The following is a 55,953-nucleotide window of genomic DNA, read 5'->3' as shown; positions in this document are numbered from 1 at the left end:
TGTATGAGATGGAGATAAGAATTATAATTGTAATGATACTTCTGTGTTAATGCAGATCAAAATTGTTAGTGTAGTATCCCACAATTATAGATTACCTTCTCCAGTGATCATTCTGAATATGTATATTCAAAAAGAGCTAAATTCCAACTAACATAACTTCCACAAGTCTCTCTGCCACATTTAGAAATAAGAATGGCTTTACTCTAGAAGAAAATGACCAAAAATAGGGACAAACAAGAATAAGTGCTGTTGACAATTCTTATGATAATTTTTATCTCACACACAGGAAATAACTTGGGCTACCAACCTGAAAACAAATTATGTTAAAATAGGCATAAAACAGTGAAAGTTGTGTATAAAAATTTAACAGCAGCAATGAGAAAAATGCAGAATTGAAATAAAATACCACTCTTCTATATTAACTTTCATCTATGCTTTCACATGCTTCAGTAGGAGTACAACAATAAAAATCTGGTTTTGATACATATTATGGGCAGAGGACAAATAACTCATTGTGTAGTTTTTGTCCTTAACAATAACCAACCAACCATGTATATATACATTTATATTATATACCTTGTTTACACATCCCTCTATGGAGATAAAATAATAAGGTTTTCTGAAGATTGCTTTTACCCAACAGTAAACATTTGGAAGGTATCTCTGGTACAATAAATGTCCTTTAGATGTGCTATCTTCTAGTGTTGGAGCTATCAATTTTCATAAGATGCTACTACTGTTGATCTTTTCTCATTGGAAGTTGAGCTTAATTTCCTCTGGCAGTCATTCTCCACCCAACTCAATCCACATTGCTGCTTGGATCTGGTAATACTGATGTTATTCCTCAATATCTCTAGCATAATAATACCACTCAGTTCTGGTTAGTGCTCTGGTGAAAAATCATATTGTGGCATAAGATACCACTTGGTTCTGGTTGGTGCTGTGGTAGACAAATCATATTGTGGCCTGAACTACTATAGGGGAAGTATTGGACTAGAATATTGCCCTTTCTTCTTCTTTAGTTTCTATATACCCTTTAACTGATGAAAAGACTAAGTTTTAATATGAAATTAATCATTTGGAGGATACTGCTATTCTTCAATTACCTCATAATTTTCATTAGCACACTTCATAAGGGCTCAAACACTGTTTCTTTATGGTGATAAACTTATGGAATGAATCAACTGAATGAGACATTGCTGCAAAGGTGCCCTCAGTTGGAAATAGCTTAAGCTACAGAGGACACATAAGACAGAAACCAGTCTCCTCTATCATTATTTGTTCTTCCTTCTAAATTTCACTAATGCTAGGCTGGTCAGAGTACTTTCCTCTTAAAAATATTGGCAGCATCTTTTCTGTGGTCAGTAGTGCCAACAAAAAGTCTGCTCTCCTTACAGCTAGTCTTCAGTGGCAGTATTGTGAATAATCTACTGTTCATAAAGATAACATGTCAAAATTATGGCTTTACACAAAAGTTGGGTGTTTGAAAACTAAAAGGCAACTTATTCGTGGTAGTTCATCAGTTCAACAAACAATGTAAGGTTAAGATCCATGGCCAATCAAGTCATGGCCCAATGTTTTCTAAAAAATTATTTAAATAGGACACAGCATAAAATACTACATTTCCCAGTATTACTATTTTGTTCAAAAATACATTTGCCCTAAGCATTAGCAAGTATCTATTCTACGTGGTTTCTTTATGAGAGTGCACATGAAGCAATGTTAACCAGAACCTCTTCTACATTGGCTTATGGTAATAGACTTATCATCTAACATGTAAAGTCATCATGCATACACAAGTTTTTCACCTGTTGTCTGCTTACTGAAGAAAATAATTGATTAAAATGGGAATGGAGTCTGAAACTTAGAAGAAACACCTTATACCACGAGTAAAAAGTATGATATTTACTTCAAAAGAAGTGAGTATAATTTAACATGAAACTATTTGAAAAGAAAAAAATACATTTCTTTTACTTTTAATGCAAAAATAATCATAACTTCCCATTTATACTACCAATAAGGAAACACTGAATAAGGATACTTTGCTGTTTTCCTCTCAATGCAATCTAAGATTATCACTGCAATTTTTACCAAACATACACATTTCTTACATCAAATACAAATTGTTAGAAAATTATGCTGGATATGTCACAATCTGATCCGTATTTAATGTAAGGTACAGATGTACTAACATACATGCATACCTATCTCAATGTTAGAAATTGAATACTGCATTATTGCAACAGAGAACAACACAATTTAGTAGCACCCAAAGGAACCAGCAGCATCTTTAGTCATGCTTTAATGACATATAAAAACTCAGGTAACACAAAAAGGGTTCTTTTTAAATTATGTCATAAAAATAAAATGACAATGACAAGTGAAAAGAAATAGCTATTTGTACTTTAATCATCCATTCATATAAAATTTTGTTTTGTTAACTATGCATGTACACAGTCAAACATAGAAGATGCAGAAGGATTGACAACTAATTTACTTTTACCATTATAACACAGTTATGGTTTCTGCTCTCTAGGAGTTATGATAAACCATTACCAGGATATATATGAAAGCAGTAACTTTGTGGAAAGTGTGGACAAATGATATACATTTTCCCTAATTTGTGCCATCTCTCTCAATTCTTCATTCTGCATTAAATAATTTTATTCATGTTGCACTTAAGGATGACTAGAAAATATACCCAATTTTAGGCACAATTTTGGAAGTTGATACAACAGAAACTTACATTAATTTAAATACTATGTCAGAAACTTGCCTATGAAGTTTCTACAAGAAAATGCTTACCAAATGTTACCGTAAATCTTACCCAGGTGCTGAGAAAGCAAGGTTTGAAAATTCTTCATGATATACTGGCTTGCCAGAGTTTCTAGTTATCATCAACACTAAGTCCAACTGACGATTCTAAAGTGCAGGTAACAGAGTTGATCCAACTATTACAATTAGAAGTTGACACTGTCATCTTAGTTGATCACTATATCAAACTCTACTGGAGTTTTTTCATCCATTTTTTCTCATTTATCTATACATATACTGACAGCTATTTTCTCCACATCAGCAGCTCCAAACTGTTTATATTACAATTATATGTAACACAGATAATCTCACTTCACATGCTCAAACTTTATTCCAATTGCTGTTTTCTCATAGCATTTCTTTTCATGAATGACTGACTACTTAACCTATTTACTGATGCACAAATTCATTTGTATCAACTACTGCAAAGCACAGCTTTTCTACATATTCCTATGGATACTGTTGTACATTTGTGTCTGGCAAAGGTATAAACATCTAGAACTGTATTTTTCATCCATACATTAGAAAATTAAAAACAAAACAAAAATAGCTCATTTGGACAACATGCCATCATGATGTATGGTGGGCAATCATTCCCTCAGTATAGTCAGAGCTCCCAAAATTTATAAGTATACACCTGACAATCTGCATTGCCCATTGAACCAAATCATCATTGGAATGAGATTATGGTGAAGTGCATGTTTTCATCATACCCAAAACTTGACATAATTCTAAAAATAACTAGCACTTAAAGGTGTTGTCTTTGTCTGTGTGGACATATTCAAGTTCTCCAAATGGTGGTAGCCATTATTCAGTGATCACATATGCAATTAATGGCTCTTATGTGTTGACCAGTGGAGATAAGCTCCAACCCTTTGGTGAAGCAATTCATGACAGCCAACACATACTTATTACTTGTCTCAGTTTTAGGCTGGGGATCAACTACTTTTAGAGTGTTGATTTCAAGAGAAGAACCTGTAAACTTGTGTCAAAGATTTCTCTAATTTGTTCAGTTTAGTTTTGGCATCACACATGGTGCATTGTCCATTGCCAGTTTCCAATGTTCTTACTCAAATGCAGCTAGTAAAACTTCTTTCATACACTTGCAATAATACATGATACACTCTTCTGCTACAGTCCTTGTATTGTGCAAAGTGTGAAGTATTTACTGGTTTAGAGCTCTAGGGGCTATTTAGCTGCAGATTAACTACCATGTCTTAGGAGTTTATAATGGTAATACAGCAATAGTACCCTACACTCATAATTGATATGCAAAGATACCTTCAGTATTTTGAGACTCACCATTCATTTTAGTAAATTCCATACTATACAAGTAGTGTTATCATGTTTGATGAATATAACTAAGTAGTTTTTTTTATTATACATTATTGGCATTCAGCAGCAATTAATATAGTCTTCACAAGTTATGACATATTTCACACCATCATGTGACTGTGGCAAAACTTCTTCATTTCCATAGTCAGTGACATTAGTAATCATGACAAAAATAGTCCTGATGAGTACGAGTCAACACCAATACTTTGACATAAACTCTTTAAGAATTGAAATACATGTTCACATTGTGCTTCCACACAAATTACATGCTACTCATAGTTTAGATGCTGGTGCAGTTATCTTGGAAAAATTGGTTACGAAGCATCAATATCATTATGTAAAACATGGAAAGCTCCAGACTTCTTGTTTAAACTCAAGTTGGGAAAAAGTTATTTATCACTAAAAACTTCTCAATATTAGTAGACACATGATTGAAAAACTACTTCCATATGTACATTTTATGGTTTAAGTTTCAAATTTATATCATTGATTTGCTTGTACATACCATTCTCTGCTTTTCAGCTGTAGAATGAAATAGCACTCAAAACACTATTATGTCATCTACATAGAAGAGACATTTTTTCCAAATATATTTGTATGAGCATAAGCTCCATCAGATTCTCAACTCTTTCAAATGCATTCCAGAAACATAATATGATGCAGCATTCATACATACGGGTGCTTAAAATGGTCTTGAGACTACTTTCGTTGTTCAGTCTGCCATTTTTGTAACTTAGAGCCAGGTTTGAAGGACTGAATTAATAGATATTTTCCAATGATCAAGACATTAAATCTTCTGTGCTAGAAGAAAGAAACCATTGTATGTCAATCACTCACTCACTGAAATTCTACATAGATGTTTGACATTTTTCCTTTCTCATGATCATCACTGAAAATGAATAAGTACTCTCTGGAAACTATTATCCTACATCTGAACATCTACTTGATTTCAGCATTACCATTTACTCTTGTGTAGATGCATTTTATACAATGCATGTCATCTGTATCTGTGTGATGATGAAATTTTGTCTGCTCTAGTAAGCCACCTAATTCCCACAAGCTCATCAATGAACTCATCGAGCAACTTGCTGAATTTATGTTTACATTAAATTAAAATTAACACATTTCTTATCTATAAATTTCAGGTAATCCTAAAGCTGTTTGTTCATTTGTGAGCATGCTATAATGGTTCTAACACCAATTAAACAGCTGGTTTCATTAAAGCTACAAGGTAAACAGCCAAGTGTCCACAACTATAAATAGCATCCATAAAACACCAATACCAGTATAAATAACTGTTTAAGCAAGTGTAGCCTGTTTTGCACACACATGCAGCATGTCCATTATTAAAGCAACTAGTGCAATGCATTAGACTATGTCTACACCATATCATGAATATTTCTTGTATATTCAGCAGTATCATTATCTTCCTTACAACCATAGCACATTTATTAGTAGAAATGTGAAACATCATGCCTTTGGATAGGATCATAAAGAATTGTAACTCACTGCAAACTTTTGGGTCTCACTGAATGGAAGGGGATTTCCACAACCAATTATATGCGATCATAACACTCCAGGTAAAATTGTACAGAATCTTGAGTGGCCCATCAACCTTCAGAGCCCATCATACAGAGATTAAGTACATGATTGGTGGGCCACACACCATCTACACTGGCAAAACACTACCATTCTACTCTCTAGTAAATGGACGTTTTAGTTTATTATTGTATGGTCACATTCAAGAGAATACCTCCATGGTCCATTACCCTGGTGGCTTGCAGATAGACAGTAGTTTGAAGAAATCTTGGGATCCTTCCCAGACTTAGAGAAAGGTAGGTGAATAGTCTGGCACCAGGCATTGAGAGAAATATTCTCCTGCCAGATCCAGTTAAAAATAATCAGAAGAATAGCAAGAGAAGCAAGAGATAGATGGTGCAGCATCTTGTACCATATATCATCAGGTATGACCAATATACTGCAAGACTGATGAAGAGTCAGTTTGACTTCTACCATTGTAAAGGGGTGACTATAAGCAAAGAGACAATCAGCTCGAAAGGGAAGAGGTGATCGCTCTGCTCTGATGGTTCAAAAGATGGAAGATGAAGTAGAAGTGCTAGATACTTGGAAAAGCTTTTGCCAAGAGTACTGGTGATGCTTTGGGCATCAGCTACTTCTTGGCCATTAGAGGGACAGAATTATACTGCCCACTAACCTTTTGAATCTTGTCCCATATGACTTTGAAGCTGGTGGTAGAAGAGATGCTGGTTTGGAACTTAATCCAAGATTCCTTCTGGTTTTGATGTGCACAGGCCTACTGGAAAGTGATGTGGTTTAAGAGTGTAGGATACACTAAAGAAAGATATCCCAGGCAGTGGATTCCACCAGAGACAAGGATATCTTGGAAAACATGTCGAGGATTTAGGAATACATGGAGCAGCTGCCCATATAATACAGTCAGCCACTGCTGCCATGCATTCATCTACTGATAGCTTACAGATGATGGCAGGATCAAGTTCTGTAAGAGCAGTTAAAAAGGGCCAGTTTGCATGATCCAGCTTCCACCTGGGCACACAGGTTGGGTGGCATCGACCACAGCCAGCCAGTCTCAAAACTACAGAAAAATGATCACTGCCTCATGGAGTATTGTCAATCCTCCATGAAAAATGGCAGAATAGTGAAGGCGTGCAAATTAAGAGATCAATAGCAGTAAAGGACTGACTAGGTGCATGAAAATAAGTAGAAGAACTAGCATTGAAAAGAGAAAGGTGGTAATTAAGAGCATATGCTCAATATCACCACTTCCCCAGAGGGGATTATGTCCATTAAAGTCCCCCAGGATTAAAAATGGAGATGGCAACTGTTCAACAAAGGCATCAAGGTCTGATTGATCATAGGTCTTTTTCAGGAGACAGGTAGAGAGAACAAACAGTGATGATACAATCCAAGGAATCACAGATGGCTATGGCCTCCAAGGGTGTGTCGAGTGACAAAGACAGGGTGAGCACATGCTGATTGACCATTAGTGCCACCCCTCCATGCACTTAACCATCACAAAACCTGTCATTTCTGTACAAAGAAATCTGTCAAAAGATGACTGTATTGGCAGGTTTCAGAAATATTTCCTGTAAGGAAAGACATACAAGATGGTAAGAAGCAATCAGTCCTTTGATGTCATTCAGGTTAGAACATAAACTTTGTCAGTTCCATTATATAAATGTGCCCATTTTTATTTATGTGTAGGCAAACTGGATGGAGAGCCCTTTTGTTTTCAACCATGTCTTTTTTCTTTATTTGAGGGAGGTCTATTGACCTTCATAGATCCTGCCCTAGGTCTATTGGGCAGGTCTCTGTTGCTGGAAGAAGATTCCAGCAACTGAGGAAGTGAAAGAATGATTGTTCTGCATCTTGGGGTGGGAGAAGATGATGTACTCTGAACCAAAGGAAGTGGATCTTGGGGTTTGCTGGAATGAATATTAGGGACAGAGATGGGTGTTGATGTTGATTCATCAATTTCCTTAACCATGGAGATAAAAATACTTTTCATATGGTTTGAGAACAATTCTTTTGGAGGCACAGAGAGATCCATCTGCACTCTCACTGTTGTACCGGAATGAAGTGTAGCAGCATACGTCCAAGGTGAAGTGGTGGACAGTAATTTTCAAGCCTCAGGATAATGGTTTGAATTATTTTCAAACACTGCACCTCTTTTTCTTCCAATCATTTAGGGCAAAGACGAAAATACAGGATGGGTGAGAGCTATTACAATTATTGCAATGAGGGTCTGTTTCACACTCAGAGGCATCATGTTCCTTGCCACTACAATGAGCACACATTAAAGAGCCACAACATGATGTTTTCAAGTGACTTAACTGCTGACATTGGAAACATCTGAGAGGGTTTGGAATATATGGCTGTACCTTGCAATTAAGATAACCTACAGTAGCATGGGGAGTAACCTCAATTGCCTTCGGATGCAAGAGGAGTTCACTGTATTTAGTAGTGGATGTTTCCACCAATATGTCACCAAAGCAAAGCTTTTTGACTGATTTTGGAAAGAAAGAAAGTCCCTCTAGTTACTTCTGAATAACAAAAAGGGGTATTTGCCCTAAATGTTTCTCTGAAAGAAAATTTAATATAAGAAAATGAGGTACAGGTGTTATGGATAATGAAGATTGCTGTTCAGAATCTTCAAGACACGGTCATTTACCTATGGACTCTTTTTTTCACTATTTAAGTTTTTATTTGGGGGATCCATAATAAAGAATGTTTCAGTGCCCACTGACCCTACCCACCATGCAGCCCAATGAGGGGACAAACTACAGTGCCAAACAAGGACACTGCAGCAACACCAGGGTTTTGTGAGAACTATACCTAAACACCAGCATCAGATACAATGTGCATAGCACCCGATGAGAACATCCAATGCTGGTACTTGATTGACCCTAAACCAAATGGACCAGGCAGTTGACCTTAGGGGGGCCACCCTTAGGCCACCTGTCTACAGAAATTCAAGGCTAAAGTGGTGTGTTAGAGTCGGACCCCTCAATCACCAGGATCCTCTCCTTTCCTTTATGGGTCACCATGCCCATCAAACACGTAGGTGGATGTTCAGCTTCCAGAGGAGATAAACTGAAAAAATAGAACCTTCTCTGGGAGGTCCCCTCACCATGTACAGGAATCCACACTGAGGGGCATAAGGTGGGCAAATGCTTTGAAGCAAAGAAAAGAAGTCAGTTGTTAGTTTCAAAGATAAGCAGATGGACTTGTATCTATGACCTCAATGTTTGGGACACATTTTTGTAGTAACAGAATGTATATTATAAAATACTGGATGAATAGTAGGGGCACAATAATCATTAGTTCCTGACCAGTCCTTATTTCATTTCTTGAGATGTAAGATTGGCATTTTTACCAATAATTGGATGCATACCATAAAGCCTGAGATTCTCAATCTTGTTATGCTAACCATTAGACCACATCCAGTTCTCATTTCACCTTACTATTTACTAGCTTTGTCTGCCTTACTTTAAATGCATTTATTTCCAAAACTATATTGGGGATCGACAATAGAAAAAAAAAGAAGGTATCTCAATCACTAATCCATGCTTTAAATGTTTATTTCTACAAATGTCACTATAGTGACAAACAAAAGCTATATGGTAGATTGACAAAAGAAAAAACAAAGAGGTATCTTAATCACTAATTCAAACTGATATATTGAATAATATAAATAACTCAACTCCTTCACTCATTTCTTTTAATAATTAGCCAACTAGTTGTATTATGTAACTCATTCTAAACACCATATGATTAATAGCTTAAGGTTTATACACACACACAAATTCAAATATTTTTGTACTTCAGTTGAAATATAGTACATTTCTGTTTATTTCAATACATAGACTTTCAGTTTCTTATTGTTTAGCAATACAAACTAACAAAAGTAAGATACAGCAAGCTAGGATAATGACTGATTTTGTTATGAATGATAGAGCACAACTCTGATGTACGAACTGCAATGCTAATGCACGTTTCCTGACCTCAAAGTTTTAATTGCAGTCTTCATCTTAGTAAGTTCTCACATTTTCAGTCATTCAGTAGCATCAATTTTAACACTGCATATTACATGTAGTTTATGATTTTTTTCTATTCGGTTATAAATTTTGCTTCTACCAGTTTTAGATATAAATTTTGAAAACTGTAATTTATAAGCCTTAAGTATGTTAAATACATCTTTTTATCAAGTGAAGGTAGCAATGCAGTTGTTATAATAAATAAAATGCCTTGTTTCAAAGTTTTGTTATGTTTAAGTACAAAGTAAAATTTCTGATTAACAGACTTGGAAGATGACCTTCTAAGTTTCTTGTTACAGAATAAACAGACATCAGATAAAACAGATTTTGTAAAATTGTTGTAGCATAAGATTTAAAGTCTCATATTTATTAAAAAAACCTGCAAAAGAAACAAAAAAGGTCATTTCATAAAAAACAGATGATTACAGATAGATCATCAGCTACTCTTCTTTACAAAAACAGAAGCTCATAAAAATATTTTGCAAAATAAAAATATCAAATTCAAACATTGTTTACTATGACAAATAGTGAAGAAAACACAGGAAAACAATAATTTGGAATGCATAAAGTAAAAATAATTAGATGTAGAATTTGAATCTTAATTAAAATTTTTGGCACTTAACATATTGACAGTAATGTAGTTTTCTAATCTGTAACTATAATTAAACAAATATTGAGGAACTGAAACATTGTTTAGATATTGAGGTTAAATAGATGCTCTGTTTTTACATCATCATGGATGTCTTTTAAAATAATTGCTATGTTGTAACTCGTGTGTAAATGAAGTTTTTCATAATTTTAAAAACTTATTCATGCACTGTACTTACATTAGGAGATAGTATGCAATTCCATTTTATTGTGCAAGCAAATGATAAAACTATATTTAATAAATAAGAAACAGGGTCACTTATTTCTGTGAAAGCCAAATACAAGTTGATAATACTAATTCATTATCATAAAACACTATGGTACAGTCTGGTATACCAATTCATTTCCTAATGATATATATCTGATACATGGGCAATGAATGATATAATTTATCAGAAAACAGTTCATTGTAAGAACCAGAGATGGAAATAGGGATGTGTATTTATTTAATATATTTTTCTAAATATTTTGTATTTTTAGTGTCTTGTAAATGAATTATGTATCCAAATTTTTAAATTATTAGAGATGCAAAACTTTCATCTTGTTACTTTCAATCTTTTCAGAAATTTTGTATGTTATCCACCTTTAAGTTATTTTTTCTTTTCAAACTATCCTCAGATAGATAAAACACATCATGAGTTAACTAACAAAAGCAGAAACAAGTACTATTAACCATTACTCTGATGAAAAGCACATATTACCATTAACAATTTTATGATTAACAATTCAGATAAAAATACTTTAGCACCGGAATAAGGGAAACCTTAATGTTGGCACAGATGAGTCTGTTAGAAATGCAATTACTAAACATAGAACAATCAATGATATAACAATTACTTTGTTTACATTTGAAGTTTAAGTCCATGGCTTTAAATTACACCTTGGAGCTTCTGAAAATTTATGCTATGTTTTTAATGTAATAGTTTTCTAAAAATCCCAACTGTATGTGACATCAAATCTAATGACTAGCCAATGGGAAAACATACAAAGTTTGAATGAAGCAACTAAAGTTTCCAAGTGTGTCTCATCATCAAGTCAAAATAAGCATCTGTTTCAATAGATGCACTCACTCCAGAATAGTAGTTCATGAACTCTTCAAAAATAACCTAGATACAGAGATATTTTATGCTTAAATAATCATTAATAACAGAAACTCTGAATAAATTCCACAATTTTATTTTTTTCACTAATTTCTTCTATCAGTTTTGTGACTTCACATGTCAGTCCTCAACAGTTTCACTGAGAATCATTAAAAAACAACATACAAATACCACTTTTCAACTAAAAATAATCTAAATCAAATGCATCACAAATCTTCAGAAATAAAAAAGGCCATACTTTCATTTCTAAAATCCTATTCTAATTACATTTTTTCTTCTTATTATAAATGCAAGTTATTTATCGTGTGATTTAATACTTTTTCTTATTAAGACTGGTATAAAAGAAAAAGTAACTTTATTAGCTCTGTATCCAAGTGTTGAATATGACTATAGACTTAAAGTTGTAGGAAGTATTTTTTCTAGATTAATACAAATAGTTTATTTTTCCCAACTTTTATCTTAAAAACCTAAGATATAGTTTTAAAAAATTATTTTTTTATTTATAAAAAGCAAATATTTCACTAAATATCTGTTACAATAATGGGTACAAAAGTCAGTTCAACAATTACTTAATATACTACCTAATTACCTTGAAGATAATTTTGTAGCTCACATAACTTTTTGGAAAAGATTTATATACAGCTGTTTTGTTTGTTTTGAATTTTGCTCAAAGCTATACAAGGGCTATCTATGCTAGCCGTCTCTAATTTAGCAGTGCAAAACAAGAAAGAAGGCAGCTAATCATCACCACCCACTACTACCTCTTGGGTTACTGTTTAACCAGCAAATAGTGGGATTGACTGTCACATTATAATGCTTCCACAGCTCAAAAGGTTAGCATATTTGGTGTGTTGAGAATTAAAATTCATGATCCTCAGTTAATGAGTCGAATGCTCTAACCATCTGGCCATGCCAGTCCTAGTTGTTTTGTACTATGAAAAGATAGTCAAGATGTTAATAAATTTGTTGGAATTTTAAATTCAATAAACAAGAAAATTAAGTTTAGCTTAAAAATAATAAGAAAAACTTGTCATTTTTAGATGTGTTGGTAAGTGTTTCACCACAAAGGGAAATTGTAACTGATATTTTTATAAACCTATAAACTTGTATTTATATGTAGATTTGTTTAGTAATCATCCAAAACATATAAAATTAAATGCTTCTACACATCTTGAAATTAAATTAAATCACTTGGTTTCCAATGAAGAAACAAGAGGGAATAGATTACTAGTACTGTACAAATGTTTAGTTCAGTGGTACTATCTAGAGAAAGTTATAAAGAGGTTTTGAAATTGCTAAGAATAATGTTTTTGATTAAAAACATTTAAACAGAGACAACAATAAACCTAAAGAGAATATTAATACCTTTTGTTATGATTCATTATCCTAACAAACATACTGATATTTCATTTGTTAATATTAAGAAACAATCTAAATAAGATTGTTAAAATAAGAGATCTTTCTGCAGAAATTATCTTGACTTGCAACAACAAACTGTGTTTTATGTAATTACATTATGTGAAACCTACAAAAACAATAAAGAATGAGAAGTTCTTTATTATTATTAATAACTTATTTAATTGCAATTCTAAGAGTGTAACATATCTTTTAAAATATGTTAAATGTGGTGAATTATACAATCACTGAAATGGATAATTTAAGATTAAAGATAAATTTGCATAAATTCCATTTTAGTAATTCATCATGATGAAAAACCCACTATATGCTGGTAAACATTTCAATAAATGTATCTTGAGAAAAACTCTAAAAGAACCATGTTTATTGTGTTTTCTCCTTTTCAGGAATGTAAAACATGAAGGATTATTTTACAAAAATATTTTATAAATTTTTTGGTTTCTCTTTCAAATGGATATTAGTAATAGGGAAGAAATAATTGGTTGTGTAAAGTCAGTAGGAAATGGAAAACTGAAAGCAATTATTAAGACTTGTAGAAAAGAAAAAAAAACAGTAAGAGTGTGAAATTATAGGATAAATAAATTGCATTTCTATTATAATAATAATAAAAATATAATTAGAATAAGATTTTAATATAAAATGAAAAGCATACTGACTAACTTTATTTTTGAACATCTGGAAAGTATATGTTTTTAACTTAGGTTATTTATGTTTTGTTGAAAAGTGGTTCTACATGATTGTTTTTATTGATTCTCAGAAAAACTATTTTCTGAAGAGTAAACTTACAATTCACCAAACCAGAAAATTAATAAAAGAAAGGAAGAAAAAAGTCTTATATTCCAGTATTTTCTTATTAGTATCATACATGTATTTTATTGATGTTTATACACACACACACACACACACACATAGAGTAGAGGTATTCGAATATTGATCAAATTTTTTTAAGATAGAAATGTTGCTTTCAGAAATTGGGAACCAAATCAATAACCCAATTACCTATAAAATTTTCCTAGAATTATCACTTGCAATAAAAGGTACTGGCAATGTTAAAACTAAGAATTTATAAACTGTTACAATAATTTTTATGCAAATTTTACTTAGGATAGGATTCACATTAAGTTATTGTTGTAATTATTAAATAATTACAACAATAACATAATGTAAATATCTAAACATCACATGTAATGGTTATAAAACCAACAATGAGAGAAGTAATAGTAGCTTTGGGCTAAAGAAAGATACATGAAAGAACTGTTCAGTAAAATTTTTTTAAACCTATTGGTCCTCTGGACAGACACTATTAACAATAAGTCCAAAAATGTGGAATACATCAAATAAGAAGGATTATGTTTTCTGCATGTAGGTAAATACATTCCTTGTTTTATGAAAGAATATTCAAGTGTAAGAATAGCATGCATGAGCTTCAATGAATACTGAAATAAAATAAAAAAATTACCAAATTAAAATATCTTTGTCAGATGACATTTCATACCTTAAACTCGCATACAGATATTAAAAATTGTTTACTTCAGCACCACTATGTCAAGACTATAAATAATATACTGCATGCTTTTATAACAAATTTTCACATTTGTAATTAAACGTTTTTAAATCCACATACATCAATTAAACCACCAGCTCATGCTGAATCATATATATGCATTTTGATACTGAAGAAAGAGAGGTTGAAAATTATTTCGTCTTTTAACCATGTACTACGGTTTAAAGCAATTTTTGTCAAAATTACTGTCATTGTAGTGGTACACACAGAAATATAAAGAGGCAACAACAATTATTTACAGTGGTTATAAAAATACAATATTTCCTAAAACAGACAGACAGATTGTGATGGGCCAAATATGACCTAATTGGTTAGTGTATCAAACTGTGGATCAAAGATTCTTTGGTTTGACTCACATTACTGGCAAGAAAAAAACTGTTTTGCTCTTTGAAACACATGGTTTGAACAAGTGATGATCAAACCTTGCTATTCATTCTGACAAAAGTAGCCCAAGAGTTGACAGTGGGTGCCTTTTCTTGTATTTGTCAGGGACAGTTATCACAGATAACATTTGTGTTGTTTGGCATGAAATCCTTCAAGTAAACAAACTGATATTAGCTAAAAGAAAGAAATATTAAAATACCTTTGTGTATTTGAATACAAGCATGTAAATTTTTTCTTTCACTGAAGGGTTTTTCTTTTAACAGTGTTGGTCATGATTTGTGATGTTTTATCCACCAAACAATAAAACATTAAAAAAGTTGACAAAAGGATCAGTTGATACAAACATATTTTGAGAACTAGCTAGTCATGAGATAAATAGGGTTGCAAGGAAAAGAGACCACTATTACATGAGTATAATTCCTGTAAGTTATTTTATAATGACTTGTCTCACAGGGAAAGATCCACAATAGTAATTAACTAAAGGACATAAAACCATATAGGTCTACACTTTGTTTCAAAATTCTGTCTCAGTTGGTTGATTAGTTGTATGGCATTTATTGGCACAAAGCAACTAGGCTATCTGCCCCAAATAACTGGTAAAAAAGTAAAAACAATAAAATACATTAAAAGGAATCATGTTAAAACAAAACAAAGTACAATTTTTGATTTAAAAACTTGAATTAAAAAGGCCAACAGCCCTTAAAAATTTAAAAACACAACTGAAATGGACAGTGTCACCATTGCCAATGACACTATCCAACTTCAAAGGTAAACCCATGGCAAAAATATGTTTAAAATGGTGCTGTTACTCATGGTCCTAACAACTGCATGACAGTAAGATGTGAGCTATTGGGACTTGAGTGTCACACAGACCACACGCAAGTGTATCAGTACCAGATAAAAGAAAATGATGAGTTAAAAAACTGACTAGTGTGAAGCCTAGCCAGAACAACTTCCTACTTCTGATCCTTATAGAAGCAAGTAAGCCAAAGAGCAACAGAAGGTTTGATCTAGAAAAGCTTGTTATTACATTACTTACTCCAAGTTGACTGCCAGCTGAAGTAGAGCCTTGAATACAGGACTAGTCCATGCATGGGACAGGCATGGCTATGATAGCACCAGAGCAGACAGACTTAGCTGCAATGTCAGTGAGCTTGTAACTTGGATTGAGAGGAATAAGCAAGTCAGCTTTGAATATCAATAAGAACAGGGTGAAAACTAACATGAAGTGATTCCAGGGCCAGTAGAGAACTAAGCGAGTCGGCATAAATAGTACAGTTCGTGTACTGCATAGCTTCTATGTGATTCAGGGCAAGAGAAATGGTGTACAATTCAGTAGTGATCACAGAAACTGTAGAGAGGATTCTGTGTGCAACCAATGAATCACAACAAACCATGGCAAAGCCCACAGAGTCACCTGATTTCAAACTGTGCATACAAATGTGAATGGAAGGATGGTCCAAAAGATGTTTGGCAAATAGAAGGCAGAGGGAGTATCTACCTTCTTCAGATGACACACAAAAAGGTCACATTTGAGGATAGTAATAAGTCATGGTAGGATAGGAAGACCAGTGGATACAACAATGTTATCCATGGACTGACCCAATTCATATAACTGTGCTTGAATACCAAGGCTAAAAGGAACAATGAAAGACTGTCTAATTTTGAAAAAGCATGGCCCACTGAAGAAAGAAAACACAACTCCATGTGGGATGCTGTGGTGAGGATAGAAGTTTTGAAGCTTACAATGAAGACAGTTACAAATGGCAGAGGTGTAGAGGAGATTCTTGAGATTCAGTGTAAAAAGTCTGGGCTAGATAAATGAGAAAGACTCCTGTGCAGAGCTGACGCCTCTGATGGTGAACAGCATCCATCTTCAAGGCTGAGGTTCTGGCAGTGCCACAAACCAGTGACCAGTTGCAATTGCTTGAGGGCACAATAGATTTTTAGTATAGAACATACATCTGCTTCCCAAGAAATTAAAGAGAGGGCACAGAGGATGTTCATTGCCCTTCTACATGTGACACATATCTGCTTGATGTGTGGAATAAATATCAGCTTACAATCAAAGATAAGCCCCAATAACTTTGCTTCAGGGACCACAACAAGCACAACTTCTCTGAGATAGAGCTCGAGATTGAGGTGAATATCCTGTTGATGGCAGAAGTGCATGCAAATGGTTTGCTGTGGTCTGCTTCAGTAAATGATTGAGGGCAGTCTGTAACTCTCATGCAATGAACCTTGTACTCAACGACTGACATGAGATGCGAAAGTCATCGAGATAGAGACTGTATCCAGTTGTAGGGGATAGTTGTCCACTGATGGCATTAATCTTTATAATAAAAGGTGTGACACTCAAGACATATGCCTGATGGACTTCAAGTTCTTGTGGGAAAAAAATGGGAATATGTTGAACTCACACAGAGTTGAAATTGCCGATCCATTAAAACATGTTTAACAAAAATGGGCAAATGGCCATGCAACCCATATGAGTGGAGGTTTTGCAGGATGCTATACTTCTATGTAGTACCATAAGCTTCCTCAAAGTGAAAAAATACAGAAACAAGATGTAGCTGGAGAAAGGCTTCCCTGATTGACATTTGAAGTCAAATCAAGTGGTCCACAGTGGATCACTGTTTTTCAACCCACACTGGGTGGATGAGAGGAGGTTGTTTGATTCGAGGAACCAAACAAAATAAGCATTAACCATCCTCTCTAAGATCTTACAGAGACAGCTTGTCAAAGCAATTGGATGCTAGTTTGAAGGAATCTTGGGATACTTCCTAGGCTTAGGAAAAGGGAAGACAATAGCATGATGCCAAATAGCAGGAAAAACATTCTCATGCCAGATCCAGTTAAAAATGAGAAGAATAGAAAGAGAGGTAGCAGAGATGGTGTAGCATCTTGTAGTGAATGTTAGTCCAACTGATGTACTGCGAGACTAACGAAGAGTCAGCTTGAGTTCTGCCAAAGTAAAGGGGCAATTATAGTTTTAAAGATGATAAGCCAGAAAAGAAAGAGGTTATTGCTCTGCCCATGTCTTGATGGGTAAGATGATAGGGGATGAAGCAGAAGTGCCAGGTGCACAACAGCAGCTTTTGCTGAGAGTATCAGCAATGCTCTGGGCATTAGCGATTTCCTGTCCATCAGAAAGGAAGATCAAAAGGGGATCCAAAGTGTACTGTTTACTGATCTTTTGAATCTTGTTCCATATGCCTTTGAAACTGTTGTAGAAGAGATGCTAGATGTGTATTTAATCCAAGATTCCTTCTGGCTTTAATGTCTGAACTGCTGATGGTGTCCACAGGTCTGCTGAAAAGCAATATGGTTTAAAAGTGTGAGATACCTATGAAAGGTATCCAAGGCCTGTTTTTGAGCCTTTTGTGCCATGTGGCAGACAGGACTCCACCAAAGATGAGAATACTGTGGAAAACGTGTTACGGTTTAAGGTACTGGACAATACAGCCAGTAACTGCTGCCATCCAGTCACCTATCGATGGCTTACAGAGGATGTCAAGATCAAGTTTGAGGAGAGCAGTGAAAAAGGGCCAGTTGGTCTGGTCCAACTTCTATCGAGGCACACAGGTCTGGTGGCATCAACCACAGCCAGTCTCTTTCAAAATAACAGGAAAATGGTCACTACCCCATGAGTTATTGTCAACCCTCAAAGAAAGGTAAGAGAAAAGCAAAGGGAGCAGATAGAGAAATCGATAGCAGTAAAAGACTGATCAGGTGCATGAAAATAAGTAAAAGCACCAGTGAGGAAGAGAAAAAGATTGTGATCCAAGAGCATACACTCTATGGAATGACCTCTTCCATTAGTATCAGCATCACCCCAGAGGGGATTATGTCCATTAAAATTCCCCAGGATTAAAAATGGAGATGGTAACTGTTCAATGAGGGCATCAAGGTCTGACTTATCATAGGTTTCTTCAGGAGCCAAGTAGAGAGATCAAATAGTAATAGTGTAACCCAAGGAAATATAAATGGCTACAGCTTCCAAGGGTGTATCGAGCAGCAAAGACAGGGTGGGCACATGTTGATCGACCAGCAGCGAGACCCCTCCATGTATTCCTTCTGCCAAAGGATGACTGCATCGGCAGGTTTCAGAACTGTTTCCTGTAAGGAGAGACACACAAGATGGTAAGAATCAATCAAATCCTTAATGTCATCTATATTTGATGAAAACCCTAACAGAAGCACTGTATCAAAGTGGCCATATTTATTTGTGGAGAGGAGAATGGGGCAGAGAGACCTTCTGTTTTTAACCACATTTTTTTTCTGTATTGAACAGAGGTCTGTTGACCTCCATGGATCTTGCCCTGGATGAAATAGGCAGGTCTCTGTCTATGGACAAATATTCCAGCATAAACAAATACTCATTTTGCATTTTGGGGCTGCAGAGTAGGATGGACCCAAGGAAACAACTAAACCCGAAACCAAAGGAAGTGTACCCAGGTAGTCACTGGAAGGAGTGAAGGGGACAGAGATGAAAGTAGATGTAGATTCGTTAACTCTTCTAACTATGGAGGGCAAAAAAGACTCTTTAGATGTTTTTAAAACAACTCTACTGGAGGCACAGAGAGATCTGTCTGTATTCACACTGTGGCAGTATAATGGAGTGCAGCAGTACATGTCTTAGATGGAGTGGAGGACAATAACTTCCAAGCCTCTGAGTAGGAAATATTGTTTATGGTGTTCAAGCATTGCACCTCTTTTTCCTTCGCTTACCTAGGGTAAGAAATAGAGTAAAAGGTGGTGTGTGAACCACTACAGTTAACACAGTGTGATTCCAGTTTGCACTGGCAGATGTTGTGGCCTTTTCCACTACAATGAACACATGTCAAAGAATCATGATGTGATGTCTTTGAGTAACTGAACTGCTGACACTGGAATCATCTGAAAAGGTTGGGAATGTATGAGTGTACTGTACAGTTCAGATTATTTGCTTTGATTGTGGCTGAAAAATATGATGATTCAAATGCCAATATCAGAACCTTAGTAGGCAACATAATTCTGTCTTTGAGAGAGGAGATTTGGCCCACCACAGAAACACCTTGACTAAAAAAATCAGTGATGATCTGACTTGGGAATTTTCTTTAAATCTCTCTGAACTATAACTCATCTGGAAGGATTCAAAGATGTATGGGGAGTAACCTTAATGGGTATACCCCCAATGGTTTTCGACTGCAAAATTTGTGGTGAAAATGTTTGCACCAAAATGTCTCCAGAGCATAACTTCTTTACTGACTTGGGGGGAATAAAAGAGAGAGACATCTGCCCTGAGGATAAGGAATGCATAATTAGAAATTGAGGTACAGAATCTGACAGTGAAGGTGACTGTACAACAAAAGCATCCATGCATGGACATTTTCAGATAATCCTTTTTTCAAGTTTATTTACATTTTTTCATGAATGGTGTATCTGTAGTAAAGGCAATTCATGTCAATGCCCACTGACCCCACCCACCAAAAAGCTCAACAAGGGGATGCACTACAATGCCAAACAAAGACACTGCAGCAATGCTAGGGTTTTGTGAGAAACAACAGTTTATAAGCATTACGATGTGGTTTTATTTTTGGAAAATATAGTTTCAAAAGAATACTGTCCTATCTTCTTCTACTTAAAAACAACAACAACATTTTGATGAAACATGCATTATGTTTTCAAAAACTAAAACCACTTCATTATAGTTATAAGTTATTATTGGTCTGTTTACTAAGATAAGGTTATCAAGCATTGACAATTTTAAATTATTTTGGGTTTGTACCATTAACTTTATTGTATACTTTCTAGCCCATTCCTCTAAAAGTATTCAAAATATTGAAATTCCAAAATGTATTAGCCATTTAACATTTAAGATTTCATTCATGGCACTTTATTACACTTAAATATGCTACAGTTTCTGAATTTTAGCTATCAATAAATTTTAATTACACAGAAATGGCCAAAACTATTATTCTGGTTACAAAGTAAATTTTTCTTCAGACAGAACATGAGATTTTTATTTCAGTCTGTATTTAACAAGGAAATTTTTATGCTTCAGTTTGAATATATATCTTAAAAATACTTCACAAACATGAACAAATTATAATGCTGGCACAAACTTCAGCAAGAAAAGAATATCTATTTATGGTAGAATTGCATTTCAGACATTTTACATAGGATTACCATTAATGATGATTTCTCGTATTTTCTCAGGAATTTAACTTTCTCTGCACTTTTCTACATACTGAAGCAGAAACAGATGAAAATGTTATTCTTAGGTAGTTGGTTTAATTCATATATAAATGTTTTTAGTCTTTTTTTTTGCTCTTAATAAAGTGTAATTTTAGCTGCTCTTCAAGAGAATACTATTTCTTCTCATGCTAGTTTTTGTCATAAAAACAAGACTTTAAATAGCATCAGAAATTAATTTAACATATTTTAAAGATATTAGCATAATTTTCAAAGTTTTGTTCTGACAGATTAACTGAAACATTTAATCATTAATAAGAAAAACATCATCAGTAAATTACACTAAACCTTTCAAAAATAATTTAACAAGTGATCTGAGTTTACTTGAAAGTTTTATTTATCTTTGAGTCAGGATTATCAGGGGAATCAAAACGTTTTAGGAATAGATTAAAAATTTCATTTTCTGTAAGTTCGCCATTTTGAAACTTGGGATGGTGACAAGCATTGTAGACACCATGTAGATCGTTAACAGTTATTACTCCATCATATGAATGGTCAAGCTTTTTGAAGGCTTGTTCAATGAGATTTATCCGTACCCGAGACATTGGAGGCTGAAATTTACTTTTAATATTAAGATATTCAGTATCACATACACAACACAATAAGAACACTAAACTGTAAAATTGTCTTCTTGCAGTAACTAACTTTAGAATTTTTGTTTAAATTATCACACAATGATAATGATTGTTTTTAACAACTAAGCTAACATTTAAACACCTATTACAGGTTTGTTCTATTGAACAAACTGCATTACTAGACAAAATAATGTGTGAACACACTTCAATAATATAGTAAGGTATTTTATTCAACTGTGAATATATTTCAATGAAGATCTGTCAATTTCAAAAGAATTAGCATCAATTTGAGAGTCACACTATAAACTTGCAATAGGTAGGCTTCTCTTTCAACTTGTTTCATCTTATACAAATATTTTTAATGTTGTTGAACTCTGTCTGTTGCCATTATAATTTAAAACCTGTTGCCTTTCAATAACAAAATACCTATGTTTTGTACGTTAACTCAAAATTTCTCTTAATTTTGAAATAAGTAAAAACAAAAGTATAATTGAAATTTTGAAATAATGTTCTAATATTACTGGGACCTGCAAATGAACTTTAACTATGCAGCAATTTCTTTTTAACCCTCTGAGATTACATAACAGTTGCTTGCATGTATGTAAGAAAAGGCTGAAATTAATATTACAGCATACATGTTAAAATTCCCTAAAAGACAGACATCTAATTTAAACAACAAAAAGAAAAAAAATGTATAATTTATTTTACACTCAGAAAACTTGTTTCAAAGTTCTACTTTACCATTAGTTATGTTATACTTGAGCCTGAGGTTCAAATGAAACAATTACAAAGGATTTTGAAGAGGAAGAATATATTTCTTATGTATTTTTGATTCATTTATCCATCATGTTGGTAGCAGTTATTATTATTCACTTAATAAAAGAACATTACTCAAGCATTTAAACATTTTAATACCATCAAAATCACTAAGGTCTTTAGTTAAATATAAGATTTTTTGGTTAACTTAAAATCATAGATGTTCTTGTACAAACCTTTGTCAAATTGAAACTATTCAAAACATATTGACAAAAACAAACATGAAAAACAAATGTTTTTCTCAGATGATAAACAGTAACACAAAAATAAAAACTACATATACATACAAGGATTTTCATTAGGACACAGATGTAATCCTATAGTCTATATATAGTAACATCACCTAAAATGAGACAACACTATCAAAATTTTACCTGCTGATAAGGAAACATCTCAATAACCCTAAATATGGATAACTATGACACAAAATCAAGACAGTTACAAGATGACTACCAGTACAAAAAGCTCAACAATTACCTCAAAGGAAAGAAAGAGACTCATCAAGGGAATGTTAAACTTAAACTGATGCTTAATGAATGAAAATACTATTACACCCTTATGCAAATTAATTGAAACAAGACAGAAAATTATGATTTTTTTCAATATTTTGCATTTTATTTTGAAAATCAAAAAATTACTCACAAAACTAATGACTGCCTTTATTTTTCAGAAGATCATTAATCTGCTTTGGTATCGAGTCCACAAGTTGACTGCAATCTTTACTAATTTTTGAATCACGTTACCACACCTCAATTATGGCCTCAATTAGTTTATCTTTCATAGTACAGTCTTTTCCCCAAAATCTTTCTTTAGAAATCGCCCAAAGATTTTCAATAGGAATTAAGTCTGGAGTATTTCCAGGCCAGTCCAGCACTTTTATTCGTGTTGTAGTAATAAAATTCTTCACAAGTTTTGATGTGTGGCACGGAGCCAGATCTTGCCGAAAAATGCCAGATCCATCTCTTTTTTCAATTCTGGACGATTCTGAACAAATAACTCTGTCCTCTAACAACAACAAAAAACAGCTTTTACAGATGTTGCACTGAAAACACATTTGTTATCTGCCCCTAGTCATAAAAACTTACTAGCCTTTTCACAAAATTTTAATCCAACAAACACAAATCCACTTCACCATGGAAAGAGAGAACAACAACAGTTTGCCAATCCTTGGTATGTTAACTAGCAGACAGAATGATATATAGGAAACCAATTCATATCAGTGCAAACTTTAGGAGTATGAAAATGTCAAGATAAAGGGGCAGCAGACAGATGGACTTGGGAAAAGTTTTTTTTTTTAAACAACAAGTGGAAGGACAGCCATGAAAGATAAACTAAGACTTCTAAGAAACTGAGAAATACCATTGAATACAGGGTCATTGCCTAGCACTTCTAAAGGCACTAGTGCAGGAAACATAATACTTTAAGATTCTCACCACACACAATAACCAGAAGTGAGAAATAGTGATCAGATGAGTCAGTGAAAAGGATTTATTCCCTTCCTTGGCTACCAGTGCTTTAAGGAAATAAAACTGGTCTGAGGACTTAGAATAGTAAAGCATCTTGTGTTTGTTCAGAACAAACCACTCCAACCAACAACATTGGTAGGTTAACAGCAACAAAAAATAAACATACAAGGTACATGAGGTTCAGGTCTGACATGAAGGCTGAGAAAGAGTATATAATGACTTTTTATATACCTGTTAGGTAATTGCAATGTTTGTTTGTTTTTTGACGAAAAACTCAAGATACACGAAAAGGCTGGTGAGTACCAGTGACTCAAAGAATTTTTAACTCAAGTATCAAAAAGTAGTTGATAAGTCTACCTTATACCGCGAATCTAAATGATGCAAAACCTTCGTCAAAGAGCCAAGTCAAAAAACGAGTTGTGGTTAGCATTTCAGATCAAAATGGGTTCAAACTCCTAACTAATTATAGTATAGATATGCAGTATAGGTCTGATATGTCTGAGTCTGTACAATTTCCTTATTTACGTGCATTAATTAGTCAGTTTTATAATACATTTTTATTTTATAGAGTATTGTATATAACACATTTACAACTTTTGTACAGAACAACAATAAAAGCAATAAATACCATTTTACAAGAAGGAAATATGCTTTGTAATCCTAATAGTTTAGATAATAATGTTAGTGTTACTGAAGATGATTGCACAAATCACTCATTAATGAATACTAGTAAAAATCATGTCTTGTAAAGTGTACAAAACCTCTGCAAAAGCTTTATATTTTTTTTACTTTTAACAACAAAACTACAGAGAAGTCAGAACTAAAATATTCATTTGATTACAAGATGAATTTTTCTATATAATTAACAAGAACTTTGTATGTATATCTTAGCACAAGAGAAATGGTTTGACTCAACACCATAAGGCCAGAAACCTGATACTAATGATGAGAGGGAGAATAGCAAAAATAAAAAAAATAAAAAAATGGACTCTTCTTTAAAAAGAAGATGTAAACAAAGCTCCCCTTTTAATTGTGAAAGGATTAACTGTTCATGACCCTATTTTCAGTAACAAAAATTTTATGGACAGCAGTTTAATGGAGTAATATCTAAAAGGTTGTATAAATTGTATAATAAAATGACAAAATATAAAATATCAAAGAAAGTCAGTAAAACCATTAAAGAAGTGAATAATTTAAAATGGAATTATTGTCTTCCAAAAGTAACTGCTAAAGTTACAAGAAAACAGAAGGCTCAACATAAGTTTGCAAAACATTTTAGAAAATCTTCAAAAGTAAGTATTGTTTCAATTATTGGTCTACTCATTGTTTGTTTTTTATATAAAGGAAATATTTTTCTTCATTTATTTGCTTTATTTCATCTGTGATGTGCTGACTGTATTCTACAAATGACTCGTGTCATAAAAAATATTTTCTTTTATTGTTCAAACAATATACAGATGTGTATACAATTATATATTTAGTTATTAATACGTAAAAGATTAGATATAACACTATGCTGAATGTCACACACATTGTATAAAATATTTTTCAATATATGGTTTTAATAAATGTGCTTTAATTGCAATGATATTTCTTTAGAAACTTGGGTTATGAGCTGTGTTTCAATTTATGTTTGGCAAATTTCTTATTAGTTTTAGAACTACCAAAACTTCATACTAGCAAATTGAATTATCTAAAAAGTTTCCACCACATTTTTTTTTAAAATGAAGATTTAGTAACTGAAATTAGGGTTCAGGATGGGCAGGTAAAGAAAAAATATTTATACACATTATACTAGGGTGAAATACTTGATAACTGTGTAACATTTATAAATGAATACTGTCTATGCATCAAGTATAATGTAGATAAATTTCTGCAACCCAATCAGATATTATTAATCCTATTTCTCATACAGCAGAAGAGTTATTTTACACCATATTGGGAAATCCGTTTTAATGATTATGTTTGATAATGTTTTCTATAATTTGATAATGAGAGCAAATACAGTCATATTGATAAGAGTGTATGAATAATTTATGTATCTAATGATATTTGATTTAATCATGTACATCTAGTAATGATAACTATGAAGGTTGTTGTTACATATTTAAATTAAAGTTAAAAAAACTTGTAGAGATATGTTTTAAAAATAATTTTGTTTACATGAAGTATAGAAAACCTTATAAAATCAAAAATAAGGTTTGTTGCAAAATATTTTGAAATTTCTCTTTTGAGGTGTACTGTTTTGCTTGTGGGTATGCACATATGATGGGAAAATAATTTATAATAAAGCAAGGAAGTTAATTTTTATCTCAGTAATTCAATTAGGTTATTGATTTCTTTAACTATTATTTTGTGTAATTTTTAGGTGTATATTGGAAAATGAGTGTGAATACTTCAGGATAAATGCAATATGATAAAAGCAAATAAAAAGGATTCTTTAGTTATGAGCAATGTTCCTGTTGTATTATGAGGGTCTGATAAGCTTATAATCCATAATTTGGAGGGGAAAATTTGCACAACTGAACTTGTTGTTTGGACCCCATAACTTCTCATAAGTAAGCTACAGTAAAAGGCAAAAATATGAATTCTTCAGAATGTTGATTTTTTTTTCTTTCAAATTATCTCAAAAAGTATGTTAGTAGAAATTAATGTTTATTACTTGTAAAACCTATCCAAGTTTGAAATTAAAATATTTCATAAGCAATATCTCTTTATGAGTTGTAATTTTAGATAATGTAGTTTTAAGAAACATTTATGTTGTTTTTTTCAAGAATATTACTTTTTTCTTCCTATCATTTCATTCAGGTATTTATAGAAACTGGTTATAGCATAATGGTATTTCAAATAGAGGAGACCAAAAGAAGTGTCCAAGTTTGGTATTACATAACAGAAACAATTATGGACATACATAAATGAATAAAAAGTTAAACAAAATTCTTCACATGCAAGTAGTGAATGATTAAGTGACTTTTCTTACATAACAAAATAATTCTGTAGGAAATAGAAGGTAAAGTTTTGTAGTAATAAAAGCTAGTTTAAACTAAAGTGACTGTTTAATTTCATATTTTCCAAGAAAAATACCTTTTGCTAAAACATTTTAAGACAAATTTAACTTTTAGATATTTTTACTTCACAAAATAGAAAAAATAAAACTTACAATGCAATGTCTTGAAAAGGTAATCATTAATGAAGATCACAAATTACTTAGTTAAACCAATAAAGTGTATCATTTAATGTAAATTTTAAAACAAAGGGGTATTTAAAAAAATAGCAGTATAAGGTTTATGTAATCACTAGAAAAAACTGGGAACCATAAAGTTTTATGATTAGCTAAGTTAGATCAATCAGCTCAGAATGAACAGTCACAGAGATCAATCAGATCATCCAATTGTGGACTAGAAGCAACTTGGACAAGCTGGGCCAACCAGCAGTATCTGAGATGGTCTGAGGCAACCAACTTAAGAACCAGCAAGACCACATCTCAAAACACAATATTTGTTGGTTTTTCAAACAGAATATAGCAAACAAGGCTTAATATAAAGTCCTTGTCAGTAAAATGAAACTTCATAGACATTGTTTAGTTAAAAGTGACTTATCTAAGCCTACTTTATTCTGTTACAAAAAAAATTATTTTTCTAATCAAAACTCAAAGTATATAATAACAAAGCAAGCTTTAACATAATATATTTAAATTATACTTGTAACAGAACTTGTGCAAAAACACATTTTCTTCTTGCAATTTATCATCAAGCTAAGCTTTAATTATGTGTTCTGATTTCTATGAACATGTTTACTAAATAGGAAACCTTAACTTTTAACTCTTTAAAAGAAAAGAAAAGCTTTATCATGTAGATCTGTTTTTTAATTTTGCAAGTGCTTTCTCCACTAGTCATCTCTAATTCAACAGTGATAGACAAGAAAGAAGGCAGCTTGTCAACACCATCCACTGCCAACTCTTGGGCTACTCTTTAACCAATGAATAGTGAGATTGACCATTACATTACGATGCCCCCACAACTGAAAGGGTGAGCATGTTTAGTGCCAGGGATTTGAACCTGCAACCTGCAAATGGCTAGACAAATGCCCTGACAAAAAGGCCATGCCAAGCCTTAGTATCCTATGATTTTTCAAAACTGAGATTTGGAAATTACATTACAGCACAACAAATAAGGTTGAAAAACAGTGCTATTTCATTCAAAATTATAATGACTTTCTTCTTCTTCTTAAAAGCAACAAGTGCCATACTATGCTCAAATCATTAAAAAGACGCAGGTCTGTAAAATAAAATTATTTTCTTCATTCCTGTTTAAAACACAACACACTGTGAAAACAGTGGTAGTAGTTATATTCCAGTTTTTGTGGTTCTGGGTCACTTGAGCCACAAAATTAAAAGCTCAACAAAATATATCCAAAGTTTTGTTCCCTAGTTCTGTTATGTAAACATGGTAAAGAACTGATTTTACTTAGAAGTGTAATGCATTTATAATACCAGACATCAATATGGCTATCAGTAGAGCTAATGAAGTATACATTTTTTTATCCTTCTACTTGTAAGGATTACAGCAACTGGCTTATCATTGGATACTCTCACTGTTAACAATATTTTCAGCTATAATCTTAATAAGTATCCCAGAAAGTATCTAAGGAACACTAGTTGTTCCCAATAATAATGCTCTCAGGCAGAAATGTTACCAATAAAATGGTCAAATATATTCTGAATAAAATACAAATCCAGAATAAAGGTCAAAGGACTGAATGAGATAATTCAGAATGGAGTTGCCTCCAGGATGCTCAGATTGGTGTTCATCTCAGCAGGGACTGAATTTTTCTGGTTATCTCATATATTAATGGGGCTCTCCAATACTTACTCAAATTGCATAAAACTTTGCAGAAACTTGCCAAAGAGCATCTAGTTTAGGATTTAAAAACGTTTATAGTTGAACTTAATTTTTTTTAAGTTGTGAAATTTCAAAAATTTTGTTGTGAAGTTAACATACTAAAATGTATGCTTCTATGTTCAAAGCTCTACAAAGTAATTTATAGAATGTGTTTTTCATGTTCTATATTTGATCTAGTCTGAACAGACTTTTGTTAGACTGCCAAAATTTTAAGCAAACTTTTAACAAATGAAGTTTCTTAAAAACTTCAATAGAAGCTTATTTTCTGGATGCTAAATGACCCTTCTTGGTGGTTGATAAGGACATACCTACAAAAGGAATCTGATTTAAGTATTCATAACGTAATAGTTTTAATAACAAATATATTTGAGGAAATGTTTAAAGTTTTACCAGTCTCCTGTGTTTGCATTAGTTTTAACCATATAATTTATATAATTCACCCTACTGCAACAAGCTCATGCAATTTAAACACTTGCACCCATAGTTATAAACTCTGAAAGTACATATCTTCATGAAATTTGACAATCTTTCAGTGAACATTAAGTTTTCTGTCCACAAAAAAGTACTTTTACTAAAACTTTGTCCATGAATATATGAAAATAGTGTAAACTGCTCTGAGTGCAAAGTGATTATCATGTTAAGATAAAAAATACTTTTCATCTAAAAATTTTACTTTTACTTGCATAATTCCTGAATAAACTTCTTTTCCATAAAAACTGTTTCATCTGCAAAAATATTTGGGATTACAACCCTTTCTACTTTTCTTGGATGCTCATTCATAAGTTTATCTTTAAATAGTATGGGGCAGTAACAGGGCTTGATTTGACTATATTCTCAGCATAATTTTGTGATGTGCAGCTAGCATGTTGCTACTCATATAATAATCATGATAGGAGAGGCTGCAAATTTTACCTTTTATTTTATGTAGGACATAATACTTTACTTTTCCTAATGGAAATAGTTATGCCACACAGTCATGAATACTAGAACTGTTCAAAGCTGAGACATGTCATTTTATATTCTAGTGTATAGAAGAGAGGTAGTTAGGCTAAATGATGCACAAAACACAAGTTACAAAGTAGGAAGTCTAATTAGTGGGATCTAGGTCTATATTAATTTATTTTTATTTCAGTGCTGTTTTACAGACTTACTGAAAATTTAAAGACTAGATTGGACCTATTTTGGAGTTTTATAATAGGATTCTAATGCAAATCCAACACCCCTAACTATCTTTGCAATATGCCAAACCCAGCGTGACAGTGTCACAAAAATCTAGGCTATCGTGTCAAGATGTCCGAGCTTTTTGCGTATTAATATATGGTTGATACTTAACCCACTACATTAATTAGTTTAATAGTAAACAATACAATTTAGGCTTTGATTAGGCATATATCATAATTAAGTCATGTCTACTAGTACATGAAGCATTATATATTCATTTGACAGTCGTATGTTATATAAGCTATAGATTAACTCTAAGCACATTGTGTTGATGCACTAGTTTCAGAAAAGTATTTATGCTTAATGACATTACTGATGGGAATCAGCATACCACAGAAATTTCTTAGAAACCAAACATCACACATTTAGACATACCAGTAAATTTACAAGTCAGTGACCATACAGAAACACTGGGCTGGAAAAACACTATCAGTTAAGTGCAAGCCAGTACTACACACTGTTAAGAGGTCTATGTTATTTAGTCCAAGCTTGGCTTATTATAAACATGTGTTCAAATACACAAGGCCCTGGAGTGAATACAGTTCAAATCTGGTGTAATATTTTGGATTAAAAAAAAAACAATAGTCGCTGAATTATATTGACAAGCAGGGAACAGAATATTTGGACCATATTAAGTATATCAAGAGTTTCAGGAGTGCCTCCAAAATGAGAATAAATTATCCAAAGACAATGGAAAACATGCCTGCATTAAACACACAAACTTGGAACAGCACACTAAGAAACAGACAATGCTTTTAAAACAAAGGCAACAAGGGAGCAAATTTATACAGAAACAGCTATATGAAAACCATTCAGGCATAGGTTCAGCAGAGGAGAGAAGATGGGGAGGAGTGTTTATGGAGATTGCCTACATCTAAGCTGTTCAAGAGATTCCTCTTTAGAAGGTTCCAGCAATTGTAGCATTTGAGATACTGTGGAGCATGAAAAGCTCAGACATACTGCACAGATAAGTGTTTCAAATTCACAAAGATTATTGCAGTTATTAATTTGTATGGATTTTTCATACTGATTACATTCTATATAATTAACAGGTTACCAACTAGGCCTAGATAATTTGGATATATAGTTGCTCATAAATTTATAGATCTTAGGATCTAGCAAGGTAACCTAGGAGATTCAATTAATTTATGAATTAGTTTCATACATAAAACTAAGTTAATGACCTAGTATAAGTGAGAGAAATAAAAATTTACTATATATACCACACACACACGCATTATATTAATACTGTACACAGTACTGTCAGTATGTTAAGTAAAATACATTTAATTTAGATCAAGCAGAACTTTTAAAAATGTTTGTAAAATACTTACATCTAATTCAAATACATACTCTGTCTGGGAGATATCTACACAAACACACAACACATGTATGTGAGAGATAATTTATATTATTAATACTTAATAAGAATAACTTAGATTTTTAAAAAACATATTGATCATTTTAAGTAGATTATGATTTATCATTGTCTGAAAATTATCACAGTAAAATATTAAAGGTTATGTTATACTTTATACATAGCTCTAAGCAATAAAACAAATTATTGTATATGTAATATTATAAAGTAGTATTAATTTTCTTACTGCAAAACACTGCTAATGCAAATACTTTTCCATACTTCTTAATAAAGCTACTGACACCACTGTGACAGAGAAGGAAGTTTTCTTTGTGTTGCATGTAACAAAGGATGGATATACAGATAAATGCATTTTACTGACTTAAGACAAACATGCTATTGCACAAGGGTTGAAACACCTTAGCAACACCTGTTACTGAAATCAGTATTAGTAATATGTATAACAAAATTGTGGCTATGATGATGCAAGTTCATCAGCTCTCTTAAAAAATGACTACCTATGGTTAACAAGTATAAAATGTAAATCAGGGATTAGAATTATCAATAATAGACAATTTTAAAGGATATTTTACCAATACACTGTTAGATCTTTATGCACTTTATCATAGGGTCTCCAAACATTTCTAAGATCTACAGGAATTGGCCAGCATCCTGGAGAAGGGTGTCCTGAATACGTAAAACTTCAATAGTACATGTTAAGTTCAATATAGAGTAAAAGTGTGTAATGCATTGATAAGAAGGTTCAAAGTATTTGTTGTTCATTTCAAAAATATGTTAGGTGAGTCTAATGAGGGGAGTAATATAAAGAAAACCTTCAAAAAACTCAAGTCAAAAACATTTGTACTAAATTTCTCGTTTTTTTTGGGTTTTATCAATTTATAACACCTCTAACAAAGCTCTCCTTCAATTTACATGATAGCACTGACCTCCTCAATGCTGTGGTATTAAAAGATACCCTCCTGAGGTTGTTTGGCTTTGCTTTTGGCCCAGATATTAATTAACTGCTTACTCAGACCAAAGAGAGTGGCAAAGTTAGGAACAAATTACAGATTTTAGAAACATAGTTTCAGAGCACAAGAGTCAAATACTTGATTATGTGAGCCAAATATCTGGTGACTTGAATGCACAGTAACCATCTGATCCATTTCTTCTGACATTGAAATTAATAAATTTTGAAGCGCAGCCAAAAGCATAAAATGAACTTCAGCAATTTGGGTTGGTTGGTTGTTTAGCATTTATTGGCACAAAACAGCTGGGCTATGTACACCAAACAACTAATAAAAAATTCAAATCATTAAAATGTATAAAAAGGGATCATGCTAAAACAAAACAGTCCAATTTTCAAATAAAATCTTAAACAGAGTTAAAAAGATCAATGGCCCTTAAAAATTTAAAAACACAACTGAAGTGGACAGTGTCACCATCACTAATGACACTGTCCAACATCAAGGGTGAACCAATGGTATAAATATGTTTAAAATGGTGCCATTGCTTTTGATTGTAATGATAGCATGACAGTAAAATGTGGGCTACTATGATATGACCTGAGTGGCATACAGACCACACATTGGTGCATCAGTACCAGATAAAAGAAAGCAATGAGTAAAAAAACTGTGACTAATGCATAGCCTAGCCAGAACAACTTCCTCCTTTTCGTCCTTCTGATCCTTATAGAAGCAAGATGGCCAAAAAGCAAGAGAAGTTTTGATCTGGAAAAGCTTGTTATCACTTTGCTCACTCCAAGTCTATTGCCAACTGGACCATGGTCCATGTATGGGACAGGCATGGCAGTGATGGTACCAGAGCAGACAGACTTAGCTGCAATATCAGTGAGCTTGTTCCTGCAAATACAGAAGTTGGCAGGTATCCAGAAAAACTGGATAGAAATAGATGACAGTGAGAAGTGGGCCATTTGGTTGTGAATACTGACAAGAACAGGATGAGAACTAATGTAAGACACTCTGGAGCCAATAGAAAGCTAAACGAGCCAGTTCATGTACTGCATAGCTTCTATGTGATCCAAGGCAAGAGAAATGGCATACAATTGGGAAGTGAACCCAGAAACTATAGAGGGAATTATTTGTGCAACAACTGAACCACAACAAACCATGGCATAACTCATAGAATCATCTGATTTCAAACTGTCTGTATAAATGTGAAGGGACGGATGTTTCAAACAATGTTCGGCAAATAGAAGGCTGAGGGAGTATTCGCCTTCTTCAGATGACTCTAAAAGGTGACATAGTAGGATGGAATGATCAGGGATACAGCAATGTTATAAACTGGACTGACACAATTCATCTAACTGCACCTGGATATGAAGACTAAAAGGAACAATGGCAGAGTATCCAATTCTGGAAAAGCATGGCCCACTGGGGAAGGAAAACACAATTTCAGGTAGGATACTGTGGTAAAGATAGAAGTTTTGAACACATAATAAAGACAGTTGCATAGAGAATGTTCACGATACTCAGTGTACAAACTCTGGACTGAAGAAGTGCAGAAGGCCTCTGATAGTGAACAGGGTCTAACATCTTCAAGGCCAAGGTCCTGGCAGAGCTATAGACAAGAGATCCATAGTCTAATTTCAATCAAATAAGGGCATGATAGAATTTTAGCAGAGAACATTGATCTGCTCCCTAAGAGGTAGAAGAGAGGAAACAGAGAATGTTCAGTGCCCTTGTACATTTGACACATAGCTGCTTGATGTGTGGAATAAAGGTTAGCTTACAGTCAAAGATAAGCCCTAAGAACTTTGTCTCAGGGACCATGGGAAGCACAACTTCTCTGATATGGAAATCTGGATCTGGGTGAATACCTTGTTGGCATGTAAAATATTTTGGAGCAAGAAAATGTAAAACCATTTGCTGTTGTCCTTTTCAGTAAGTGACTGAGGGCAGACTGCCATTCAATAAACCTCATACTTAACATAAGACACAACCTTGAAGGGCTCCAAGTTCCTGTGGGAAAGAATGGGAAAGTGTTGAACCCACACTGACTTGGAATTGCCAGTTCATTAAAAAAATGCTTAATAAAAATGGGTAAATGACCATGTAACCCATATGAGTGGAGATCTTACAAGATGCCATAACTCCATGTTGTATCATAAATGTTCTCAAGGTAAAAAAATACAGAAACAAGATATCACTTGAGAAAGGTTTCCATGATTGACATTTCAAGTCAAATCAAGTGGTCCACATCAAAGCTCTGTTGTTGGAACTCAGTGTCTGAATGGGTGAGAGGAGGTTGTTTGGTTCTTTGAACCAAAAAAGATGAGCATTAACCATCTTCTCTAAGATCTTATAGAGACAGCTTGTCAAAGCAATTGAATGGTAGTTCAAAGTAATCTTGAGATCCTTCCCAGGCTTAGAGAAAGGGAGTATAATGCCAAGCATAAGAAAAAACATTCTCCTGCCAGATCCAGTTAAAAACAACCAGATGAATAGCAAGAGAGACAGGAGAGATGGCACAACATTAATGAATATCATCAGGTCCAACTCATGTACTGCCAGACTGATGAAGAGCAAGTTTGAGTTCCACCAGAGTAAAGGGGCTATTATAATCCAAGAGCCCGTCTGTTTTCAATCACATTTTCTTTCTTTATTGGAGAAAGGTATATCAATCTCCATGGATCTGGGGGTTGAGTAGGCAGGTCTTTGTCTGTGGACAAAGATTCCAGCAACTGAGGGCATGAACAAAGGGTTGTTTTACTTCTTGGGGCTGCAGAAGAGAATGCATCTGAGGAAACACCCAAAGCCAAAGGAAGTGGAACCAGTAGTCACTGGAAGGAGTGGCAGGGACAGAGATGGAAGTAAACATACTCATTAACTCTTTTAATCATGGAGAGTAAAAGATTATTCAGATGTTTTGCAAATGACTTTGTTGGAGACATGGAGAGATCTGTCTGCACTCCCCACAATGGCAGTGGAATGAAGTGCAGAAGCATATGTCCAAGATGGAGTTGGGGACAATAATTTCTGAGCCTCAAGATAGAAGATACTGTTTATAATGTACAAGCATTGCACCTCTTTCTCCCCCACTAATTTATGGCAGGAGTAAGAGGGGTATGGACCACTGCAATTAACACAGCATGGTTATGAGTTTGCACTCATAAGTGATGTTGTCTTTGCCACCACAATGAGCATATGTTAAAAAAACACAACATGATGTTTTTGAGTGACCGAACAATTGATACTGGAATCATCTAATAGGGTTGGTAATGTATAGCCATACCTAACAGTTCAGATAACCTGCTTTGACTGTGGCAGGAGGATGTAGTGATGTAAACATCAATATCAGAATATTAGTAGGTGCTATAATTCTGTCTTTGTGAGTGGAGATTTAGTGCACTGCAGAAATATCTTGGTTGGAGAAACCAACGAGGATCTCCAACTCAGGAATGTTCTTTAAATCCCTCTCAACTATAACTTCTCTGGAAGAATTCAAAGTTGCATGGAGAGTAACTTCGATGGATATATCCCCAATGGCTTTCAATTTCAAGAGAAGTTTGGTATGTTGTGGTGAAGATGTTTCCACCAAAAGGTTTCCAGAGAGCAATTCCTTTACTGACTTAGGGAAGTCAGCAAGCCACTCTAATCCCTTTTGAATAAAAAAAAGGGGGACATTTGTCTTATGGATTTCTCAAACAAGGAAAGGATAATTAGAAATTAAGGTATGGAATATGACTGCAATGTTAACTGTACAACAGAGTCCTCTATGTGTGGTCATCTTCTGATAATGTTTTGTTTTCAATGTTTTCATTTTTATTTATTTTTTCATAAATGGGGAGTATCCATAATAAAGATGTTACATTTCAGTGCTCACTGACCCCACCTATGAGGAGAGGCATTGCAATGCCAAACAAGGACACTGCAGCAATATCCACAACACATATTGGGAACATCCAACACTGGTACTCAGTTGACAGCAGTCCAAGGAAACCAGTCAACTGACCCTGGGAGGTTCACTACAAAGCTTCACATCTACAAGAAATTAAGGCCAAAGCGGCATGTTGGAGTTGGACCCCTCAACTGCCAGGATCCTCTCCTCCCCCTTCACAGGTTGCCACGCACCACAAACACATGGTTCTGCACTTTCAGTTTACCTCATCTGGGAGGTCCTCTCACCACATACACGAATCCACCTCAAGGGGAGCATTTTGGGAATGAAGAGCTTGATACCTTTATGCAGCATCTTTATGGTTTACTGGACATAAACAATGTAGATAGAAATGCATGAAAACTGGAGTTTACAGTATACTAATTTAATACTTTGAACCATCTGAACAGGCATGAAAATTTGCTTTATTATTCTCACAAGTCATTGCCAATTTTTCAAACTCGTGTTGAATTTCATTAACTGATTCTGCAATGGAAAATTTGCTTTTGTCTAAGCAATTTTATAAATGGTTCCAATCAGGAAGGTGGTATAATATACAGCCATATAAAAAGCAAAAGACAAAAGAAAATAACGTGATACCAACAATCCTTCTATATTGGAGAAACAAGCAGAAAAATGGAAACCAGCTTCAAATAACATACAGAAACATCTTAACACATTTTTGACCACTGCAAGTCTAGTAAACACAACATAACCATAGAAAACACCCAGATACTAAGTAGGAAAACAAACATATACAAACACAAAATCAAAGAAGTCCTACTTACACAACAACTAAAACCCAGTCAATATAAAGGAACACCTTTATGCCTACATTAATTAATAACCTTACATCTAACTGGAAGACCCTGTACAATCCCATACTCATTTACACTCTCATTCTTATGACGTGCCTGGCAATGGTCAGTTGCAAGTTCTCTCTTTGTTTACCTGAAGATGACCTAAGATGATTGAAACATTGTTCTGTACTTTATTTTAATTAAGGTGCTAATACCAATACCTGCTGTCTGGAGAATATATACAAAAAATCCTTCTTGTTAAAAATCATTCAGAATCATCTGATATTGTTGAAATTGACTGAAAATATGAAAAGACAACATTGTATTGTACTAATTTACTAAAACTTTACCTTAATCACAGAGTTTCAACAAAATTTACATCAAATAAAAATGTGTGTAATATATATATTTATTCTCAATTTTGTTATAGTTATGGTTAACTTGTTTTCATGAAGCTTTAACTGGGAATTACTGTTAAGCAGTTGCAACATACTGCTAACTATTTTAGGTCCTGGGTTAGCAGCACACAACATAAAACTACTAGACACCTTTTCTAATCGAAATTGAGTCCTGGGCAGTGACAACAGAACTAGTGAAGCCTTGTACATTCATAGGTTGTGACAAGAGTAGGAAAGTAGGGTAAAAGTACAAAACACTGTTTTATATCTGAGGTAGAAGATTCTGAGAGAAAGTGATCAGTAAACTAAAATCTGGACATCCTCATAGGGTTAAGGCTCCCTTCATCTTACTTGAAGAAAAGATCTACCATGTCATGAAACTGGCCTTGTAAGTGTGTACACTGGGAGAATTGAAAATACCGAAGTAGGGCAAAGAATAGGCTCAACAAATCTAGGGCAGTGCAAATGGAAAACCAATTAAAGTTAAGGAAAAAATAAAAATAAAGACATAAGGCATTCCACATTCTGGTTGAAGCTATGAGACATCATACTAAGAACAAATACTTCATTTCCAATTTCTTAGAAAGCTAAGCAATAATGTGGATGAAGAAGTGAGAAATATAACATCCAACAGAAACAATTCTCTATAAACATTCACATGAATTAATCCTCTCTTAGAACTTTATATCACAGATAGTAGAATTCTGTCTATAGAAAAAGGCAGGGATATGTGACATGCAAGAGTTCTTGACCATATGAATCCATATATTGAGTTACATATTATAAAAAAGAGGATTTTCTTTTTTGAATAGTGAAAATTTCTCAACCTGACACCTCTGGAATCCTTAACAGGGATTTTGGATGGTAAAGAAATATGTTTGTTGTGAGCCCATGTCATAATAAAGCAAGTAACAAAAAATAGCTCATGTTCTTGGGGTTACATCTAGCTTGGACATCCAAACCCAGAGTCAAATATAATACTGAGGCTGAAGATACAGCAATATGACAAATAAAATTTCAAGACCATGTGCAGATATCCTCTATCCTGTGTATGTACTGCATTACATTCAAATTTTATTAACAAAACCACTTTACTATCAAATACATGTCCATGAAATTACCATCATAATGTCTCTTATAATTTTACTTTTTTGTTGTCAGTTCTAATTACTTTATTTCAAAAGAAACCTTTTAACAGATACTTACTGCAGTTTTCATGTCTCGTGATATCACGTGCTATGAAAAGTTTAGACTTTAGCAGTGGTTCATTCTTAGCCACTATATAGCTAAAGTTGCTAAGTATCTACACAGCAATGTAGGTTTACATGACATAAAAGACACAACCACCTTCTATACTTTGCCTTGAGATTTACAATGTACATGTAGTTAATTGGCACAAGTGTGTGTGTTCATTGCAAGAGCTCAATTTGCACTATACTGCACTAAAGGTTGGTTTGAAATTGGATTACATTTTTTTTTTTTTTTATTGAAGTAGCTATAACTGTCTTTGGTATTGTTGTCTGCTGGATTGACTATACCACTTACAGTGTTTTCTTACCTAAATATGCTAAAGTTAGATAGACAGTTAAATTGCATTTAGGTCTTACTTTTATAATTTAGTTCAATATATATTATTTGTGTTTTAAAAATGACATTTGAAATATTCAGTTATTTTTGTAAGTTTAACAAGTTGTTCTCTGGATTATGAAAATGTATAAACAAGGTAATATCAATGTAGCATGTAAAGCATTAGTAAAATGAGTCTTCTTAACTGGACATAAAAAAAATTCTTCACAATGAGAATTGGCATTAGACATGGTAGGTAACACAACAGGTAAAAAACAGTTACATTTTCTTGGAGTCCAAATTTAGGTAAGAAGGCACAAACTAAACACAAGTATAAGGCCTTGCAAGAAAACAAGGTATATGAAACATCAAGGGCACAGCTATCAAAAGGGCTAGCCAAGAAATATAAGAATACTATGCCCAAGGAACTGTGAGTTGTTATAGAAAAAAGGCTCAAAGAACTACATGAATAATAAGGATAAGAGAGATTGACTGCTTTTATTGTAGATGAGGCTGCTTTGTAACCAGATATGGAAGGATCTGATAAGTCACCATAAAAGAAACAAAAGCTTGAAGTCAGTAAAAATGTCAAGGAATTTAAGTATGCTAAGAAATACCTTATCTAATGTACAAACTCTGGAAGATACAACATCCACAGAACAGAAATGCAGAAAAGTAAGAGGTATGGAATAACAAAACATGACATTTACACAACGTAGAAAAAGTAAACTTAGTATATTTAATGCTAAAGAACTGTTATGCCAGTTACAAATTACACTATAAACTATTGTGAACAAAAAAGAGAAAAAAGAAAACTAAATTCATACTAAAGCAGCCCAAGAATTGGTTGTTACCAGCAACTTATTTTCCCTCTAATCAGCAGATCAAAATTAAAAATGGTAGCAAATAGCCTTTAATACAGTGGTTTCCAAGCTGTGGATACTTAACTTATTAGGGGTAATTTGGCATTTTCCACAACTAATCCATATTTACAGATAATGAAAATTATGCAGGTTAATTGACTAATGACCCAGCATTAATGTAAATGCTTTTATATATCAAATTTGAACACTTTTTTATTTTTAATAAACACTTCTGGTTAGACAAAAAATATGAGATAAGAGTTGTTCTGTCAATCATGTATCGTATCTCATTCACATGAAGATCATATAACGAGGTGAATTCAGAACTGTAAAAAAATTATTTCCCAACATTTTCTACATTTCCCTGACCATTCACATTAAATATATAGGGAAATTATTTTTAAATTACTGCATTTATTATCTTAAATGAGTTATTGAACTTGTATACTAGACATATTAGCCAGCCAATACATTTTTATTAATGATCACTGACTGAAAGAAAATACAGTTCTCTGATTTTACTATATTATCCCTGACTGTATACACCCTATATAAACATCATGTAGTTATTTACAATGAAACTTCAAAACAAACAAAAAATATAGAGATAAGCCATTTTACAAGGAAACAGTTATAGCACATCATTAATTAGGTAAAACATATTAATTAAATTCACTTCTTACCCTTAGGGCTTTAAGAAACTCATTAAAATTTAAATGACCACTTCCATCTTTATCTATGTCATTAAACAATTTTTCAACTTCATGTTTTTCCAAAGAAATCCCAAAGTCTTGAAGACCTTTAGTAAATTATTCCAAGTCCAATTTCTTATCTCCAGAATCATCCATTATCAGAAAGGCTCTACAAGTTTATCATCAGAAAAAATTTATATTATTAACAAAGTCCTTCAATGCACTTCTAGAATACATTAATTATACAATATTTTTATTGTTTTAATTTTTTTTTAAAATTAGAGGTCTTTAAAATCTGTTTTATTTAACCCTTTCATAATGAGCTTGGTATAATATACAAAAGTTTGTCTACACATTAAGTATTTGCACTATGAATTTTGATACAGCATGTGTATCTTCATAAGATTTTGGTTTATACCTAAAAATATGAAATGTACAAGAATGCATGGTTTCATACAGATTAAAAAATTTATGTACACAAAAAAATCAGATTTTTTAATGAAATATTTTTACTGAAGATTTGTTTGTGAAAATAGTGTTTTGTTACTAATCTGAGTGGAGAGGTATTTCGTGTTCTGATTAAAAAAACCATTCTTCATCCAAAATCTATCAAGTATTTGTGTAATCACTAAAATCTCCTAAATACATTTAAAATGGAGACACTGTTTTATTCAGTGCATAAATCAGATTTTTTTAATGAAATATTTTTACTGAAGATTTGTTTGTGAAAATAGTGTTTTGTTACTAGTCTGAGTGGAAAGGTATTTCATGTTCTGATTAAAAAAATATTCTTCATCCAAAAACTATCAAGTATTTGTGTAATCATTAAAATCTCCTAAATACATTTAAAATGGAAACACTGTTTGATTCAGTACATAAGCCATATCTCAGCAAAATAATAAAAAAAAAAAAAAATTCTTATTTTAAATTTAGCTTGTTAATAGTGGTAATTTAAGTTCGTAATTTGTACAAAACTATAGACTTAGTATTTTGACATCACAAACATCTAAGTTTGAACAATGCTTCATTCAGTTTACAATGTTACTCAATAAAAAATATATTTAGGTATGTTCTCTTAATATTTACTTTCAAATTAATAAATTAATTCATATATAATAGTAATGTTTGAATTATAATCTATAATTTGGTTCCAAATAGTACTTCAATAATATTTTAAAATGTAAGTGAACAAACAAGATAACATGCCCTTTGACCACTGACTCATCACGAAAGAGTCAATATACCTATACTTCCTTTTTTTTTGCATACTTCATTTCTATATGTTAAAAATTCTGATAATTACAATAAGAGATCAGACCATTAGTTCCAAATTTTTCACAAGCAAAATCTTTATAAAAAAAACAAATGGACTGTAAGTAGTATAAAAGTTTGTTGTTGTTTCCTAATTAAGCTTCTTCAATAACAAAGAAAGAAAACACTTTTCATCCATTCCTAACATGCAAAACATACTGGTTTTACAAAAATTAAATCTTTCATAAAACTTTTTTCCACTGGATTTTTGTGTAATAACAATGAAGAACCTTTGCTTCAGACATTGAGTGCATGTTACTGAATAACTAAAGAAAGGATAAATAACTTTATCTTCCACTGATAATCATTCAGACTAATTACACTGTTCATATATGAAGACAAATATATTCATATATGTACTGCCTCTACCCAAAAAATGACCATTATCCTAATGCTATTTCCTTACATTTAAACTTAACCAATCAGGTACTTAGAAACTACAAAAGTTAATTCTTTAAATTTTGGTTTATATCTAAAAATATGAAATGTAGAAGAATTCATGGTTTCATTAAAAATACATCCACATTTTCAGGAAAATATATTTTCATCAGCACCTTTAGAAATAAAGTTAACACATTGTTAAGAAACACTAACTTGTTTTACATTTTCTCTTAGAACACATTTGTTAGGAAATAATTCATGATACTGAATAAGGGTGACATTTGGAAAACACTATGATTATTTATTTTCTTATGTTCACTTTCATATATTCTTGTAAGAAGAGTTGAGTATTTCAAAGAATCCTTGTTCCAAAAACAGTGCACAAGAGTTCAAACTTGTGGAAATGACTAATTACCCTTTAAACAACTAATTTTGAAAATAAAACATTAAATTCATAAGCAACTTAATCTACTTCAAATTATACATTACAATAGTAAACAGCTTTGTCAGAAATTATTTACAGTACTCTTGAAAACAATTTACAACAATAAAGATGTAGATTAGAGGAGTACTTCAGCATGTAAATAAATAAATAAAACTGAAAAAAATTAAAGATGTCAGTTTATATATTTCTACATTTTACTTCTAAACACAAGTGATATTAAAAAAGAGGGAAAAAACATTATTGTTTACTTTAAAACAAAATATAAAAAATTGTATATTAAGTACAGTAAGGTAGGAAAATAGTTTTATTATCTACAACACTGTGGATTTAAAATGTTTTTATAAAAAGCTTCCAGTTTTACTATTAAAATACTAAACTTTAATGACCATCATGCTTTATAGAACTTACTTTATATGCAGAGATAAGCTAGACACCAAAACAATATTTTAAGCACACAAGAATTTACATTTAAGACTTGGATACTTGAACAACCTGAAAGGATAAATAATAGATGTAAACATAAATACAGACTTTTCAACCTGAAGAGCAAAATATACAGTTGGATGATTACTAAAGTTCAGTATTTTCAGCTGCAGCTTACCTTGAGGTTATTTACTGACCACTGAAGTCCTTGTATATCAGAGTTGTTCAACAACTATGATAACAACCAATCCCCTGGACCCTGGCCATCCCCATGGATAGTACCTACCCAGGTTAAATGCAATGGTCCATTTGTAACCTAATTGTAGTGTGGTGGTTTGAAAACATAGTTCCAACAGTTAATAACCTCTTCACACACAACTCTTACCTTCCTTCCATGTTTGCCTATAAAAGTTGCATGCCACTAGCTCTGAAATAATCACAGCCTAAATTTACATGTTTAGTGTGAACTGCGATGGTGCATGATACAGTCATCATGTGATAAAAGTGTTCTATTAAATAAGGGCTACACTACCCCAAGCTCAGCCACTCCCCCTATACACTTGCACTTGTGAAAACTTTTTTGATAAGACAAGACAAAAGAAAAATGCACAGAAAATAGGGAGGATGACTGGAAATTAGTACAAAAGTGATCATCTATTGAAATTACATTTTCAGATTAGGAAAATGTTAACTTCGAAAAAGACAGTTCACCTCCACATAAAAAAATGTTAGAATTCCACACTAAAATGGAGGAGTGGCTGGTACAAAATTTTACCCACAGAAAGTACCTCAAGTGAAGCCCATGGCATACAATACTTGATGGCAAAGGTTCTATAGAGGCACACACCCTGCCTCAACCTTTGTCCAAAATGTAAGGGGAAAACAATTAAATGAATTCCAATTCATCATACCACCACCCAGAAAGGTCTTTTGCTGGAGACAGTGCAATGGGTGACCATGAAACCTATTTCTAAAAGTTGGCAAGTATAAAACAAAGAAGTGGGCAATCACTTCCTTGGTGCTGTCTCTTTTTCCATGACAGTCCATGGAATACATATGATCTGGATCAAACAACTGAGTAAGTATGTATAACATGAAGAACTGACAGAATGAAAGCACATAGTTTCTATGTTTTCCATTATCCTGGCTCAATACAAATTTTGGAAAATAAGCACATCCTGGAAAACAATACCAACCAACTGGTTCGATCATGATAAATATAAAGAGGGGCTTAAAAAGAAAATGTTCTTACTTTTACCAAAGATGGTAAGTTGTTTGAATAAAGGTAACCAATGGATATCAAAATCCAGCAGGAATTGAAAACAGCAAGGTGGTGTATATATAATGAGAAACGAACGTGTGGGGAGTCATTCACATGCTCACCTGGAGGATCTCGTTCTCAGGCTGGCAAAAATGGGAAGCAAGAGAATGATTCAGGTGATGAATGCAAAGAAATATGAAACAGTTTGTGAGCATCCACATCCAGGGACAAACATACCAATTGGAGGAGTGAAACAATTTAATAAAGGTAGAAAGACAGAGAGGTTCCAAGGTAGAGACACACAATGAGGGGATTCTGAAAGGGAGAAGTTAATGATAAGCAACCTGAAATTACTTGAACAGAACAAAGGAGTTAATAAAGTCTGACATTTATGTCAGACTAACAACAAAAGACCAACCATTTTTGTTAACAGAGAGACATAAGGGAAGAGCAATAGGAATGTGACAAGAAGGATGTAACACAATGAGATAGAAAGGCTCAGTAAATCTCTTACATAATAAAATAGAACCAAACATCCGAAAAGCTGAGGAAAATGTAAAATTCTATATACTCTGCTAATAAATCACCGTGTTAATACTACTACATAATGAGAAAATACCACCATCTTTATAGATTGAATGGTACTCACATGGACCCTCAAAAGTTATTTGTTCTATATTATGTATGGGTGATGAACTTTGAAAAGTATATGTAATTAATTAGGATAGTCATTGATCTCAGTGTCTTATGGAAGCCTTCTGTAAGAAATGAAATTAAAAAAAAGAGGTTCAATTGAACAAAAATCTGGTTGGTTGGTTGGTTGGTTTGGTGTTTTATGGCACAAAGCAGCTAGGCTATCTGTGCCAAACATCTGGTAAAAGTTAAAATTAAAGTAAATTTAGTAAAATTCATAAAAGGAACTTAAGGGAAAAAACAAACTTAAAAAAATACGACATAAATAGCTTTAAAACCAATATTTGCATCTAGCCTACAGCAGTAAGAGAAAAACTACAGTAATGCAAGTTGTAAAGGACTTTCTGTAGTATAATTGTAATTATCATAACTTGCCAGGAAGACTAACACACAAATTCAAAAACCACAATCATTCACCTCAAGTCAGCCTTTCCAGTCCTGGTTCAGAGTTATTTGATGTTATGGCCATCTGCAGAAAGTAAAGTAATGAAAGTTCTAAAATACTTGTAGCAAAATTTTAATTGTAACTTGCCAGGATGATTAACAGGTAGTTCAAACAGCAGTGTTAGGCACCTGAAGTTGGCCTTTCCAGTTCTGGCTGAGTTATTTGACATTACAGCCATTTTCTAACTTCAAATCAAACTAGATGGATTTTGATTCTTAAAAGAAAATCACATTAAAAAAGGTCTAATGCATAAATTAAAAAAACTTAAATACCATTAAAAAGATTAATAGTCTTTAAAAAACTGAAAACATTTTGAAGGTGGACAGTGTCACTATCACCAATAACACTGTCTAACATTATGGATAAACCTTGGGACAGAACATGTTTAAAATGGTGCCGACGTTGAGAGTCAAAACAACAGCAAGACAGTAAAATGTTGCTTATTGTGAAATGAGTATTACACAGACAACACACTAGTGCATCAGTCCCAGATAAAAGAAAATAATGAGTTAAAAAACTGTGATCAATGCGTAGTCTAGTTAGAACAACTCTTCTCAATCCTTATGGAAGCAAGATGGCCATAGTCCAATATAGGGTTTTATTTGGAAAAGCTTGTTTTCATGTTGCTTACTCCAAGTCGACTGGCACGGAGCCAAGTCTTGAATACAAGACCATATTCCATGTATGGAACAGGTACAATGGTGATAGTGCCAGAGCAGATAGATTTAGCTGTGGTGTCGGTGAGCTCATTCCCACAAATACCAACATGGACCAATATCCTGAAAAACTGGATAAAAGCAGATGTTAAAGAGAAATGCGCCAGTTGGTTTCAAATATCAACAAGAACAGGGTGTGAACTAATGTGAAGCAATTCCTGGGCCAGTAGAAACTGAGTCAGTATAAATAGTGCAGTTTGAGTACTGCTTAGCTTCTATGTGATCCAGCACAAGAAAAATGGCGTACAGTTCAGCAGTGAACACAGAAGCTATAGAGGGGATTTTGCACAAACTATCAAACCACAACAAAGAATAGAAGAGCCCACACAGTCACCTGATTTTGAACCATCTGTATAAATAGAAATGGAAGGATGGTTCAAAAGATGTTCAGCAAATAACAGTATTTCCAATCGGGAGTGTCTGCTTTTCTCAGATTACTTAAAGATAGGTCACATTTGGGCGCTGTAAGAAGCCATGGTGGGATGGGCTGACCAGTGCATACAGCAATGTTATCCAAGGACAGATCCAAATCATCCAAATGCACCTGGATACAAAAGCCAAAAAGGGGCAATGGCAGAACGTCTGTTCCGAGGAAGAAAAACAAAACCCCAGATGGGATGCTTTGGTAAAGAAAGAAATTTCAAAGCATATAGTAAGAACAGTTGCAAACAGCAGAGGTGCAAAGAAGGTTCACGAGACTCTATTTATAAGCTCCAAATTGGGAAGTGTGAAAAGTCCCAGTGTAGAGCCAAAGTCCTTGATGATGAATGGGGCCCAGTATCTTTAAGACCGAGGTCCTGGCAGAGCTATAGACCAGTGATCCATTGACAAGTTTTGATCAAATAAGAGCATGATATACCTTTAGCATAGAACATTGATCCACTTCCCAAGTGGTAGAAGAGAAGACATGATGTTCAGTGCTCTTGTACATTTGACCTGTAGCTGCTTGATGTGTGATATAAAGGTCAGCTTACAGTCAGAGATAAGCCCCAAGAACTTTGTCTCAGGGACCACAGGCAGCACAACTTCACCGATACGAAGTTCACGATCAGGGTGAATATCCCGTTGGCAGCAAAAGTGCATACAAATGGTTTTAGAGAAAGAGAAGTTAAAGCCATTTGCTGGGGTCCACTTCAGTAAAAGATTGAGGGCAGTCTGTAGCTGCTGCTCAATATACCTCATATTTGATGACTCAGATGAGATGTGAAAGCTGTCAACATAGAGCCCATTTGAAACAGTAAGAGGAAGTTGTTCAGTGATGGCATTGAATTTTATAATGAAAATTCTGACTCAAAACACAGCCATGAGGGACTCCAAATTCCTGTAGAAAAGGACGGGAAAGTGTCAAACCCACACCATCTTGGAATCTCATGTCCATTAAAAAAATTTTAATAAAAAATGGGCAAATGGCCACGTAACCCATATATTTAAAGGTTTTGCAAAATGCCATACCTCCATGTTGTATCATAAGCCTTCTCAATATCAAAGAATATTGATATAAGATGTTGTTTGAGAAAGGCTTTTCTGATTGACATTTAAAATTGAATCAGGTGGTCCATGTTGGAGTGCTGTTGTTGAAACCCACACACTGGGTGAGTGAGAGGAGGTTGTTTGATTTGAGGAACCACACAAGATGAGCAATAACTATCCTCTTTAAGGTCTTACAGAGTGGGCTCATCAAAGCAATTGGATGGTAGTTTAAAGGAACCTTGGGATCCTTCCCAGGCTTAGGGAAAGATAGGACAATAGCCTGCTGCAAGGCATCAGGAAAAACATTCTCCTGCAGATGCGGTTAAAAACAATTAGAAAAATAGCACGAAAGCAGAAGATAGATGGCACAGCACTTCATAGTGTACATCATCAGGTCCAACCAATGTACTGAAAGACCAATAAAGGGCCAGTTTGAATTCCACCAATGTATAGGGATGATTGTAGTCATAGAGACAATCAGCTTAAAAGGAAACAGGTGATTACTCTGTCCAAGTCTTGATGGCTAAGAAGGTGAAGGAAGAAGCAGAAGTGCTAGATTCCAAGCAAAAGCTTTTATCATAAAAAATGGGAGAATAGTGAAGGGGAGCAAATTGAGAGATCAATAGCAGTAAAGGACTGATTTGGTGCATGAAAATAAGTAGAAGAACCAGTACTGAAAAGAGAAAGGTTGTGATCACAAAGCATACCCTCTACAGAGTGACCTCTTCTGTCAATATCAGTACTTCTCCAAAGGGGATGATGTCCATTAAAGTTCCCCAGGATTAAAAAGCGAGACAGCAACTGTTCAATGAGAACATCAAGGCCTGATAGATCATAGGTCTCTTTAGACAACAGGTAGAGAGAACAAACAGTGATGGTAATACCCGAGGAAATGGATGGCTATGGCCTCCAAGGGTGTGTTGAGTGGCAAAGACAGGGTGGGCACATGCTGATCAACCAACAGTGCCACCCCTCCATGCACTTGTCCATCACACAGCCTGCCATTTATGTACAAAGAAAACTGCTGAAACATGACTGTGCCGGCAGGTTTCAGAAATGTTTCCTGTAAGGAGAGACATATAGGAAGCACTCAGTGTTTTGATGTCATCCAAAATAGAACATAAACCTTGACAGTACCATTGTATCAAGGTGGCCATTTAATTTATGTGTAGATGTATTGGGTGGAGAACCCTTCTGTTTATGACCACATCTTTTTTCTTTACTGTCTTTCTTCAAATGAGGTCTATCGACATCCATAGATCCTTCCCTGGCTCAATTGGGCAGGTCTTTGCTGTTGGAAGAGGATTCCAGCAACTGAGGATATGAACGAATGATCTTTTGCATCTTGGGGATGGAGAAGATGTACCTGAAGAAATGCCTGTACCTAGAACCAAAGGAAGTGGATCTTGGGATTTGTGTGGAATGTATGTAAAGGACAGAGATGGGTGTTGAAGTTCATTCATCAGTTTTTTTAACCATGGAAGTCAAAAGACTTTTCATTTGTTTTGAGAATGATTCTTTTGGAGGCACAGAGAGATCTGTCTGTACTCCCACTGTAGTTGTGGAATGAAGTTCAGCAGCATATGTCCAAGATGAAGTGGTGGACAGCAACTTTCTGGACTCAGGATAAGTCATGGTATTAATCATTTTCAAACTCTGCATCTCTTTTTCTTCCAACCATTTAGGGCAAGAATGAAAGTAGGACAGGTGAGAGCCATTGCAACTTACACAATGAGGGTCCATTTCACACTCAAAGGTATCATGGCCTTTGCCACCTCAACAAGCACACATCCAAAAACCACGACATGACGTCTTTGAGTGTACGAACCGCTAACACTTGAAACATCGGAGAGGGTTTGCAATGTATGGCTGTACTCTGCAATTAAGATAATCTGCCTTGATGGTGACAGGTGGAAGTGGTGATGTAAATGTCAGAATGAGAATGGTCGGCATCGTAATTCCATTTTTGCAAGTGGAGATATGCCTCACTGCAGAAACTCTTTGAGTGAAGAAATCAGCAAAAATCTCTGACTCGGTGATGTTCTTCAAATCCCTCTCAACAATAACTCCTCGTGACGAATTCAAAGTAGCAAGAGGTGTAACATCAATAGGTATATTCCCAATTGCCTTTGAATGCAAAAGGAGTTCACTGTGTTGAAATGTGGATGTTTCAACCAATATGTCATCAGATCGAAACTTCTTTATGGACTTAACAGCCAACAAGTCCCTCTAGTCCCTTCTGAATGAAAAAGGGAGACATCTGTCCTAAAGGTTTGTCTGAAAGAGATTGTAGGATAAAAGAATGAGTTACAACAGGTGATACAGATGTTGAAGATTGCAGTTTAGAATCTTCAAGATGTAGTCGTTTACCTATGGACTGTTTTTTCACTATTTTTTTAAGATTGTAGGAAAAACTTTAAAAAAATGGAAATTTCGGTGCCCACTGATCCAACCAACCACGGAGCCCTACGAAGGGACGCACTACGATGTCAAACAAGGACACTGCAGCAATGCCAGGTTTTTGTGAGCACTATATCCAAACACCAGCATCAGACACTATGTCTACAAAACCTGTTCAGAACATACAATACTGGTACTTGGTTGACCCTAACCAAAATGGACCAGCCAACTGATCCAAGGGGTGCCACCCCAAGACTGCCCATCTACAGGAATTAAAGGCCAAAGTGGTGTGTTAGGGTTGGACCCCTCAACCACCAGGATCCTCTTCTCCCCTTCATGGTTTGCCAATCACAGCAAACAAATGGGTAAATATTTAAATCACAGAGGAGGTAAAATAAAAATACAGAACCTTCCCTGCTGTCACCATGTACAGGAATCCACACCAAAAGGAACAAAAGTCTGAATAACCTAAATTAATCTTACTCCACACACCTTCCTAGTCCTTTAATTCCTTTTGCTCCTCTCTGTAGACACTGGTATCGCAATTTCTCTATTGGGTTTTTAGCTTAAGTTGCCATTTTCTGAGCTTTCTGCTTCATTTCTTCTTCTTGGCGATCTACTTGAATGGCTGACATAATTCTGTTAGAATAAGTAGGTGTAAAGCTAAAATAATATTATACTATGTAATACTATTCCTGCAATTTTAAGAAATGCAAGTTCTCAAATTATGTTAATCAACTTCTTATATGTACATATACACAATTAAAAAAAAATGACTATTATTTCAATCATTAACTTTGAGGTTAAAAACCATTTGTACAGCATTTTCAGCTTGATTTCCAACTAAGAAATGGCTACTTTTTGATAAGTATGTGATAATATGTACACACATTTTATAAATTCGAATGTCAACTTTTTTGGTCTAATTTCTATTGAAGTATGTGCTTTAACTGTATTGAAACATATTCATAATTTTTAATTCAGCTATAGTTAGAGAACTACAATTTCCTTTAGGGTATAAGCTTTTGTTTCAAAGTTGAAAAATGTAATGTTAGTAAATGTTCTGAAGTGCACTGAATTGTATACTTCATGGTGTTTCATTGAATTTATTTCAGTATTTCTTGAAATATTAAATAAAATGTTTTTTGAAACATTCCATTACACAAACCTTAAAACAAACAGTTGAAACACTTTTATGAAAATAATAAAATGACCATGGTACATAATATTAAAAATATCAAACAACTGGTATATACATATTCTGTGTTAAGACAAAATTACTAGTACAGTTATTCTTTACCAAAATGGGCCTACTAAACACTATCCAAAGCTACCATGAAATAAATACAAAAGTAGCATTTCAAGATATTTTATTTTGGCGTAATTTACGTTTTGCACATATAACTTTTCTGTACAATCATCTCAGTTGGTGTGTGCATGTGTGTGTATGAGATAATGGCTTGTCCATACTTTCAAATTGCATAAGGACTACAGATTTCTTTTTATTTCTAATACAGAATCCTACTTGAAAGTCATTTCATTTATTTCATATGTAGTTACACATTCTAGTCATTTTATAGCATTTCTGAAACAGAATCCAACATATCAGTCATTTAATTTTTTCTTAACACAGAATATGTATATACCAGTTGTTTGATATTTTTAATATTATATACCATAGTCATTTTATTATTTTCCTAAAAAGAGTTCCCAGAATTTGTTTTTAATAACAGGGTTATATATCCTAATAATTTTGTTTTGTCTCTGATAGAGATCAACTTATTCCAGTAAATCTATTTTTGTACATAACTGTACCATACAACCAATTTGCTTTGGTTTGTGAGTGTGTGTGTGTGTATATGATATGAGGAAATGGTATGCCCATACTATCAAATTACATTAAGTTTATGATCACAAGTTCCACAGGTATAACTTTATATACATAAACATCACTAAAACAATAATTTTAAGGTAGCAGGTGAAACCTTAGATAATATTAATGTTTAGTTTTAGATGCACATAACATAAATACCAATATTAATAATAACATGATTTAGGATGGATAAAAAGAAGTCAATTAGACCATCTACTGTAAGCTATCTCAAATTCTACCACCAGTCTACTGGTACTACTTACAGAGCTTCTTGTTTTAAGTTTATCAACCTAGGATCTCTTAAAAAAACAAACAAAAAACTCATCCAATATTCTCTTATTCATAAGCTTTTAAATGTTAAAACTTCTATAAGGTAACCACATGTTATGAAAATACGTTTTACACTGTTTCAACCTGTAATGTTAGTTTTTCCATACCTTAGACCTGTTTCTGTTCTAACTGCTTTTTAACAGAAATTTCAAATGTTTTGTTAATTATACTAATCAGACATACTTGAGCATGATACAGGACATTTTGTATTATAATTTCTATGGTATAAAAAACTTGCAGTTCACAGACTCCAATAAGTTATTAAGTGCTGAAAATAATAAATAATAAAAGCAAATTCAAAGACTGAAGTATGTGGTAAGTTACCTCCCCTTCTTTAATTAAGTTAGTGTAGAAGATACAGTAATATTTAATTCTAATGATCAAATAATTTACACCTCTTTTTTTTTTGTTACAAATATGTTGTCAACTTGGATGCAAAAGTTCAAATATGTGTTTTGACACATTTTAATATTCCATGAAATATTGGTAGGAAATTATTTTCGAAATGGGCCATGAATAAATTTAAGTAGGGCATAGGAAACATTGGGTTGAAGTACTTACTGATAGTTGCTCTTTAACTAATATACTTAATCTTATTAGAAAAGTTACTGTTTATTGCAGTATCCATATCAAATTCTATTTAGAACAATCAAGGAAGACCAAAAATAAAATTCGTTATTCAAAATATGATACGGTTAGATGCAACAAGAAGTTTCTTAATTTACATAACAGCTTATTGACTTATTTAGTTCCTTGATGGTGTTCATATTGAATCACGGTTGTACGTCAATTTTTCATCAAAATAAATTTTAATTCGCTTTAAAAATTCTCTCTTTATTCGGAACTTATACTTCAGATGAATTTTCATTTTAAGTGTTAAAAAAAAGAAAAAAATCTCACTAAAAGTAAAATAAATTTAACTAACAACTGAACTCAGTCACAACTTCAAATTGACGTTGTTTGCTCTTAATGAACAACATTAATCGTGCCAATACTCCGTTTCTAACGTTAACCACCTAGTCTAACAATTACTCCTAATCGATATAATTGTTAGTTTACTTAAGTGTGGTGTTTTTAGAGTAAAAGATTACATTTCACAATAATTCACTCCTTACCATTCTATATTATTAACAGCTTACGTATCAAAATTCTTGCACAAAAAATAAATTAAATTCTAATCAGTGATGTCGAGAAACCCACTTGTTGAGAAATTTATATGCAAAAACGGCTCGTTTGGGTTGAGAAAATATTTTACATAGAAGAGCGAACAACGTTTCGACCTTCTTCGGTCATCGTCAGGTTCACAAAGAAAGAGGTAACTGACCGGAAGTTACCTCTTTCTTTGAGAACCTGACCGGTAACTGACCGGAAGTTACCTCTTTCTTTGTGAACCTGACGATGACCGAAGAAGGTCGAAACGTTGTTCGCTCTTCTATGTACAATATTTTCTCAACCCAAACGAGCCGTTTTTGCATATAAATTAAATTCTTTCAAAACGATATATATGTTAAATGAAAGAGTTTTCTTCTTCTTACATGTGAACAAAATAATATGTCTGTACCAGACGTACAGTATACGAATCCACACAATTCAGTCCTCTTAAACTTAAGTTAATAACGATACATTCACAACTTCGATACAGAAGCCCACACCCAACAGGAAATTGCAACCCTCAAACTGCAATCGTAGAAGTAATTATAAATACATTCCAACATGGTTGAAGTTCGTCAATAACAACAAAAAGTTGATTTTAAAGTTTTAAACACAGAAAATATATAAGTGTGGTCTGTCCAGTGATTTATGTCGTTGTGAGTTAAATATTTTTATTCATGTAAACTGAAATATTTTCTTAATTAAGAAGTGATTTATGAGTATTTTTCTAACATTATTTTATTACAAGATGTAATATTAAGGTAGGGAAATACAGTCTTTACATGCACAAGAGGGAAGCAAAAAGTAACATCCAAATAATTAAACCTTGTAGGTTGAAAAACTAGTACATAACTTAAAATGAAAGGTCTTCTAGAAAGTAAATGACAGTTTTGGTGATGGCTAATGGTTAAAAGTGTAATTGGTGTTGAGTTGGGTCAGTTTGAATGTTTAGGAACCAGTTGCAGTCTAAATCCATATTTCTTTCCATTGGAACTGTATATATCGAAGGGTTTGGTGTATGTTCCATTTGACCAGACACAAAAATATGAAAAAGCACAATCACAGGCAGTTGGTCAGGCAGAGGGGGATATATGAACTACGGTTTTACGTGAGTACTTTGAACATTTTGCTTGGCTAATGTCCGCTGTAGTTGTTGTGGGTGTGACAATGTGTTTACACCTAATTTAACTTGTATTTTTGGCTGAACTTTTGAGTGATGAAATTTGTCTGAAAATACTTTGAAATCTAAACTTTCCTATAATCGACTGATTCTGTGATGCCTCTGATTATTCTCTTTGTTAACTAAACAAGAGTTTTCCACTCTTTCTTGTTGAGTATTTCCAAAGCATTTTCCATTATTTGATGGACCTCCAGTAAGCCGAAAGATTATCCTATCACTCGGAAAATGAATGAAGGAAAGCCTGGATATTGAGCCACAGAGAGATTAAATATGTGTCATAAAGAAAATGTTCTGTAGCACTTCTCAGTGAGAATTTTATAAATACATAGTATTCTATTATATTGGGAGACGTAGCTAATTTTAGAGTAATTTACTGTTATTTAAATTTATTTGAAAGGGTATTAGATATGCATGTTTTATATTTCTTGTAGTTTTTAATTGTTTTTATATTACTACTCTTTCTTTGTAAATATTAGGTGTTTCATTGGTTTAAAAAGTATGTTTTAATCGGAAAATGTTTTCCTTCTTTCATATTTCCTCATTAGTTACGGATTTACAATTATATATTTATTTTAATATTGATATTTGTTTCAAATATATATATAAATATAGAAATGCAAGTAACATATATTGTTAAATGTGCATTTCGAAAGTCCCATCGGTTCTTTAAATCTGTAAAAGATTCTTAAGCGTAGGAATCAACAATATATGTTTCACAAAGGAACTAACCTATTGTTGGGCCAGCTGAAGTGTCTAAAAAGGCGCCTAACGCTTATAAAACTTAACCAATGCGGAGCTCCAAGAGACAGTATGTGTTGTTGATTTACTGCAGCTTGTATACTACAAATCTAGGAAATTATAACTGTGATTAACGCTTATTTATTGGAAAACTACAGATATTTGACCAGGAACGCTGATATATTTTGAATATTGCAAAGCGTTTAACTTCAGCAGATTAACAATGAACGTTGGTATTTTCACTGAGACATTATAATTTCAGCAGTAAATATTTCGCTTGTGATCAGCTTCCCGTTATATGTACTATACCTTATCAACTCAAAATTAATTCATTCATTGTGAACTCTTGATAGGTTTGTTTGTTTTTTTGGAATTTCGCACAAAGCTACTCGAGGGCTATCTGTGCTAGCCGTCCCTAATTTAGCAGTGTAAGACTAGAGGGAAGGCAGCTAGTCATCACCACCCACCGCCAACTCTTGGGCTACTCTTTTACCAACGACTAGTGGG

At 33.5% G+C, this 55,953-nt stretch overlaps 1 pseudogene across 1 annotated transcript; it reads right to left on the bottom strand.

The window, feature by feature from the left end:
* Window positions 1–11,348: 11,348 nt before the first annotated feature.
* LOC143245571 (calcyphosin-like protein) lies at window positions 11,349–50,808 on the bottom strand (annotated as a pseudogene). Its single transcript, XR_013025642.1, has 3 exons — window positions 50,666–50,808; window positions 40,620–40,797; window positions 11,349–11,479 (listed from the first exon to the last, which is right to left on the bottom strand). The product of XR_013025642.1 is annotated as a calcyphosin-like protein (transcript).
* Between the last annotated feature and the right edge of the window lie 5,145 nt (window positions 50,809–55,953).

This window comes from Tachypleus tridentatus, chromosome 2, assembly GCF_004210375.1.
Source record: "Tachypleus tridentatus isolate NWPU-2018 chromosome 2, ASM421037v1, whole genome shotgun sequence".
In the NCBI taxonomy this organism is placed as follows: domain Eukaryota; kingdom Metazoa; phylum Arthropoda; class Merostomata; order Xiphosura; family Limulidae; genus Tachypleus; species Tachypleus tridentatus.
Note: the sequence above shows the minus strand (reverse complement) of the source record. Positions and strands in the feature narration are given on the sequence as shown.